Source organism: Trematomus bernacchii, unplaced genomic scaffold (genome assembly GCF_902827165.1).
Source record: "Trematomus bernacchii unplaced genomic scaffold, fTreBer1.1, whole genome shotgun sequence".
In the NCBI taxonomy this organism is placed as follows: Eukaryota; Metazoa; Chordata; class Actinopteri; order Perciformes; family Nototheniidae; genus Trematomus; species Trematomus bernacchii.
The window spans coordinates 7118354-7179301 of NW_022988098.1; the positions used below are offsets into that span (position 1 = coordinate 7118354).

The 60948-nt window shown below is 40.7% G+C and overlaps 3 protein-coding genes across 6 annotated transcripts; 2 read left to right on the forward strand and 1 right to left on the reverse strand.

The window, feature by feature from the left end:
- Positions 1-2828: 2828 nt before the first annotated feature.
- si:ch211-117k10.3 (Krueppel-like factor 15) lies at positions 2829-10593 on the forward strand. Its single transcript, XM_034121681.1, has 4 exons — positions 2829-2987; positions 4680-4969; positions 5465-6314; positions 8288-10593. The coding sequence occupies exons 2-4, from the start codon at positions 4747-4749 to the stop codon at positions 8454-8456; spliced, it is 1242 nt and encodes a 413-aa protein (XP_033977572.1). The 5' UTR covers positions 2829-2987; positions 4680-4746; the 3' UTR covers positions 8457-10593.
- Positions 10594-21465: 10872 nt separating this feature from the next.
- Positions 21466-46086, forward strand: elk4 (ETS transcription factor ELK4). Of its 4 annotated transcripts, none has more exons than XM_034121724.1 (6): positions 21466-21645; positions 29129-29343; positions 35039-35776; positions 36611-36853; positions 41452-41571; positions 42160-46086. In XM_034121724.1, the coding sequence occupies exons 2-6, from the start codon at positions 29137-29139 to the stop codon at positions 42247-42249; spliced, it is 1398 nt and encodes a 465-aa protein (XP_033977615.1). In that variant the 5' UTR covers positions 21466-21645; positions 29129-29136; the 3' UTR covers positions 42250-46086. The 4 variants fall into 4 exon arrangements, with proteins under 4 accessions (XP_033977615.1, XP_033977616.1, XP_033977617.1 ...); XM_034121725.1 differs by having other exon boundaries at positions 36614-36853; XM_034121726.1 differs by having other exon boundaries at positions 35039-35737.
- A 1180-nt stretch (positions 46087-47266) lies between these two features.
- Positions 47267-60633, reverse strand: mfsd4aa (major facilitator superfamily domain containing 4Aa). The gene is made up of 10 exons (XM_034121539.1): positions 60266-60633; positions 57471-57669; positions 56525-56779; positions 55107-55233; positions 54913-55028; positions 54071-54244; positions 51915-52062; positions 50105-50175; positions 49717-49837; positions 47267-48111 (listed from the first exon to the last, which is right to left on the reverse strand). The coding sequence occupies exons 1-10, from the start codon at positions 60496-60498 to the stop codon at positions 48059-48061; spliced, it is 1497 nt and encodes a 498-aa protein (XP_033977430.1). The 5' UTR covers positions 60499-60633; the 3' UTR covers positions 47267-48058.
- Between the last annotated feature and the right edge of the window lie 315 nt (positions 60634-60948).

Below are 60948 nucleotides of genomic sequence, written 5' to 3' on the forward strand. Positions count from 1 at the left end.
CTTTGTGTGTCTCAGCTGAACCACCAGAGGGCCTCTTTGCACAGAGCATCAGCCCGGAGAACTGATATTATCTTAAAGCCCCTTTAAGCTACAGAACATTCATGTTTCGGGGACCATGCCTTCAGTGTCGATGCCCCCACCCTCTGGAACTCCCTCCCTGCTGAAATCCGTAACGCCCCTTCTCTGAACATCTTCAAATCAACCCTGAAAACTCATCTGTTCAACAAAGCCTTCCAACATTAACTCACTCTTCCCCCTCCTGCAATCTAACACTTCCATTTCTGCCCCCTGTTTTATGTCTGGTATATGTCTTGTTATATGTTTCTTTGTTAAGCGACCTTGGGTTGATGAAAGGCGCTATATCAATTAAAGTTATTATTATTATTATTATTATTAGTGGTTTTATAAATCATACTGAATATTAAAAACTCCCTTAGTAAGAGGAAATTGTTTACTCAGGGCAGTTATACTTAAGTCCACAATTGAGTGGAATTATTTGGAAATGTATTCATATAAATATATAAAAATAGCAAAGAACATAATTTATATATCATGACGTCAATAGTAATACAAAATAAAACAAAAAAGTAAAATAATAATAATAATAGACAGTCATAAAATGTGCACTTGACCTGATCAAAAATGCATTAAAACACAATAATGTCCTCGCTAATACAGAAAATAAATTGTGACAGAAGATTACAAATATAAGAACTATAAAAAGAAGATATGATTGCTACTTTGTACTTAATAATTATAATAATAATAATAATAACTCAAATGTATATTGTGCATTTCATTAACCCACTGATGCTTATATTAGTTGTGTACTTCTACTCCACTACATGTATTTAATACCTTTAGATACTTTACAGATCTGGATGAATGATGTGAAATATAACCAAGTGTTAAATCAGACTTCAGTTCCACCTGGAGTAAATCCACAAGCTACCCTGCAGTATACAAAGTCATTCAAACTAGCTGCACCTTTACCAGCTTTGAGAACACTTTAATGATCAATCATTATAAAACATATCATATATATTATTCTGAAATGGACCAATCTGCACAATGACTACTTTTACTGTCGCTACTTTAACTATATTTAGATGATAATACTTTTCTACTTTTACTTGAGTCACATTTTGAATGCAGTACTTTTACTGTAACAGAGTATTCCTCCACTCTGGTACTTCTACTTTTAATCAAGTACAAGATCTGAGTACTTCTACTTTTACTCAAGTAAAAGATCTGAGTACTTCTACTTTTACTCAAGTAAAAGATCTGAGTACTTCTACTTTTTCTCAAGTACAAGATCTGAGTACTTCTACTTTTACTCAAGTAAAAGATCTGAGTACTTCTACTTTTACTCAAGAACAAGATCTGAGTACTTCTCAGAGGTGGAAGAAGTCCTCAGATTGTGTCCTTAAAAGTTATACATAGAAGTCCTGCATTAAAAATGTTACTCAAGTAAAAGAACAACAGTACTAGCATCAAAATATACTTAAAGTAACGACAGTAAAAGTAGTGATTGTGCAGATTGGTCCATTTCAGAATAATATATATGATATGTTTTATAATGATTGATCATGAAAGTGTTCTCAAAGCTGGTAAAGGTGCAGCTAGTTTGAATGACTTTGTATACTGCAGGGTAGCTTGTGAATTTACTCCAGGTGGAACTAAAGTCTGATTTAACACTTGATTATATTTCACATCATTCATCCACATCTGTAAAGTAACTATTACTCAATAAATGCATTGGAGTAAAAGTACACAATTTACCTCTGAATTGTAGTGGAGTAGAAGTACAAAGTAGCATAACATGGAAATACTCGAGTAAAGTACAAGTACGTCAAAATTGTATTCAAGTACAGTACTTTAGTATATCTACTAAGTTACTTTAAACCACTATATGTATATTGTTATTTTTTTTAAACTGCGAGCCATGTTGATCTCTCTGGATATTGTTGCACATTTCAATATATATCTTTACCTCTCTTTAAATCTGCACAGCCTTCCACTCTAAATTACAATATGCTGCAGTTTATCATATACTCAATGTATTACGTTTTTTGTATATTTATATTTGTGATAAATATTGTTTTTTTATTCTCTTGTCTAATAGTTTTTCTATATTTTATTTTAATATCTTTTTTTAAATAGTTGTTGTAATTCTAATCTTCTCTTACAGCTTATTTCCTTGTGTTGTGTTTATGTTTGAGAGGCGTGTGGTGCAGTGGGTTGTGCGTTGGTGTTCGGATGGTGTTCGGATCAGGGGGTCACAGGTTCAAACCCCACTGCAGTCAGCATGTCGTTGTGTCCCTGGGCAAGACACTTCACCCCAAATTGCTCCTGTGGGGATTGCCCACAGTATTGAGTATGTAAGTCGCTTTGGATAAAAGCGTCTAACAAGTGACATGTAATGTAATGTTTGCAACACCAGCAAGCAAATTCCTTGTTTGTGTAAACGGACCTGGCAATACACTCATAAAGGTTCACCTACAGAATAAAACAAAGGTTACAGAAACAAATGAATCAAAGAATATGAATATAGTCCCTCAAAGTGTAATTCAGTCGATCTTCTTAGTTACATCAATGGGTGTCTCCATTATTGTGTCCACCACATCAATAGGCCACACTGTGTGGCAGTTAGTCGCTGTGGTCGCTGTGTACAGTGATCTCTACATCAACACATGGCAGTCTTGAATTTATCGAGTGGCGGCCAATCAGAGCCGTCGTTTTAGGGCGAGCCTCCGCCGCGCTCGGCCAATCAGCGCCGCGGAACAGGACCCGTGCCTCCAGAGTTGTGCAGCAATGCTTGTCACGTGACGCTGGGAAAAAGGAATGCCAACATGGACCCGTGGCAAGGACGGGATGTGAGCGTGCTACGACAATAACACGACGGAGGAAAACAGAAACGCGGAAAATAGAAGAACCCCTTCGACGGTGCGGCTCGTTCTCCACCGAGTTACTGCAGTACATTCACGGTAAGTCGAGCCACATATCCGGGATGCTGCTCGGTTAACAGGAGGAGTATAAATAGATCTTTTGAACCGGAGACTCATGGATTCCTATTCGGGCGCAGTTTGCATTCAGGCGGTTTGCCATGTTGTCGATCGCTCTTTCTGGTAAAAATAGTCATCGAGCGGTGTTTTCTGATTTCAATCCTCATGAGTTTAACATTCCCCTCGAAACACTCACACACACACACTCACACACTAATGGGCAAGTCAGTGCGGGCCGTGTTTACCCAGCTCTGTGTAAAGTGTGTGAGGCCCTGCTGCAACATGTGCCTGCAATCTGACAGCAGCAACACACATCCTGTGGAAGCTAATGGGCATTTCTCACCACTGTTAGCGTGTGTGTTTGGACTGTAGTTCCACATTTGATATCTGCAGACCTGAAGGTGAACTACCACTGGTGGCTAACTAACTCAACTTTTAATTTGCATACCTTTTTTGCATTTTTCCATTCAACTTTCCATAATTGTCAATATGTTTTACCTCTGTGATACATTTTACAGTTCTATGTATACTAGACCAGTGCTATAAGATGTTTTTAATTATATGGAAGATAGCAGTTTATATTTGTATTCCTTTAAAAAAAGTTAATTATAGTACTTTTCTGGGGAATATTTAATGGATTTTCTAATTTAAAGTTGGGCCTGACCAAAACATGCCTCAACTTAAAGACACATAATATGCTTATTTTCAGGTTCATATTAGTATTAGTATTATGTATTTTGTTCCTTTACTGTGACATATTTACATTCTTCAAGCTTCAGAAAGCATTCAGTACACAATGTTTTGCTCATTACAAAAATATACCCCATATATTACACTTGTATGTGGTACAATTAGATTATAACACCTAATAATGTAATGATTTCCTGAAAATGTAATAATAATTGCACATAACGTGATCGAAAAAGTCCTGTATTGATTGTTAAGGAATAATTCTTCTAGATATCTAACCTTTTGCTCTGTGACGTTTTATGAACTACTCTGACGTCTGTTATCTCCTTTAATTGGTGCCATATGTGTTGTTGTTACCAGTTTGTGACCGGTCAACTCTCGGGCACAAATGGTAATTGTTGTGAGAACACTGAGGCAGTTCTTTATCAGTGTTTGTGGACTCTTTGAGGCCATAAGTGTCAGACGCAAGTGATTCAGTGTTCCCAGCTGTTTAGTCTACTCCCTCAGAGATGTTGATTACTCTCTGTGAACCAGTTAAAAGGTCTAACATAGAGAGAGGCTCTTCAGAATTGACGTGGCAACTCTCCCGTGAAGTCAGACCCTCTGACTCGTGATTTGTGATGTAAATCCTCCGGCCGATACTCTGAATAAACCCATCAGTGTTTGACATCAAAGCTCCAGTTTCTCTCCCACACACTCCCTCCCCCCTCTCTAAGCGATTGACCAATCAGAGAAGACTGGGCTCTGGTTTCAGACAGAGGGTGAAAAGAGGTGCTGCAGCACAGGCAGTATGAGAAAAATAAAGAGCTTTTTGAACATTAGAGCATGGAGACATGTCACAGTAGAGACACTACATACATATATGAACCTAAACATCAGCATAATATGTCTTCTTTAAATCTGGGCATTGATGTAAATAGCTCTTCGTGCACTTTTACTTTCTGCTTTGTTATTAAAAAAGTAATCTTTATGTTGCCTTTGCAGGTTTCCGTGATCCCTCTTCTGGATAGTGTTTCCTCAACAGCCTCTCCTCTGCGTTTGGCCTGGATCAATGGTGTCTCTCAGCAGCAGAACGCTGAGTTTGGAGAATGACCTGTTCAGGGACAGCAGCAGCCTGTTCTCCCTCGGCCTGGGAGACAGCGAGGGGGGCAGCTCGGCCTCCTGCGACAGCCCCGACGCCGGGGAGCTGGGGGCGATGCAGGAGGAGGATGAGGAGGAGGAAGAAGAAGATGATGATGAGGACGAGAAGATGAGTCTGCACATCTTTCTAGGAGGTATTGGTCAACCGATTAGAGATGTCACGTGTATTGGGGTTAAAGTCCGGGGTCCAAAACTAGCAAGCCACATGAATGTCTGGGAGCAAATACATTTTATAAGCTACACAAATACGGCCTGGATCCGTTTAATTCTCGGAACACTGGGTTGCAGATTAGAATTCCAAAAGTTCGTTTAGCGTGAAACACTTGAAATAACTAAAGGATAAGTTAAAAAAGAAAGTAGAAAGAAATTGAGGTCAAAGAAAACTATTTCTGCTAAAAAGTGAGCAATGATTGAGAGTCAGAGCCAAACATTTCAGATGCGTGTATCTCACACTGCACTGTAACTTTAATTCATGTACCTTTGTCATTCATGTTTTATTATCTTTGCTTTTAAATGAGTGTTTTTAAATGCCATTTTATAATATGTTTCTTAATGTCTTTCATGTTTGTAAAGCACTTTGAATTGCCTTGTGTTGAAAGCTGCTGTATAAATAAACTTGCCTTGTCTAGGAGCGGAGGATGGCGATGAGGAGGAACCTGCGAGTCACGAGCCTAAACTGCCAGATTTCCCTTTCCATCCCTCTTCCCCGTTTTCTCCCACGCTGGAAGACATCGAGGAGTTCTTGAGGGAAAAGATGGAACTTGTCAAAGAGGGTCTTCTTGTCCCAAAAGACGAGGGTCTTCTTCTTATTCCAAAAGAAGAAGCTTCCCCTCTGCCATGCAGTGACTCTCCATCCTCCACTTTGACCCCCGAAGCCTCCTCAGACACTTGCCGTGATCAAGGGAAGGTTGCTTCTCATTGCACTTCAAGTTTCCCTAAAAAGGAGGAAATCAGCGCAGAAGACCACTCCCCTTCTGCTCAACGTAACCCCTCACCTTCCTCCCAAATGCTCCTTGGTGCCCCGTTGGTTCTGCAGCTACAGCCCCTATCTCCAACCCCCGCTGGCTCTCCTCCAGGGGCCCAAAGTGGCATCTGGCTCACTCATCTGGTCATGGGCCTCCAGGGTGCAAGAGGACAACATGTCACCCTGCTGAACCCCACCACCACCACCACCTTGTTGTCTCTAAACAGCGGAGACAACAAGTCAGCTGACCAGAAGTACGTGAGGATCGCCCCCCTGCCCTTCACTATGAGGACTCTAGAGATCAAGGGCCTGACGGGGGTTGGGGGTCAGGGCACTGAACTGTTGAAGGCCATGACCCCCCGGGTGAGCAGACTGCCCCCCACAGAGAGGGTCCACAAGTGCTCCCACCCAGGCTGCGGGAAGATGTACACCAAGAGCAGCCATCTGAAGGCTCACTTCCGACGGCATACGGGAGAGAAACCGTACACGTGTAGCTGGCCCGACTGCGGCTGGAGGTATGTAGCATGATGAAATAATAATAATAATAATAACAATAAACTTTATTTGTGTAAGATAAGACTGTATTTATCCCGAAGGAAATTGTTGTGCCAGAGTTACAAAAATACAATATACACAGCATAATAAAACTGTACACTAACAGTGCAGTAAAAAGAGTAATTCAATATCTACAGGAAACATAGACGGTCACATAATTAAGTACATATTAACAGTATTTAGTAGTGCAAAAAACATAGTGGCAGATACGTAATTTCACGTTATTATAGAACATTATTAATAATAATGATATTGCACATGTTGTATAGCAGCGAGTGTTTTGTAATGATGGTAATGATATTTATATTGCACATAGTGTTGGTGTGGAAGTTGGAGTATAGAGCAGCTTTCATGCACAAAGCAGCCCAAAGTGCTTCACAGAACAAGAAGGAAACATGACAACAATATTAAAATAAATAGAGAACAAGATAAAAACATCAACAGTGATCCTAATGAAATGCCCTTGAAGTAAGCTGACAAGAAATTAAAATAGGTTCAAATAAAACATTTAAAAAAATAATAAAAGCAAAACTGAAAAAATACAGTAAAACATGGACAATGATACTAGTGAGAATTGAAAGCTAACCCAAATTAAAAGCCATATTAAAAAAGATTTTAAACATTTCAAGGGAGTTTGCTGTTCTAAGATCCACGGGGAGGCGGTTCCATGATGTTTGCTAACGGCTAAGAGTTAAAGGTGGGGTAGGTAAGTTTGAGAAACCGGCTCGAGATCGCTAGAATTTGTAAATACACAACCGGAGAAAATCTGCCACTTCCTTACAGAGCCCCTCCTCCAACACACACGAACGCGCACATGACCAATGAGGGCACGAGATAAGTTTGTGCACAGATGGAAGGCTGACAGGCAGGTAGGCCATCCAGTTATTTTAGCCGGGCCGGCTAAAATGATTGGTCGTGCTTTTTACAGTACTACGGCTTCCACAGATGACATTTTTTTATGGATTTTTTGTCAAAGCACTTCAGATATTCATTGCTATCGGGATGTTAAGAGCATTCCATGGAATATAACAAAAACTGTATCTCGAGCCGGTTTCTCAAACTTGCCTACCCCACCTTTAAGATCAAGATTACAAAAATACAAAATGTCATTTTTTCCCCCATTGGTTTTAGCAACGGGCTGCAATATAATGATGCAGGGATGAGTCTTAAAACCCAGAAATGAGTTCGCATTTTACCACTTCGGGTTCCCTCGTCTCAAAGTTTTTTGAACGTGTTATTGGTTAGATGCCTGAAATAAGATATATGGTGAACAAAAGCTTAATAGACTTTCACGTTTTGTCCTACGACATCAAATACGTCAGTTAATACCCCACTCGAGAATAATACCGAAGCTTCTATGTGTCACAATAATGGCAGTTGCTAACACTACGACGAACATTAGCCGTCATTAGCTTAGCGGTGGTGACATGAAGTCATGTGATCGTTGTGTAGTTCGTTCATAGCTTAACGCTAGCTTTTTACTTCTTCCGATCGCATTTACGCTTCAAAAATCACAAGGGGGTGGAAAGACCTGGGTAAGGGTTATCTTATTTTAGCGTATTTTATGAAATATACCGAAATCCACTGGAAAAATCCGATTGCTTTTTGACGAGGGAACCATTGCGATGCTTACTTCCAGGTCGGCCTACTAAGAAACGTCATCAATGCACCACTCTATCCTGATGCTCTTATTATCATAGATAACTAAGCCAGGCATATGTATAAATGTGTCTTTGATTGTGTATATATATATAGGTATATAAATATTTATATTCAGGATTGTGGGAAACGGTCTCTCTGTCAGTACACACCAGCTGGAAGATTGACAATAAAGTTGACTTTGACTTTGACAGTTGGCTAATTTGGACAAAAATGTGGTGTATCTTTTCATCACGGTGTTCCTTACTCCACCTTCCTGCTCTTTTGTCGCCAGGTTTTCCCGATCTGACGAACTTTCCCGCCACCGCCGCTCTCACTCCGGCATCAAGCCGTACGAGTGCTCCCTCTGCGAGAAGAAGTTTGCCCGCAGCGACCACCTGTCCAAACACACCAAGGTCCACCGCAGCTCCAGACCCGGCAGGATCCTCAAGGCCACCATGTGACGCTCTTTAGCCTAAACAGCCTCGAGGGGGGGGTCCGGGTCTCCCTCAGGATATTTTTGGTGCTTCACAAGCAGAACTTTTAAAAGAATTGTGAGAGCTGGACGCTGTTTCTTCCCCTCCTCCTATTTGTCTTTCTCTCCCCCCCTGCTGTTTAAATGTCACTGTTCCTTCTGAGCAGCTCATCTGATTCTCCTCAGGAAACCCCCATCTGAAAGTGGATTTCCTGGCACACAATGCAAAACACCTAACAGGAGACAGTTTTTACAGGGGCCCCTCTTGCAAACCACTCAAGCTAACCTACTATCTGCTGTTCAAGAAGTAACAAGCAATAGGAGTGTCTGTAACTCTATAATCCTCTTTTTACTTCCGTGATTCTTTTTCGAAGCCAAACTTCAGGGTCCATGGATTAAGCATTCATTTTTATACGCTGTTGAAAGGAAATTTTAATCTTCATGTGTCTCATCATACGACATGTTAAAGTGGCAGAGCGTGACAGCCATCACATGAGGGTGACATTCTGATGAAATCTCCCCTAAACGCTTTCCCACTTCCCGCTGAATGAACTCTTGATATTAGGAGAAAATGCGGAGACATCGTCAGACTTACATTTTGGCCAAACTGAGAAAACTTCCGATGTTGAACGCATCCCATCCTGGCCTTCGTTGCACTCGTCCAATCATAATCCACCTCGTTTGACCCCGTATGCCTTTTCTCTCAGCCCCGGTTCACTCTAATCTCTATTGATGCCTTTGTACATATCACAAAACCACCTCACTTGATCCTACTCTTATCATATGACTGCTCTTATTTGACTGTGATTGGGAACTGGGGAGTTGACAAACCTGAAAACCCTGTTCTGGCCCAGCTAGAGCATGAAACGACACCCACGACAGTTTTTAAGCTCTTTTGTTCTGGGAAATTCTCTCGCAACCATTGTGCAGCCGACTTCTGTCTGGCTTGAACAATTACTACTACTACTGTTATGTTTTGGCTCAACGGTGCAAAAGTGAGGCAAAACAGTGCTCTTCCTGAGTAACAGTAGCAGTTACTATAATACATGTATGTTGGTTATAGCAGCAAGAAAAGCTAATATTTTAAACAGCTGGATAGGCAGCTAACATCTACTTAATCATCTCTATTAGCATACTCATACATATGTGTACCGTAACATAAAAGACAAAGATAACATGTACAGCTTGTAGCCTTTACATATAGATGTGTTTTCTTTTTTTAAATCGATGAGGATTTTTCAATCAGTGCATTAAGCTATTCAAATGTGTTTCCGGAGAGAGGGTTTTTGGTATTTTCATGTGAGTTTGATTGTAGCGTGATCAATCTGTGGAATGTCAGACTGATTATGGTCTGGGATTTGGAGTCCCATTCAGCTGAGTCTCAAGTGCACTTGTGTTCGTGGAAAGTGAGAAAAACAGTCATTGTGTTCTTATGGCAGTTCCATAACATGTATACCTTTGGAACGAACGGTAAAATGCCAAAAAAAGATTATAAATATTTTCTAAGGAACTGCAATGCAGTCACTATTATCATGTGTTCTTTAAAACACGTCGATGCTTGTAAAGCTACCACTGCTTCACATGAAGAGACTGTATTCATTACGCCTCACATAACTGACTCGTCTCTGTTGAAGCAGCACTCACTGCTACAAAATGTAGGCTAACCTAACTTTCATTTTTAGGGGCTTTTGGATAAACTCAAAAGCAGAGCACTCCCTGCATGTAGCGGTGTACATTTACACTTCCTCCATATCTCTGTCTCTTAGCATAATGGATACATTATGGTTCACTCCTGTTTGATAAACAAACCATGCTTATTAGTAAGGTAGGAACCCATTGAAGGCAGACAGGCGGGCAGACGTGTTTATCTGTCTGAACCAATGCTGTCTTTGTGTCTGAGCCTCCCCAGGCAGCCTCTACTGACCTACATCCAGACCTGTGTTCCCTAATCATCATCCAATTCTCTCTATCTATCGCTACGTCTCTCTGTCAGTCTCTCTGTCTCCCTACTCTCTGTCATGCCTGTTTATCTGGTTTAACACAGGCTTTATTTTTATTTTATTTTGGAATACCAGATATGCTATTTTCCTATTTGCAAAAATAAAAAAGCAAAAAATGAAATCCTTTCCCTTTGTTATTTTTTCAAGATGCAAGGCTTTTATTGTCATTCGTACATGGCTACAGTGTAGTTATGTCTATGAAAATCTTAGGTCACAGGCTCCTCCTCCAACAATGCAACACAATAAACGGATAAAATAGTGCAAGTAAAATAAATGAAATAAAACAAATAAAATAGATGCTTAATGAAAATATGAAAGTGTGAGAAAGTAAAAGCAGTTTTACTTTTTAACAAATAAGCTTCAACCTTCAGATCTGAAAAGAGAGGCAAATGCGGACATCAAAGTCTCAAAGATCCAGCACGGCAATTTCACCCTGTGCAAAAATAATTCAGATTGCATAGAAGACTGAGAAAAGTACCCTTCTTCTCACTCTGGGATAACACAGGCTGCATTTTCTTTGTTTTGGAATACCAGATATACTATTTTTCTTTTTGCAAAAATAAAAAAGCAAAAAATGAAATCCTTTCCCTTTGTTATTATTTGAGAGATGTCGACTGAACATAACTGATAGCTGGGTTCATATAAAAGTGTGAGAATGTAAAAACTGTTTTCATTTTACATTTTACAAGCGGCAACTTAAAGGTTTGAAAAGTGAGGCTACTGCAGATAAAATGCAATATTTGTATTATCAAGTTGGGCATCTTCACTGTCTGCAAAAAGAAGTCAGATTGTACAGAGGTCGATGAAAAAATAACCCAACTTCCCACTGTAGTTTATTGCAGGCTTTTTCTTTATTTCATTTTTTTTGGATTACCAGATATGCTATTTTCTTAATTGCAAAATAAAAAAATGAAATAATTTCCTTTGTTATTTACGAGAGGCTTGCTGAATATAACACAGCTACTTCACATATGAGGACAGAATGGGAGTTACAGTAATAGCTCGGTTCATAAAAAAGTGTGAGAAAGTTTTAATTTTAACAAACCCCACCACCATTTTACATTTTCCAATTTAAAAGTGGCAACCTCTTCAGGCTTGATTTTTGCCCAAAGACTTCATAGTCTCAATAGATTACAAATACAAATTCATTTTGTAAATTATGTTCCCAGTCAACTGTTGTGTGTTCAGTTCATGAAAGTTAATATTTTACATTTTGGTTAATGTGTAGTTTGTAGTGATCACTGATTTACATAATTCACTCATGGAACTACAGGTTGGGGGTATTGTTCCGCACGGACAGATATGTTGACGGTACCTACTGTGTACCTACTGTGTGCCCTCCTTTCTCTTCTTCCCTTCTCTTCCCGGACTTCAAGCCGGCAACTGTGCTTTTCTGCTGCTCAATAAAGTCTAGTTTATACCTTCCTTGCACCGCCTCCGACTCCCATCTCTCGGCACTAAGACATACATCCCTGACATAAGTCTCGCAGAAGTTTCCGAGACTGGACCGAACATGGCTAGAAACGCCGTTTTTCTCAAACTGCCGGAGATTTTTGGAGGCGTCCGTGGCTGCCTCGTGCACACAGACTGAGGTTCGGTGCGCCCTCCGCGGAATGGCCGAGGACGCTCGCCATTCCCACATCGTTTCGGCACTGCGAGACGGCGAGCCTTCCGACCACATGGAGACGATACACGACCTGCTAGGTACGGAAGAACCCGACTTCTTGCACATGGAACTGTTTCTTCGGGTCATGCGGCCGCATGTCCAGCCAGCACTCGCTAACACGGCTAGTGTTGAGCCCCGCGCTTTAGCCGAAGAAGCTGACCGGTTCTTCCTGGCCGCCCGGCGATTTACCCCTGAGGTGCTGGCCCCGACACGCAGCGGCACCTTCCCTGGTAGGGGCACGCCGCCTAGCAGAGGCTCCGAGGCCGACGACATCGAATAACGGCTACCGGCTTGCAGCTAACGGCCATCGACAACGGCTAACAGCTAACGGCTAACAACGGCTAACAGCTAACGGCTAACACCGACGACTAACGGGTAACAACGACAGCTAACGGCTAACAACGACGACTAACGGCTAACAACGGCTAGCAGCTAACGATGACTGACAGCTAACGGCTAGCGGCTAACGGCTGACTTCGTCCATCTGTTAACATCTGACTGTTAACCCTTTTTGGTGGTAGCGGAGAGGAGGTTCGACCAAGTCTGGTTGACCTCGTGTGGATCCTCTCACAATTTCGCCCACTTGTTTTTTGATCGTGGACAGGACGACACTTTTCAGCTTTTTCCGGGGCCTGAGAGGAGGTTCGGCCATGTATAGGCCGGCCTCGTGTGGACCCTCTTACTGTTTCACCACCTCAACGACAGTTTCGGACGTCGCCCACGCTTTCATCGGCGCCTGGGTGGCGCGCTTCGGGACCCTGTCCGGCCTCTTCCCTCGCCTCGGCAACAGCTTCGGACGTCGCCCACGCTTTCATCGGCGCCTGGGTGGCGCACTTCTGGACCCTGCCTGGCCTGTCCTCTAACCGCGGCTCACGGTTCGCCTCGACGGCGGCTTCGGACGTCGCCCACGCTTTCATCGGCTCCTGGGTGGCGCACTTCTGGACCCCGTCTGGCCTCTCCCCTGTCCACGGCTTCTTCCTCCCGAGGACTTCGTGCCCGCCGCCACTGTGCCCTCGCCTGCGGCCGGGCGGCGCTCCTCCCTGCTGGAGACCACCGGGATATTCACGCCCATCCCCACGTCGCAGCACAGCGACCCAGCTTTCTACGGCTGGCGGATGTTGTCTTCATTTGCCACGACGCCTACCACGGCCCCCTGCGGCCCCCTTACGACGGCCCGTTCCATGGCCCGCCCTCCACCCCCCGGAGGGGATGCCCTCGCCCTCGTTGGGGCCCCTGCCCGGTCCTGCGGCCCCCTTCCGACGGTCCATTCCATGGCCCGGCCCTCGCCTGTGTCCCCACCCTCCTCGGCCCCTGTGTTGCTTCCTCCCGCATGTGAGGATTGTGTCCATGGTTGAATTCTGGGGGGGCTTGTGTAGTGATCACTGATTTACATAATTCACTCATGGAACTACAGGTTGGGGGTATTGTTCCGCACGGACAGATATGTTGACGGTACCTACTGTGTACCTACTGTGTGCCCTCCTTTCTCTTCTTCCCTTCTCTTCCCGGACTTCAAGCCGGCAACATGTGCTTTTGTGCTGCTCAATAAAGTCTAGCTTATACCTTCATTGCACCGCCTCCGACTCCCATCTCTCGGCACTACACTAGTTCAACATTAAAGGTAGGGTAGGTAAGAATGGAGAAACCAGCTCGAGTGCGCTAGAATTTGAAACTACGCAGCCAAAAAAAATCTGCCCCTTCCTTCAGACTTCCTTACAGAGCCCCTCCTCCAACCCACGCGAACACGCACATGACCAATGAGGGCACAAGATACGTTTGTGCACGAGATGGAAGGCTGACAGGCAGGTAGGCCATCCAGTTATTTGACCGGGCCAGGGCAGATGATTGGTCTAGCTTTTTACAGCGCCACGGCTTCCACAGATGAAATATTTGTATATATTTATTGTCAAAGCATTTAATTTATTCATTGCTATCGGGATGTTAACCCTTAGAAGCATAAGTGGATCTTTTTTGACCCGGTGAGGTGGTTTTCTTGAAGTATCTTTGTAATTACATTTTTTTATCATTTCATATTCCAGCTATTCCTCAAAAATCATGTTTTGGATATCATGCCATTCACATTTTAAATTTACATTTTAAGAAATTGTAGTCTTTGTATTATTACCCCAAGCTTCCATAAGTGGGTCAAAAATGACCCGCATGCCTTTTCTATGGAATCCTATGGGAACCTTTGATTCTTATCAAAATCGCTTTACAATATAAGGGAAGGTTAGGGTGGGGGGTAAGAGCATTCCATGGAATATAACTGTTGGGGAAATATTTTCCAGGGCCCCTAACTTTGACCCAGTTTATCAGTTCAGACTGTCCTGACTGAGCACACGCACCTGTAACCTTGGCTGCTGTGCTCTCAGTGTTTTGTCTCCCTGTTCCTGCCTGTTGGCGTCAGCTGATAGAGGTGTTATGATTCTATCTTGTTATGCACAATGTTGATTATTCTCTCTGAACTAGCTAAATACATGGGTCTGGGGTAGAGTTTTTGAGAATTGACGTGGCAACTCTACCGTGAAGTCAGAACCTCTGGCTCTTGGACTTGTTTTGTGAATTCTCCGGCCGAAACTCGTAATAAACCATCAGTGTTTGACATCAAAGTTCCAGCTCTACCCCGTGTCTCCTTCCTGAGTCGATGACTCCCACTGCATTGCTACACAGAAGTTTCTCCCACAATAACAAAAAGTGTTTCTGAAGTGAATTACCTACTCTATCTTTAAGCTGTACTCCACTCCACACAAAAACAAGATGGCGACGGCCAAAATGCCATCTATAGGGTTCAAAACAGTAGTCCAACCAAACAAATGTATCAGAATCGATATACTGCTGCCTGTGGCTTGAAACCACATTGAAGAGGACAAATAGACTGATCCAAACTCTTACATTTGTGTGTTGAACAAAACAAGATGATGTGAAATAGTATAAAGAGTTCCATAGAGCTGAGGTTAACTGAAGAATCAAGTGACTCAAGCGTCTTCTTTCACATTACACACAATGAGCCTCATTCAGGAAGCGATGTACAAACACATTTGTTCTTATTTATGTTCGTATCCACAATGTGTTTCTTTGTAACTTTTGATTCCAGGGATTAACCAATGTTTGTTTGAAGAGAACGAGGATCAAAAAACATCCGGTTTTCCCAATCTGCAAATAGTTTATCAATCTGCTTTTTGATCTGACGCTGTAGAAAAGTAGGTTTAAAGGCACAATATCATTCTGTATTCAATTTCTGGGATGTGCCCGAGTATTTGCACGTGACACAACCCCTGTCTTCACATGTTGTTTTATATTATGAATTATATCATGATCATCGTTTCTTTGGGAGTTTAAGATAAGATAAGATCAAATCAGAAGTACTTTATTGATCCCAAGTTGGGAAATGTTTGTGTTGCAGCAGCATAAAAATACATGGCATTGTCAAATAAAATTAAAAGACTAGAAATAAACATTTTAAAATGTCAACATCTCAATAGCAATAAAATATTGGCAGTTCTGCTAAAGGTTATAATGTTGAATTACAAATTTACAGTGACAAAATATAAAGCAAGATATTATATATACATAAGTATGTGAGTAATGGAATATCAAATATAAGATTGGACATAAATATGAAATGTACAGTGTGATTTAGAGTCCAGTTGTCAAAGAGCACCTTGTGTGATGCTATGGGGTCAAAGGACAGAGGGTGTCAAATGTGTACCTTGCGTTATTGGGCTATATAAATAAAATGTGATTGATTGATCGCTGCCTTACCAACGTACGATACCGGCCTGCTGAGCCAATTGGTAAAACACTGTCAAACCACCTCAACTCTTTACTTCTGTTGACAGCCATTTATTCGACCAGCTTGAAGTGTATGGAAAAGATTGTCTGAACTCCTGTCTACTAATTGATCCAGTGACTGTCATTGAAATAATAATAATAATAATAATAATACATTACATTTATAAAGCGCTTTTCCTGGTGCTCAAAGCGCTTACAAGCAAGTAAAACAAAATATCAACAAAAGTAGAAAGTGCTAAGCTAGGTGGAATAAGGGCAAGGGGTTAGTTGATTAGGAGTTGAAGGCAAGAGTGAAAAGGTGAGTTTTGAGGGATTGTTTGAATGATGTGAGAGTGTTGGCGGATCTGACGTGGCTGGGGAGGGAGTTCCAGAGTGAGGGGGGGGGGGGGGGGGCTGCTGCGAAGGCCCTGTCACCCCAGGTCCGGAGCTTTGTCCTGATGGGCTGCAGTAGGTTAGCTTCAGCAGACCTGAGGCGACGGGTGGGGGTGTGTCGTTGGATGAGGTCACAGAGGTAGGGGGGGTGGGGGGGGGGGGGGGGGGGGCAAGGTTGTTGAGGGCTTTGAAAGTGAAAAGTAATATTTTAAAGTCAATGCGGTGTTTGATGGGGAGCCAGTGGAGGTCATGGAGGATAGGGGTGATGTGGTCGGAGCGTCGGGTGGAGGTGAGCAAGCGGACAGCTGAGTTTTGGACATATTGAAATATATAGAAATGACACTAATCTGAATGTCCTGCAGCGCTGAATGATAGCAGGGATTACAGCACACAGCAGGTGGCAGGATAACCACTCCAGTGAGTCTCTGAATCAAAAAATGCTGCAGGCAGGTTTCCATCCTGTAATCACTTTCTAATACTGATCTGACTACTGCAATATGGTGCTATATCTTTGAGAGAAAAGGTAACTGTTTTCCCTTACAGGGCCATAAATACAGTGTAATCAGATGACTGTATATCTTCTCTGTAAACTGAACTCTTCTAATACTTTAAGTGTGAATCTGCTTGAATCTGCTTTATGGTTTCCACTTTCTTTGCTTCATTTGTTCTGTTTTTAATTCAGCAGGTGAACCTATATGTTCATAAAATAGTGTGTGTGAGCTCAACTGTGTGTGTTAAACTAAAACGGAGCATTTTCTGTCACCTCAGATTGTATTCCTGCTTTTTTAAACTGTAGTACGTGCTCATGTGTTTCAGTGTTGGTGAATTCTGCCTGAATATGATTCATGAAAGACAGGTTTTCCTATCAATCAAATCCTTTTTTATCCTAAATATCTTTCTTTCTACTTTTCTAAGGTCACATTGTTCTGTTGTCTTACATTGGATATTGATGTAATCCAAAAGTAACAGAAAGAAATCAAGTTACTTTTATATTTAGACACTCAGATTAGGTTACTGATTGCATTGGTAACTAGTAATTGCGATACATTTTTAAAGTAACCCTCCTAACCCTTTGTATAACTCAAGCTTGAATGTCTCGTGCTCTCCAGTCGTGTTTGGCTGCTCTTCCTAATCTGGGACGATGCAGTCTCTCGTCTGATTTGTCCCGTGTTGGTTTGAATTACAAACTGTAGCCGAGGCAGGACAGAGGGGACAAGGGAGTTTCCTTTTAGAAATGGAACGAGGCCCCAGGCTGAAACATGATAACAGTAGCTGACGACTGTTGTGCCAAGAGGTTACTATAGGTCAGAGACTACTGTAATGAGTTTAGAGAGTGACTGTTCTGCCTGTAAACAGATACAGATCAGTAAGTGAGACATCTCCTTCCTAAAGCTGATAACATGCTTCCGTTTTATTGGATAGTTTGAAACTTATGTAGAGAATTTATAAGAAGTGTTTCCCTCCCTACTTTCTTCCTTTTGTTTCCTCTTCCTTCCTTCCTTCCTGTCCTTGTAGGAATCTAAACTGCTTTCAGCTGCACTAAAACATGTTTTTTGTTTGTTAATAATTGATTGAATGAATGTGTGTAATATAATATGTTTTTTGATCTGACCAAATATTCTAAGAGAACAAATAAACCGACAAAACAATCCCACTTTTCGTCAGATCTCACATTTGGCCCTAATCGTCTTCTATAGAATCGTATGGATCTTATATTAACCCTCCTATTGTCTTTGTTTCCCCCCCCTTACTTTGGTGTTCGCGGTCAAATTTGACCGGTCCTGTTTTAACTGCTATTACATTAACACAAAAACCATTAATCATCACCAAATTTCATTTAACACCCTTTCAAATTGTAAATATTGTATCAGACTACTGGTATACATGAAAAACTGCAGTACATATACAAATAATAGATACTGAACATGTATTGCTTGTGCCAGGTGTGATCCATGTGGGGGGATGGGCACATAAGGGGGGGAACACATCTAGAGCAGGGCTTCTCAAACTCCGGACCAAGGTCCGGATCCGGACCGAACTGCAAATCAATCCGGACCGAACCCTGTGTCCCATTATAAAAAAATAAAAAAAATTCTGATTCTGATAAATTAATGTACATCATCATGTACGCGCGTCTTGTGTCTGACGCGTTGTGAGAATGAACGTGCATATATATTTACTTGTGTGCGTGAGCGTGACACGCATAGCAGACCGCAAGTTAACCGCAAGTTTACCTTGACATACTGTATGTATGTATTGAATGTGTGTGTGTATACAGGGGCGCCGTTTACCGACAGGCAAGGCAGGCAAGTGCTTGGACCAGAAGGGGGCCCCCAAAGAAGGTAGATTAAGAAGGTCCACAGCAACGACAACATGAAACACCCTTTAATTTACTGCAACGACATGTCGGGCATTGATCCGGACCAGTGACCTTGTATAAAGTTCACAACTGGACCTTTAATAAAAAAGTTTGAGTACCCCTGATCTAGAGTATGTGTGTGTGTGTGTGTGTGTGTGTGTGTGTGTGTGTGTGTGTGTGTGTGTGTGTGTGTGTGTGTGTGTGTGTGTGTGTGTGTGTGTGTTTGATCTGATCCGGATGGTTACTAATTCCTTTTCTTTATGGCGGTCATTTTTGACCGGGAACACCATGGGTGTTACAAAGTTGACTAAATCATCCAAAATTCAATGAAAGTGGTGATCAGCAATTATATATGTTCAAATGTCTACTGTGAAGGATATCATAAAGCCTTAATGCAATCAAATGTAAAACAAAAAAGTTATAATTGATGAAAGTAGTAAATCGGTCAGATTAGACCCGAAGACAACAGGAGGATTAATCTCATCAAAACCTTTTGGAAATAAGATTAGTGACATGTACATGTTATGTTGAGCTAGATAAATGTGTATAATAAAGACTTATACCTGCTGAGGGCTGGTTGATGATATTGTGATGCTGCTTTAATATGCTGCCTTCGTCTCTCCAGTGAGGTTTATCATTTAAAATAATTGCGAAGCTCTGCTGTACATGTTTCTTGTGTATATTTTTGTATGGGTATTTCATATTCTTATTGTACTTTCTTGTATTCTGTATATATGACTCTTGATTTTTGCAAAACGTATCAAATAACAAGCAAATTCCTTGTATGGTTAGACTTTGCCATAAATAGATGTCTAAATGAGCTTCTCAAAATAACTGCTATGAATAAAATCCAAATTGAAAAAATTAGCATAATCATTTGTATCATATTCAGCCATTTTGTTTATGTTCACGTTTCTTTGCAGTCAAATCAATGTATCTTGCACTGAAATACATGTGCTGTCTCAGTTTGCATTTACGAAATGTTGAATTACTTTAGTTCTAGTATCATAAGTCGGATCATAAGTCTAAAGTGCTGCAGCTGTTCCTCTTTTTCCTCCAGATGTTATCCAGACAATAACCGAACAGCTCCTCCCTGTGGACAAATCTGCAACTCGATAAATAAGCACGAGGGAGTTTGTGAGTTAATGAGTTGCAAGGCAATCACATTTTAAATGCTTTTCATCAAATATAGAAAAAGAGATTCGCCCTATGTGTGTGATTGACCCGGCTTCTGGTCAAATAGACACTGAGGTAAGCTGAGATCATGAAGATAGTGAGGAATAAACCGCTCAGGCATTAAACTGCATGCCCATAACACGTTTTTGCTTTCATTCATTTCATAATTGACTTATTAACAGGTGCCTCCACTATTTTCCACATGGCTCTGCTCCTAAAGCGCGCTGAAATGAACACGTTTCCATTTTTAATGCTCCAAATCACAATATTTAACATTCATCTTGTGTTACCTCAAGTAGCTGCAATGTGCCACGTTAATATTTAGGAATACGATTTTTTTTTAAATGTTGTAATAATGATTTTTTTCAGTCCTAAAGATTCATAAAAGTCATATTCATAAAAAACAATGGTAGTGACACAACCCACTTACATTTGTGTGTAGTAAATGTGTAACTGTTTGGTAAAGTAACTACAAAATGATTAACACCGCAGAGAGAGGAAGTGATCTCAGGGTGCGTTCAACGACACATTTTGTGTAGTGGGAAGCATCGGAATTTTGCCACACGATCAAACAGGTGGTATTTACTTTTCACACACTGCTGAACAAACATGCAAGACATATTAGCAAAGATGGGAGAAGTACTCAGTTATTGTACTTGAGTAAAAGTAGAAGTACCAGAGTGTAGGAATACTCTGTTACAAGTAAAAGTCCTGCATTCAAAACGTTACTCAAGTAAAAGTAGAAAAGTATTAGCATCAAAATATACTTAAAGTAGCGACAGTAAAAGTACTCATTGTGCAGATTGGTCCATTTCAGAATAATATATATGATATGTTTTATAATGATTGATCATGAAAGTGTTCTCAAAGCTGGTAAAGGTGCAGCTAGTTTGAATGACTGTATACTGCAGGGTAGCTTGTGAATTTACTCCAGGTGGAACTGAAGTCTGATTTAAGAGCTGATTATATTTCACATCATTCATACACATCTGTAAAGTAACTAAAGGTATTAAATACATGCAGTGGAGTAAAAGTACACGATTGACCTCTGAATTGTAGTGGAGTAGAAGTACACAGTATCTCAAAGTTATACTTAAGTACAGTACTTGAGTACATCTACTTAGTTACTTTACACCTCTGCCAATATCACAAAACAAGTTTTTCTCAGTGGGCTTTACAGAATAACAAACATAGATGACATATGATTAAATATAGTTAAAATTACAAGAAAATTACCAAAACATAACACAAATTAAATGAACTTAATAGGGTTAAGGTTCAATTAATTAAAGCCACCTGTGTTATGCAAGATTATTGAACAGGAGCAAACGCACTCAAAGGCGACATATATCGAGTGTGAAATGAACGAGGGTCAATTAATAAATGAAAAATGAAGGTTATATCTTATATGAAATCAAATTAGATATTCTTTTAGCATGTGTATATTATTTGTATTCGTTAATAAGCTCACATTTTTGACACATTGCATCTCAAAGAAAGTATTTGTTGCATTATTCAATATTAAAAAACAACAGCTAGACTTGGTACCAATAACATCGTCATGCGTCTCTAATAAGCAAATATCTCGATTGTGAAATATACGAGGGTCATTGAATGCAGCATTATTTCCTGTTCAAAGGATATATCGTCAGTTGAAGCCGAAAGGGGGAGTTCAATGTATTTCATGTCAAGGTATTTCTTTGACATTCAGTTTAATGTTCATTTCTTGAGCCGTGGCACAACAGAGAGCTTCTTCAGCATGTTTTGGGAATATTTCGACGCGGCTCGACGACTCGGGAATTCAGCGAGCGAGGTAAATGTTAGCACACAAGCTAATGCGGAGCTAGCCAGCAGCTAACTTACTGCAAACTAACAACCAAACGTTAATTTGTGTGTGTCTTAAACTGATTATACACACATGCTTAACACAAGGGGAGGATTTTAGACACACACTGGGACTTTACACTGTAGGTGAATGGCTGGAAGTGTGTGTTGAGGGTAACGAAAGTAACGCATTTCATCAACAAGTGGTCTTTTATTTTGCATTGTGTGTGTGTGTGTGTGGTGGGGGGGGTTTGACATCCGAGTAATGGATTACATGTAACGGGATTAAGTAAGCAGGATACATAAATAATGTTACTGTATTCCTGTACAGTTGCATTAAAGACAAAAAGCGTATTCTACGGGGGCTGACAGGTGCAAACGCGCTACAACGACCCAAAACACTTACATAAGGAGCTTCAGAAACGATGCATTTATAGAAATGTGCCAAAACACATGCAAATAGAGACACATCTTCAGCAACTAGACGAGTAACATGTGCAGTGTTTTTACTAAAAGTGCTGCTTAAAGGAACATAATAATAAAGTAATAACACATGCATAACAACGCCATGTTTTGTTATCTCTTATTCGCTGGTTTATCTCCGCTTTGCTGTCAATGTCAGGTGTTACATAACGTGCATCATCGTTAATCTTTTAGTTATTTATTTATTTTTGCATTGCATGTCTTGCAACCAATATCTTGTTTTCATTTATTGAAATGGCCAGTTCTGCACAACCTTCCCAATATGTTTGCACATTTGCACACAAGGTACCTCTCTTAGTATCTTCACAGCTTTCCACTTTAACAACACTGCATACGTTTGATTTGATTTCCTTATTCTGAGTACTTTTCGAATAGTGTACGTAGTTTTTTTGGAACATCCGTATTTCATGTTAATCATTTTCTATATATTTACGTATAATCGTTTTTATAGAAGAATCAGAATGGGTTTTGTTTGTAGGTAAGTAGTAGTAGTGTAAGTACTCTTACATTGTGGGATACAAAAACACAGAAAGAAGAATACTAGCAAAAAATAGTATACAAAAAAAAAGAAGCTTTAGAAAAAACTATTGCTACAAATTTAAATTGAAGGCAATATTTACACAAAATATAATTATGTGAGATGCATTCCTCCCACCATTTTGCACTTTTCTGCACGAACTACCAATGATCTTTTATTATTTTGCATTGCATATCCTCTTTATGCTCCGTACTGCTATGTTCCTTCAACTATTTTGCACATTTTTGCACAAACTACCGCTCATAAATTAGATTTATTTTGCAAATGTTTCCTTTTTCCCTCTCTGTTGTTCTGCTGCAAATGTATATTATTTCTGCAATACTTTATCGTTGTACTGGTAGCAACAGGTTAATGCACAGGCAGGACAGTCATTCACTGTTATCCCTAGCAGCAGTTTTAACGTTGTCCTATCTCCTCAACAATATCGCCGGTTTCAACTAGACAGTTTGGGTCAGATTGTGTTTGTGTGTGTTTCTCCTACCCATCAGGTCGGGATGAGTCTAGGGGAGATTTACTGGTCTACGTAAGAAGCTTAAATAGTCACACACAGACACAGACACAGACACACACACACAGACACGAGCAGATATTGACAGGGAGAGCACACTTCATATTCAGGCTGTAACATGGAGTGGACAAAATAGCAAACATGAAACTGCAAAAACACATACAAATCTTTATAGGGATTATTTTACTTTCTTATTATATTCACATAAATGATTATTATTCATCAAGAAAATGTTGTTTTATGTGTAAATATTTTATCAAAGCATTCATAGTCAACACTACAATCAAATTGCATTATCGATATCAAGGTATTTGTTTACAAACATTTTTGATACTTTTTTTTTTATTTTTTTTACAAGTCTTTTTATTTCATTATAGTGTACAATAATCGATGCCATTTCATTTATATTGTAATATCACAGTACACTCACTACACTCCCCCCCTCCCTCCCTCCACCCACACATACCCGCACAGGCAAAACCAAAAAAAGCTTATCAATATAACTTAAACAACAAAGCCATGAAAATAAACATAAAAAGGAAAAGGAAAAAATAGAACCAAAAAATAAATAAATAAAAAATAAAATAAAAACCAGACAAGTAAAACAAACAAATAATTATACAATACAAATAATTATACAATACAGTGACAATGTAGACAATGACAACACCATAACACGTATTTCCGGCCGTCAGGACAAATAGCCACAGAATGCACCATTCCATCACTGGTCATATCTCAGATATGTTTTCCAAATACGAAAACAATGGCAACCACAGAGCTTGAAAAATATGTCCACGATTATATTTTTCCAATGTCATTTTCTCCAGAGGTAAAAAATGTGTTATCTGATCAATGAAAAGTTTAAATGTTGGATAAACATAAACAAACAAACATTTTTGATACTTGATTTGAAGTTCATCATAATAACTTCTAGATGGCTCTTTCTAGGCAATATGAGACACTTTCAGCAGGAATGTATTGCAGGAATATTGTACAAAAAACATGCCAGGGGAGATAAAAAAAAATGGGCTTGCATTGCATGTAAACATATCAGAAAGAATGGCTCTAAGCCAGATCTAACAGATAAAATGCATATGCTCATGGATGAGAGGAAGCTGATTTTGTCACATCAACACATGAAGTAGAGTTGCTTGTCTTGTCAATCACAAATGTGTTCAATAATTGTCATTTGGTCGTCTCATGAGAACATTTGTCATGTGGGCGGCGGCCAATCATAGATGACCATTGCTGGCATTGGTGTCCAAGCTTCAGTGTGACAGTAAACATCCCAGTGCAATTCTTTATGTACCATTGAGCGTCTATGGTTCGGTGAATTTCAAGCTGATGACAACAGAGGTGACATCTTCTTAAACGGCTCAAGATTTAGGTAACCTTCGTCTCGTTCTTTTACATTTTAAAGGACCACACAATGCACTTTACCAATGCATGTCTTCAATATGTCTCCGTCTTTTGTTTTTCTTTCAGTAACTGTCTGTCCTTAGCTCATCAGGTATGCATACTGATCCTTCAGTCTTATTAAAGTCCTAGTTGCCTTCAGGAACAGCTATGAAGTTCACTCTCATTAAGGATTTTGTAAGACGTCTTGATGTTCTGCACTCTGTGAGTTACTGATATCTAGATGTCAGTAACATTGAGTATTGCAAACTATAACGTAAAGTTAGTAGTGAATTACTCATCTGATTCCTAGGTATGTTTACACATTCTTTTACAGGATACGTTTTTGTGAAAGCAGCTTTATGTTTAGAAAAAGTGACGCCATGATGTATGCCATTATTCAACTATGATTGTTATTTTTCGTTTGAATGACATACATAAGCCCTGCCATAGTCATAAGGAAAGCACAGATTTATTTTTGAATTATGTATACTAACCATGGATCAACTTGTAGCATATTCTAGCCGCTGCAACCCACCTTAAGTGTTGTTTATTTTCTTTAATATGCATTTACTAGGTGTGAGGCAACAGAAGTTACTGCAAATACAGCAGATGGTTCGTCTTGCAGAAAGGAGCTAGCAGTAAGATATACAATAACATAGTTTGAGAGGTTTCATGAAAAGCAGATGTTCGTCAGACTCTTTGTTCATAGCCTCTCTGACCTAAAGATCTGAACAGAACTGAACTTTGATGAGAAGTAGGTTTCCTCCTCTTTCATCTCCTACAACTGTTAGGACAGACAGCGGGACACTTTGCAGAGAACCTGTTATGTACTGCTTGATGTTCCTAAAAATATACCCCCGACTCTATATAAAGGTTTACCCTTCCTTCCCCACTTTCGGTTTCCCTGTCACTGTCGGTCCCACAGCATGAACCCTCCATCTATCGTGTGGTTGTATCTGCAGGAAGCCTTCCTCGAGTGAAAAGAGGAACATGTCTCTTTTTGTGTGGACAACATGTCATTATGTGTCCCTGCAGAGGTGCACCCAGCTGAGGGGACAGGTGGGAATCAATGCAGAGGTTAAGGTGCACTTCTTTGAGACTCTCCAGTAGGATGCACCTGGTGCTGGCCTATAGAGAGGTGCAGTGTTGACCTATTTTTCTTTTATACATATTTTTCTTAATTTTCTTGTTCAACACTGAATTCCCACAGATGGGCCGAAACAGTATCGCAATGCAGTGAGTTGTGCAAACATGTAGCTTTACATTCGAAAAGTAAAGACATTTTATAGAAAATAAAAATGCCACCAGCAGGTGTTGACGTATTTTTGAAGGCTAACCCATACAGCAAGCATCACAAAGGCTCCCTCGACAAAATGTAATGGGAATTTAATATTGGATTTCAGGATATTGCGGAAATTAGCTTTGCGGGCAGGGCAGCACACGTTTATGATACAAACATTTTGTTCAGCAAGATGATATTCACATATTGACACCAATTTGTGATTTTTAAAGGTGAAATGCAATTGGCATAAAAAGCTAACGTAATGCTATACTGCAAACTCCATCTCGGTCACATGGCTGCGCATCACCGCCTCTAAGCTAAAGGCGGCTAACGGCAGCTAATGTCGGGGTCATGGTGCTTGCTAGTTCATTTATTAATTTTTTAAGCAACCACCATTTTAAGACATATAGAAGCTTCGTAGATTCACAAATGGAGCGTTTCCTAAAGTATTTTAAGTCGTAAAAGGAAACGTTAAAATCGAGTGATCTTGTGTTGATCACAGACATTATAGCTTATCAGGCGTCCAACCACAAACACTTTCAAAACATCATTGACATCAAGACAGGGTTTCCGGGTTCTAGGACTCACTCATGTAGAAACTGCTATTCTTCTGTTTCGGTCTCAAAATGATTTAAATCTGAAAGAATAAGTTGGTGTAACACAGAAGTGAGACACATGTCAATCAGGGCGGTTCTGTTCACGCCCACAAAGCATTAGACAAAGTGAAAACACCTGAGGGGTGTTTATAGCCTTCAAACTAAGTATAGGACGTCTCTCTGAAAACATGTAAAGACTGCAGCAAACTTTTGAACATATCCAAGAAAATTCCACATGTGGGTTGCACCTTAGCTGAGGGTAACAATTAGAGTAATGCAGTAAAACACACATGTGTATTTTAGTCGTATGTAACCTTCAATTTATGAGTTATTATAGCAGCCCGCAAAAGGCTGATTAAAGTATTCACCATCATGTTTGTGGTGGTATTTAATTTGTTACCCATTTCAAGTTTGGCTGCATAATAAACAAGGAAATATGAAGATTATAATCACATTATACTTTACATTATACAAAGCTTTGAAAATATATTCACTAAAAATCTATCGTAAGAGTTGTAGACCATTAACAGTTCTGCAAGATATACTGTATTTATAATTTTCATGTAAAACACCATCTGTAGTTGAACACAGTCTCAAGTGCAAGAGTTTTTTCTAAGGCAATGGGTTGGAGCTGTATTAATTATACTCTAACCAAATAGTAATTGTTATTTTCACGCGATATAAAGAATATCAAATTATATTGTTGGGTTGACCATTGGTGCTTTTAAGAAATATTTACACAGTGAGAATTTAGATAAATAATCATCAGTAAAGTAGATATACTGGAATGACCAAGTGGATAAAGGCAGTCATATTTCTAACAGGTGTGTGTTGTAAAACAAAAAAAACCCACTTGATACGATATCCAAAATCTACGCTATCTGTACATATTTGAATGCCCTCTTTTTACTATATTTTGGACACCATTGCCCTTATGAATGGTTTACTATCCTCTTAGGTTTTCTTTTAAATGACATGGCTTTCCTTGGCCTCTGTTGTTCTAATGAACTTCTTCACGAGTCATGAATGTGTTGTGTACTTCATTTTCATGGCCGTGGTGTTTCGGCCGCGGCTCTTTTAAAAAGCCAGATGTGAACAAGATGTTCGGCCTTGACTGGGCTTAGTCAGTAGCAACATTTAATAGGCATCCTTAAAAGAATAAACGATTTGCAATTAGGTGCAATTCTATTCAATCTCTCTGGATAATGTGACATCGTGGCTAGGTGTGTGTGACCTCTGAAAGCTGAAAGCCTTGAACACAAAGAGGCCGCCGCGTCTGTAATATCCACTCCGGTGCAATAAGGGATGAAGCTTCTTGAAGTGCACACTCCCGGCTGCAGAACATACTGTAAAGAGCACGGCATAAAAGGTGTTCAACTTCACCCAGCTGTTCATAAAAGCACTCTTGGGTTTGCTCAGCAGGATGTATGTGGGCATTATCAACCTTCGAAGCAGGGGGTCGAATGAGGAAAAACGTTTGTACCAGACGGTGCACCTGGGCTCATAAAATAGCCTCTTTTTTCTTAGGCTATGAAATAACCATTTGTAGCTATTAATCCAAATAATTTCCCATTCTTTTGAGTATCCAACGCATTTGATTGAGGTTTTTTTTCATGCCTTTAAAGACACAGGTGAGGATGACTACGTTATAAAGCAATAGAGTGGAGCAGTGATGACGTATTTTTGCAGAACGACACGGATGTTAGCAACGTAAGGGCACCTGCGACAACAAGTTGCAAACACACATTTAAGATACTGTAAGGCAGGGGTGTCAAACTCAATTTCATCGCGGGCTACATTTGCATAAAGGTTGCACTCAAAGGGCCGATTGTAACTATATAAATATATAATATATATATATATATAAAATAATGTATTATATTACATTATTGCCTCTGAATTGGATTATTATTGGATAGGATAATAACTTCGTAATTAACTACGTCTGAAAGCAGAAGTCCAGGGAAAATAATTGCAAGTCTCTTCAGTGCGCATGTCACAAAACGAGATGCATTGTGGGACATGTAGTTTATGGGCAACCTGCTTCTGTAAAGTGGCATGTAACCGTATAATAAACGTATTATATTCTTTGCAAGCTCTTGCGGGGCCACATAAAATGAAGTCGCGGGCCGGATTTGGCCCCCGGGCCTTAAGTTTGAGACCCCTGCTGTAAGGGTTGTGTTCAGCAGGATCATCTCCACATATGAACACTACTTTGTGTTTTTTTTTATATCCAGAAGTAAATAGCTAACATTAAGCTAAAAAAACTAACATCACTGCCGCATGGCCGCTAAGCTAAAGGTGGCTAATGTTCGGTATGGTCTTTTTGTTGTAGTCTCATTTAGTTTTTGTTTGCAACTGCTATTTTTATGACACATAGAAGCTTTGGAAGTGGGGTAGATGCTGACTTTCGTTTTTACGTCATAGATTCGAAGATCTCTTAAGCTTGAGCTAACCACAGAACTTATTTCAGGCATCTAACCAAGTAAACAAAACAAACCTTGATGTCAAGACAAGGGGACCGGTAGTGGTAAAGTGTTGACTCGTATCTAATTTCTGCAGCACTCTGTAAGATTAGATTAGAAACAAATGAGCTACCACTTTTTGAACAAGTGTATTGCTAGCAGCAGGTCGAATGATTTTTCTCCTCTCAATGATTTCCAGTGAGAGCCATGGACAACTCTGTCACCTTGTGGCAGTTCCTTCTCCACCTCCTGTTGGATTCCAGTAATGAGCACCTGATCTGCTGGACCAATGAGGAAGGGGAGTTCAAACTGCTGCAGGCGGAGGAGGTGGCCCGGCTGTGGGGAGCCCGAAAGAACAAACCCAACATGAACTACGACAAACTGAGCAGGGCTCTCAGATACTACTACGACAAGGTAAACACAGCAAGTCCTCACTACTGTTGGATGCACAGCAGATTGAAAGAAACTGCCCTGTATTTAAAGGTCACCTATTATGCAAAATCCACTTTTTCATGTCTCTTCTACATCAACATGTGTCCCCTCTTCTTCATGTCTCTTCTACATCAACATGTGTCCCCTCTTCTTCATGTCTCTTCTACATCAACATGTGTCCCCTCTTCTTCATGTCTCTTCTACATCAACATGTGTCCCCTCTTCTTCATGTCTCTTCTACATCAACATGTGTCCCCTCTTCTTCATGTCTCTTCTACATCAACATGTGTCCCCTCTTCTTCATGTCTCTTCTACATCAACATGTGTCCCCTCTGTGTAAAGAGATTCTGAAAGTTTCAGGAAAAAAGATTCTCTCTCTTTTTGTCCTGATCCATTTATATAAAAACTAGGGCTGTACCCGAATATCCGAATATTCGTTCGTTGGAGTACTATTCGGGTTTCAATTTCGTTATTCGGATATTCGTTTTTTTTTTCCGTTTTTTTTTGTTGAATTTATTGAAATCTCCAATATCAACGTAAGAGCTTGTGCCTCTTCGGGGGGTGCTAACACTTAACCATAAACGTTATCGTTTACGTTCTCCGTCTTTATATGTAGATATTACTTTTTCTCCATTAATCTCCGTCACGTTGTTTCCATAGCAACAACAACTTCCTGTCAACTGCGCTAACTCTCCTTCAAAAATAAAAGCATGTCCTTACAAAATAGAAAGCCAAGCCAAAATACACTTAAGACATTATACAACTGCAACGAAAGTAACACACACAATGCAATATCCTTTTCAATTTCAAAGAACACAAATTGGGTTATATACATTAACAAATAACTATAAAACAACAATACTGTAGAATATCAAAATGAATGCCGTGAATAAACCGAAATACACGTGTCGAAGCGCGGAACGAATATTCGCTGCTGATTACTACCGAATATCCGGAGCCCGAAAAATGGTATTCGGGACAGCCCTAATAAAAACCTGTCTGAAAATGAGCTGATCAGATTTTGGACACTTTATGATGTCATAAGGATTGTTTGGCTTGAGTAACCATTAGCCAATCAGCAACCAAGGTAACCCCCCCCCCCCTTATCACCTGAATCTCCTCCTAGAGCACCATTGTGTTCTTTTTAACCAAATCTCTCTCAGAGGGGCGTGGGGAGGGGCTCCTTATTTTCATCTAAAGTAACAGACAGAGAATCAGCACTTTTGAAACAGGGCTGAAACAGAGGGGATTATGGGATGCTACAATGATCTGTTTGGTGTTTGGAGCCAAACACTTCAGAGACATGTTCTGTTTATATCTGAGACCTATAATATATTGATGAAAAACAGTATAATAGGGGACCTTTAATGCATAAGATTAGTCTTATTGTGGTTAAGGTTTGCACACCACACTAGGGATGCCAGCGATTATTCGATTTTTCGAATATTCGTTACAGTCTCCATAATCGAAAATTATTTTTAAAATTCGATTTTATTTATATATTCTTTTATTATTATTAATGTTTTTCTTTTTTTTCCTGGCTTAGTTTCAAACAAAAGTATAGACTAATGCTAATAATAGTAATAGTATGAATAATTGTTGTTTTACTGTAAACTTGGAGGAAGCCAGCAGCGCAGGCTGCGCAGAGTGCAGACTGCTGCTGCCTGCTGCAGCCTGCTACACACCGACCCCGCCCCCCCTCCCCTTCTCCGTCACACGTGCGATTGATTTATTGGCGATATACAGAACAGTGAGAACAACACAACTAAAGATGAACAAAGAAGAGTTCCTCGTGGAACTACTTCGAACTGACAAGTGCAAATGAAGTCAAATGCAAGCTCTGCGAAAATACTTTATTTTTTTCTCTCCCGCGGGGGGGGGGCGGCGAATAATCGATTAATATTCGCCAGGGCTGTCCGATTTTCGAATTTGATCATGGTCAGTTTCTGGCATCCCTACACCACACTAAATATCCCATCACTGCAACACCAATATGGGGTCGACCATCAGCTAGCTGCCCCATATATTGCTTTGTTGTCCATAGTAAACCTGATTGGTTGCACTCCCTAACTGACTCCTAGATACGTCATCTGACCAATCAAAGCCTGTTTTTGAACGTCTGACGTTGGCCTCTTTGGGGATAACAATGTCAGAATATGGTCGGACAAATTGTGCCCCTGAGTGTAGTATTGTCCCAAAAGGTTGATGGTACACTGGAGCCTTAATTTAAATCTTATATCTGCCTCTTAATATTCATATATGTATTACATCCATAGCTATAGCACGCCCTTTTAGGCTTTCAAAACATTTATCAGGTTTCAAGGAAGAAAAATAGCAATCTGTAAACAGATGTATTAGGTTTGTTGTAATGTAGGTTTGTTTGGAGTAGTGCTGGTGCAGGATTGTTGTCCGGCCTGGTTCCAGAGTCAAATTAGAGGGTGTTTTCCAAGAGTAGTGGGGGTGCACATGCAGGGGTTACAGTGCAGACTATATGGGCTTGTAACGGATATCCATCTTTTATAAGCTGTACTTTTTTAACAATAATAGGCGCTTTCACACCGCAGTACTTTTCCCACTTTAGTTCCGATATAGTTCCGAAATGTTGCGTTCACACCAAAATAATCCGGAACTAAAATTAATTCATGAGAACCTTTTTACCCCCTTTTCCGTCCCTGCTAGAGAGCAGGGACTTTCGTGGGAGAAAAAGGTTCCTATTTCTGATTGGCTGGGCGGATTGCAAACCACGGCCCGTAAAACTCCCAAAAGGTTTTGTGAAGCCGCCATTTTATTTGCTCGCATTAGCATTATTAGCATTAGCATTAGCCCAGCACACAAACGCAGAGAGACTAACTTATGGCAACACAAAAGAAAACATGGGAGCGGTGGAGATGAGGAGGTGTCGGCGTTCTGGCGAATTTACTCGGAAGGCGCTGGTCTTCAGCAGCTCCTTACTGTTTGTTCTGTGTATGGTGTGGAACATGACATCAAATACAACGCCAGTAAGAGTGCTGTCATGATCTTTAGAACCAAAGAGGATACATGTCTAAAATGTCCTGATTTGAAATGGTCTGATATTAATCTTAGTGTCTGTAATAAGTTAAAATATCTTAGACATTTGATTACAGAACAAATGACAAATGATAAGGATATTTATAGGCAATGCCGCATGATGTATGCACAAGCAAACATTCTCTTACGTAAGTTCAGTGCATGTACAGATGGAGTGAAGATGTCTCATATTGCACACCACTCAAACTACAGAAAAGCAAGTTTACGGAAACTTCAAGTAGCTTATAATGATGCCATGAGAATATTGCTGAAGAGACCTCCATGGTCTAGTGCAAGTGAAATGTTTGTGGCTGCAGGAGTCAATACTCTACAAGCTGTCTTAAGAAATCTCCTGTATAAATGTATTTGCCGGCTTAATGACTCTGATAATGAAATCCTCGTGGCCTTATCAAACATAAGGTTTAGTACTACACACTACCAATCGCAGCTGTGGAGACATTGGTATAGTTGTCTCTTTGTAGGACACTGATTTCAATTATTCTTAAACTATTAATTTATTTTTATGCTGTCTATGTAATTTATTATATGTAATGTCTTGTCTTTTATCTGGACCCTGAGTCTGTAATAAAGTTTTGATTGATTGATTGATATCACATGACACCTTTAAAAGTAATGATTAGAGCACTGAAAAGGATCAATGCAAAGCAGTTACTATCACTAATAGTGAGCCACAGTTAAAGGTCTTCTAGAAAAAGATGCATTTTCAAGTCCAGGTAAATACTGATTTATATATTTCTCAGTGTCACAGTTAAACCTCAAAAAAGGGGGTGCAGTTGCAGCCTATATTTGTTTCATATGTTTTTTTATAATTTCCCAGGAACCCCTTTTTGTTTTTCTACAAGAACCAAAGACTAAAATAATGTGTACGTATTAACTTGCATCACTTAAAGTATGGTTTTTATAGCAGTCTGTAGCCACCATGTAAGTATGCATGGCCCCATCTAACCCCCCCCAACCCTCCTTTATTTATAGATAACTAATAAACGTAATATGCTAGAAGAAGTGAAATGACACTTTTGATCTAGTACTATTTTGACTGATATAAGAACGGACGTGGCACAGCTGTAACGTTGCTTGTGGCAATATTATCGCCCTTCTTCAGTGTTCCAGAAACTCCAAATGAGGTGAGATCATGCGAATGAGGTCAGATTCTTAACTGTCAGTCTTAATTAAAACAATGACATGATGCCTGAGTTGAATAAGCACTCCTGTTTAGAAGCATTAGCAGCTGGATACTCTGAGGGGGAATCAAACCAAAGAGAGCTCCAGCAAACAGAGAAACACAAGTTTATTGCATCTCAGAATTGTTCAAGTCTGCTGCTCGGTGGCAGACGGAAAAGAGGCGAGTGCTGTCTGTCTCTGCGTGTGGTTTGGCAGCAGAAGCACAGCCTGACCCTGTGGGTGTTCTGGGCAGGGCTGGTATGTTTGGCTGTAAGTAGCTGCTGCTAGTTTGGTGCAGACAGGAAGCTGAGCTGTCCCACGTTCAAGCCTTTTTTTGTGGTCTAATTCTGCTATTTCTTAACCCGACTGCCTCTTTGCTAGTGTCATGCATTGTGGAGGAAAGTCTTGTTTATAGTAATTGGTAAATGAGTCAATATAACTGCATTTAGAGAGTGTTTTTCCAGATCCCTCAAAGCACTTTTGCATAACAAAGGTTAGCATTCACCCATTCAAACACATTTGCCATACAAGGTGCCAAATGCTCTGGTTCTAGGGTTTGCATAAAACAGGGAAAGCAGGCAGAGTTTGAGAAAAATAGGGATTTTATTTACCCAAATGATTCACAGTATCTACAAGGCACTGAAGGAGTTGGGTTAGCATTTTTGATTTGACACCTGTCGTAGCTTTATTCTTTGTTTTGTTCAAGCCACTAAGACACCTTTTAAATAGACAATTTCGCTTTATATAAATGTATTAGTTGTATTTACATTTGCTCTGACTGGCTGATGATGTGTTGTTTTTATGCGACTTGTGGTAAATAATCCAAATATTAAATACAATTAAACGATGGGAATATGCATTTCAAATAGTCAAACAATTCAAAAACTCAAAAAAATGATTTGAAAACGTTCGATCTTCTTTCTTTATTATATGTTGTACGTAATATAATTTAACGGTTCAAAACTGTGGCGTCTTCCACACAGGTTGGCAATATCTGTGTCTCTTAAAGGCTGGCACTGTGGGATTTGTAGTCCTTTATAATCCATTGACTACAAAAGTTGCCACTATTTGACAATATATGGCTTTTTTCGCAAAAACAAAGAAAACTTGCTCTAACAACACCTTAAAATAAAAATAAAGTGTACTCTGAGTGTATTTGTGAAGTGAAACACTAACAGAAAACCTAACCTGTTAAGATATCTCGTTTGTTCTGCTGCTTATAGTTATATTAGTTATAGACATACACTTGGAGCAATTTTGGATCAAGTATCTTACTGAAGGACACATCGACATATTGACTGCAGGAACTGAAAATCAAACCACAGGCCTTCTGATTGGTCGATGGCTACCTCCACAGCCGTTCACTCTCTGCCTATATGATGTTCCTTTTGTTCTATTAACCAACATTTAAAACTTACATCTACATTTGTTCTCCTGTGTCTTCCAGAACATCATAAAGAAGGTGAACGGGCAGAAGTTTGTGTATCGCTTCGTGTCCTATCCTGACATCTTGAAAGGAGACGTTGCCTCCCGGACAGAGGGCGGGGAGGTGGGTGCTGGGGGGGGCGTCCCTCCCCTTTTAAAGAGGGGAGACAGCACCCCACAAGATGGAGAGCCTGGTGGCATGGCAGCTCTGAGCTCCAGCACCAAGCAGTCGAACCGAAACGACTACATCCACTCCGGCCTGTACACCTCCTTCACCCTCAACTCGCTGCAGAACGGACGCCAGCTCTTCAAGTCCATCAAAATAGAGAATCCAGCGGAGAAGTTAGCGGACAAACGAGGAGTCGCTGCGTCCGCCCAGAACCAAGAGCTGTCTCCTCCGCCTCAAACCGCTCTGCCGTCCGTTATAAAGTTCGGAAACACCCCTCCAAAGCCAGCGCCGTCCCCTCAGGTTTCCGTAGAGATGACCCTGATGTCCAGCCACTTGGAGGCCGAAGACATTAACACCATCTCCTCCCTGCCGTCTCACTCCGTCTACTCCTTCGAACACATCCGCCCGTCAGCAACGACCTTCAGCATCCATGAGTTGACCTCTGCCAGCACGTCCCCCAGCCTCGTGCCCGACTCCTCCCAGGAGCTGGTGATCGACAGCGACATCGAGTCCGGATCGTCTCAGACTGCAGACAATCAGGCACGGGAGAAGGCACGTATACATCAGAATCAGAAACAGTTTTATTACCAGGTAGGTTGACACGTACGAGGAATTTGACTTGATGTCATGGTGCATACACTCAGGCACAGGAGAAGGCTAGTATGCAGGGAAGACACATCTCAAGATTCAAGGCTTTTATTGTCACGTGTACATAGCTACAGTGTAGATATGACAATGAGAATCTGAGGTCACAGGCTCCTCCAACAGTGCAACACAATAAAACAGATACAATAATGCAAGTAAATACAATATAAATAGTGCAAAATAGTGCATCTCACACAATGCTGGTTCCTTTTAAAGAGGAAATAATAGGAACGTTACACTTAGAAAGAACATTTTCAGGGCTTTTCATCAGCTTCTTTGGGGCAAACATGTTCGGCCAAAGATTATTTATTTACACGATAGAGAAGTGCAGGAAATATTTCGGGATTGTTAAAGGCACAATGGCAAATGATTCTTTACGTTTCTGAAATACAAGTTTTCCTTTGAGCTCTGGTTTCCACTAACTCATCAGCGAAATATCTAACTACCAAATATTTTCAATATGTTCCCCAGCTAGTCTCTAACTGAGTTTCCTGCTGTTCAGTGCTGAGTGCTTAGTGTATAGTGAAAAACAATACATGCTATGAGAGCGATGGCATTAAACCAATACCTTCAAGTTGTGGCGAATAATTGACCTGAACAGTTGCTCAACTGGGACAATGCTAGTGTGCTTATTACGTATGCAAATCATTCTCGATTTTATAAATATTATGATGGATTATAATTCTAAAGTGCATACACATACCTCTTATTTTGACCCAGAACACGTTTGAAGTGAATGAATGAAACGCGTGTAGTGACTGTAATCCCTCTCCTCTCCAGCAGATGGACAGCGGGATGGGTTTGTCCGGAGATGAGACCAGTTTCATGGACGCTGAAACCAGCTCCTCGTCTCTGAGCAGCAGCAACACGATGTGCATTCTGAGCGCCGCAAAGGCACGCAAACCTCCCAAGATCCTGCAGATCAGCCCCCCCACTCTGCTGGTCACCACCTCGGACTTCTCCCCCATGAACCTCTGCAGCCCCTCCCTCCCCACGGCCTCCCTCACACCAGCAATGCTACAGGTGAGAGCGTGCACTCATTGCTATTTGGTAGTTTGATTTGATTTGATTTATTTTGAATGTGTAAAACAATTATAACAAGAATTATTATACAATACAACATTAAGCAGTGTCAAATTGATATACAAAAATATGACTGGTTCTAAATCACATGTGCCAAATCAGGCCCTTGGTGGATTTAATTTCGGCCCGCAGGACATTTTTTAATTAATATTAGATCTGGCCTGCCGGTATATTGCACGCACACCTTCACTCCATCCTGAGGATTTCCTCAGCTCAGAGCCTAACCCCAAACAACATCCCTTCTCCCAAAAACTAAATTATTAACATATATATATAGTTAAATACCTATTAAGCAACACATTTATACGATACGATAATACTTGAATGGTCAGATCAAGTCTGAAATGCTCCTTGCATCACAGCAGCTCCATGTGTAACATCAACAGACACATCAAGACACAATACATGAAAAACTAACGACAAACATTGAACATATCATCCCAATCACTGAGAGAAAACGTGCTCAAAGAGCCTTCAGCGTGCATTTGGATTCAGCTCTGTATTTACTGAGAGGACTGACTGGAGCACAAAGGATGCTTCACTCTGAATTTAATGAATCGTGGGACCCTGTATCTCCCATTAGATGGTTTATGAAAACATTTGTTAAAATAACTTATCATGCAAAATGCACTTTTTGATGTCTTTTATACAATCCCCTGTGTGTCGGGGAACTCACGCAGCGTCAGAAGATAAAACCCTCTCTCTTTTCCTCCGTACTCAAATCTTTTAAAAACGGGTGTACAACGAGCGGATACAGATTTGCTGCCGATATGACGTCAAATCGGCGGCGGACCCACAGCACTATCAGAAACAATGCCTGACGTGTTTTGGACGTAATCTCGTCTTTGTTTGCATTAGCAAGCTAACCTGTACTGGAGAGCACATGTGTTTAAAAAGCAGGAAATATAAAAAGGAACTCACCTTGTGGTAAACCTGCAAGAGAAAAAGCATTTGAGCTCCATACTGTTTCAGAAATAATCTTTGATGTGGTTTAGAACAGGATGGCATTTTATCACAGCAGAATTTAACTTTATCTCCGGTAGAATTCTGATCAGGCATTAGCTCCGCCTCCTCTTACAGGGCTGCAATAGGGGGGTATGAGCAGTATGAGGCATGGCTGCAATGGGTGATCTGTTCGGTATTTTAAAGGGGACCTATCATGAAAAATGCACTCTTGTACGTCTTTTATACATGAATATGTATCCCCGGTGTGTCAGGGAACTCACCAAGTGTCAGAAAACACAACCCTCTCTATTTTCCTCTATACCCAAATCTCTAAAAACGGGGCTGCAACGGATCTGATACAGACTGATCCAGATTTGAATTATTTTCTACGTCACAAAAGTGGTGCTCGGCTATTGGGCCAACTCTCCACCTATCAGGGGAATGTGGGGTTGGGCCACGGCCGGCCATTGCCGCTCGAAAGCGCTGGAGACGCTGTAGTACATATGCCAGGTCTGTAAGTGGCGCTGTAGTCTGCCACAAAAGCAGCGAAGAAGACTTGGTTGCCATGGTTGCACTTCTGTTTATTCTCCACTGTGGCTCTTTTTCTCCCTCCCCGAGGCAAGCGTTTGCTCCTGCTGCTGTAATTCAATGCAATCCCTCCCCGTTGAGGCAAGCACTGTAATTCTCTCCGGTTAGTCCACCAGCAGACGACAAACACCCACCTCTCCGCCTCTTCCAAGGAACGAGGGGACCGTGCGGCTGAGTTTCAGTTCGATTTTTTTTCGCCGGTCAAGATGTCCGTTAAAGTTTAAATCTTCTGGACAAAATTAGAAAAGTGCCGGTCAAAGGTCTTCTTTGTTATTTATTGAACTTTAAAACAAATGAATAACGACTCTATATAATAATATAATAAAACACGGAGGACGCAGATCTCTTTTTCTCCCCCTCTTCTGACTTGATCAGAGCGCGCTCACCTCTCCTGCAGGGGGGCGTGGTCAGCTGCAGCTCACAGAGATCAGCCCTTGCAAAAACAGGGCTGGAAAGAGCAAATGGAGCGAAATGAGGCATGGCTAAAATGCAGGATCTGTTTGGTATTTTGAAAAAAAAACTATATTTATATACTTTATATAGGTATGGCTTTACAATATATGTTTCCAATATAGCATAATAGCTCCACTTTAAGTAAAACAAATCCCATATCTATCTAAATATTCTGCTGCAATCCATATTTGTGGTCTTTCAAAATTAACATCTTGCACTCCTTGCCACACACAAAGCATCAATCAAAACTGGTTATATTCACACAAGAAAGATGATTTGATCAAATTACACTAAATCTTAAACTGGTTATACTCAAATGTCCAATTGTGCTTGAGGATTTTCTTTTGGCATGAAGACAGCATAACACATGACGACACATATCTATGATCCAAACCTTCAATAGAAGCTTTGAACGTAATAAAAACAATCATTTGGTACAGCCAACTAATAAAGTAATTTAGCCATTATACCATAAGAGCATGACCTAATTCCCAAACAGACATGGATGTTTCATCTTATCACATATTGAATTATATTTCTTCTGAAGGCTTTCAATTACAAAACCTGCCTCTTTCAAATGAAGGTGCTCAGATTAGATTATAAATATTGTATTGATCCCAATTTGGGAGATTTCTTCGTCACACAGCAGCATGCAGACTTTGCACTTGAGGTTAAAAATGAAGTAAAAATAGAAAGTAAACAGTTAACGATATACACATATTGACAGTGAAAGATAAAGAGTATCATACACTATAAATACACATCATTAAACAATAATACACTGACGTCAATTCTGTATATTTGTAGCTATGTCACTGCATTTACTTGTACTTCTCTGTATTTCCTTTTCCACTCTCCCTTAAGATTAAACCAAAGCAAACCCTTTAAAGTGATCTCCTCGACAGTGTGCCAAAGATCAATCCATGCCTCATTAACTGCTGCAGAACAAGATAGAGATCTAATCTGTACTGATTCTGACCAGCAGGGGGAAGCAGTAATCTGCACCGCCTGGCTCTCTGCTCTTGTTTTGGTGTTGTTCCAATGAAGCGGTCCGCAGACCACATGACGCTGTGTGCTGCTCTCTAGAATTTGGAAGTCTATTAGATTTGCTGGTTCAAACAATGTTGTTATTATTCTGTCCCTCCCGAGTATCATGAGATCCAGACAGTTCACATATGGATGAGTTCCTCTTTCAGGTTTGTGGTCTCAGTGATTGACTTTAAAGGGGCCCTATTATGTTGTTTCCTGTAGTGTGTTATAAAGGTTTTTGTGCAGTGGTCTGCGAAGGCTAAATTCCCCAAATCTCCCACACACTCCCCCCCCTCCTTCCCTGAAATGCCTCCATTGGACTCCTTTGTTTACCAGTGACATCACTATGAAACACTTGCGATTCTATAGGCTAGAGCTCCAACTAGGCCTGTCGCGATAATCAATACATTGACTTATCGTACGATAAATAAAAATGGACTCGATAACTTTTCTGAGCTCGATAAATTGCCGTTTACATGCGTGTTTGTTTACATAAAGATGTGACCAGCATTTTAGCCAGGCGGACTGTGTCTGCCAGCCCGGCGCGCTGTGAGGGGCGGGGCTCACACACAGCCCATGACACAGCCAGGTCAGGACACTCCGCGTGCAGCAGTGTAGCAGCCAAATTAATAATATAGAGACAAGCAGGAGACAACGTGTGACTTACTCGAGGGGAATTTGAAGTTAAATGGAAGTGGTTGCAAAACCTAATAACACATCTCCGGTGTGGGAATATTTTGGATTTAAGCCAAATCAACGAGGCGAACCTACGGACTTGAATGAGCCGGGCCGTGTGTCGCATTTGTTTAAAAAAAGGTAGCAACAAAAGCTAGCAATATGACCAACCTTAACCTGCACCTGAAACACAACCACCCCATTCCGTTTTCCCAGCTGGGAGCAAACACGGGAGCTGGAGATGGAGAGTCCCCCACCTTCCCTACAGTTTACAATCAAAGATGCATTTGCCCGACAATGCAAACATGTTGGTGTTCCTTGCTCGAAAACTTTGAAAAACAGATTTGGATATGGCCTGTTGAGGCATCTGGGTCTTTGTATGGACAGTGGACTGTACACTTGACTGTTGTTTTAAGGAGGTTTTTTTGTGAGACAATGTGTGCTCATATTTATTTATATATTTATATATATATATGTGAGAGAGAGCTCTGTTTTCCAGCCTGAGTCTATTTAATGGATTGTTTTGGTTGTGTGTGATTTTAATTAATTTGTTATAATTAAATGTATTTGTTTTATTTATTATATATAATTTATATATTTTAATAGTATTTCACATTTCATTTGCAATGTTGAATGTTCAATAAAAAGTTATGTTTGAAAGGATGTACTTGAATTATTATTATATATTATCATTATGTCAGTGGTCTAAAATGGTCTTACAACGGTGCCGACAATATTATCGTTTATCGCAATAATTTCCGGGAAAATGTATCGTCCAACAAAGCTATTATCTGCCATGCTTTCGACCTTTACTTCAACAACCCTGACCCTTTCTCCCCCGCCCTCAGACTCCCACTCTGTTGCTGACTCCCAGTCCTCTGCTGTCCAACATCCACTTCTGGAGCACCCTCAGTCCGGTGGCTCCTCTCAGCCCGGCCACCCGGCGCCAGGGAGCCCATCTGTTCCAGGTCAGTTTATACCGCCTGTGTCAGCCTGTCACAGCTGAGTAGTGTTCTCTTGTACTTTCTTTATTATTGTACTTACTTTTGTATATATCTCTTCTTTAACTCATTGTTTTACTGAATCAGAATCAGAATACCTTTTATTTGTCCCACAGAGGGGACATTTACATTTGTTACAGTAGAAAAGAGACAAAGACAGCTTAATGTTAACACTTTAGACGCCAAACCAGTTCTTTCGTACTTTTTCTGTTTTCATTTCACCTCATCTATCAGTTCCTGTCTCTATACACACTTTATTATTCTACTTACTTTTGTATATATCTCTGTCTTAACTTCTTGTTTGACTTTAGACTATTACTGGCTGCTATCACACCATGTTGTACATGTTACACTTGTTTATTTTACTGGGACTGGATGTGTATTTTGTTAATTGTCTTTTGTGACATTTCTTTTTTTAGCTTTAATATTTGATGCAAGCTTTCTCTATTAATATCAAGCACTTTACTTTTTGCTGTAACAACGTTAATGTTCCCTTTGTTCTCCTCCATCAGTTCCTGTCTCTATAACTGTCTGACACATTGTCTTCTGTTCCAGTTCCCATCGGTCCTCACTCCTCAGTTCCATATCCCTATACACAGTCTGGATGGGACCAACACACCCGGACCCATTTCCCCGAAGACATAGAATTAACCCCCAATTTACAGTATCACAACATTTAGACTGAGACTCCTCCTCCTCCTCCTCCTCCTCCTCCTCACGCTCCACCCCCTGCTCCCACACACAGGACAATGATGTGGGAGCCATTCCTCATCGCTCTGGTGCTTTAAAGCTCTATTCACACTACAATCAGACATGTGGAGAGATGATGACGGTAACATGTTCAATGTGTCCCCGAACATTTACACCCTGAGGATGCTATCCTGTACTCGAACATGCTGATTCCATCGTTCCTTTTTTTTGCACTTTTGGATTGATTTTGTCTGGATTATTTTTGGGGGGGGGGGGATCCTCAGTCACAACAATTTGAAGGAGGGAGGAATATCCATGGCAACAGTTTGTGGATTGGACCCTCGGCAGCAGTGACAATCTGCGTCCCATGTGGACACACAGATGAGTAGAAGTGCAGATATCTGAGTCTTTCCTTTTATAGAATCCCTTCTTCTCTTTCTGCCAAAAAACCCCATGTTCTGTTGTAACCTGTTTTCTCCTCGTCTGACTCTGCTTCTGTTCCTTATTGTTCCCTGTCCTGACCTTGTTGAAGGGTAGCGCTTTAACCTGAAGGTGTGCATGTTTTACCTGCCACTCTTTTATCTCTTGCCCAGCTCTTAAGTGTTTGCTTCTCTGAAGTGTTAGCCATATCCGACACGTTGACTTTCTCAGCGTGGCCATACTCTGAGCTGAACCTCCCGTCATGCCTCTGTGTCACTTTTCTAAAGTAAACAGGAAGTCACACTGAACCCCGGTGTGCCTCCAGCCAGTCAGCTTTCAGGTGGGATTGAAAAGAAGTGAAGCCATAACTCTTTACGTGCATCGACTCTGCAAAAAACAAAACACAACCTGTTCTTATACAGCTCTGGTGTCTTCTATAGGTTTGGGTGCATGTTAATGGTCTGCAAAGGCTAAAATCCCTGTGTTTCTCTCCCCCCCCCCCTGCCAGAAACACCTCCATTTGACTCATAGTGACATCAATATGTAACACTCGCGCTTTGATTGGCTAGTGCTACCACACATTGTACGTGATAGGCTAATACATCTTATATTATGAAATGTTTAGCCACCCCAATATTGACAATTGTTAATAAATAATGATCAATGATGTGGATATAATAAGCAAGTTGATAACATGCTAATAATAGAACAGCTAGAAGAGTCTGGTCCATTTAGGGAAATACATCAAACAATAACTTAACCAGGAAAGATCTGCCGTTTTATGATAAAACAATATCCAAAATCTTGCCTTTTATAACAATTTGATATCATATAGATATTTAGCCCAGCATTAATGTCAGTTTGTCTTGTTTTGTAGACTTCACTATTTAATGGCTGAAAGACACAGTTTCTGCTTCAGTTCACAAAAATAATTCTAGCCAAAATAACACTTTTACGAGAAAAAGTGAGAGAGCATGTGTTCCCTTTGGACACAGCAAGGCAAGCTGTTACCTGTGAGATAACACGCTGCTGTCCTCAGCTTCATGTTTACAGAAAGAGATCTAATTTGGCAAGGTTATTTCCCCAAATCTGCAATCTTGAACCAAAGCCCAACAACATTCTTCACATAAAGCAGAATCACACCAGACTTTAAATGAACAGGCTGTGTGTCATGTTGCTTGCAGCGTCAGAGCATTATTTTATTTTAAACTGAACGTCCAAAATGAGCGGCTAGACTCGCCACAGTCCCGCCTTAACCTCTGCCGAGCCTTATCCCCCTGAAGCACATCAGCTGTTCACCCTGCAGCACCTTCCTCGCCCTTAAACTCCTCCTCCTCACTATCAGCCATGACAATGTAAATGACTTTGAAGCCATAAGTCTGCGACACAGACTTCAGATGTAGATCCCACATTTCTACGCTAATAAATGTGCAAATTGTACACAACACTTGTTTACATGATGCTTGGATTGAACACGCTTAAGTGTGTCTTTACCTAAGTGTCCCTTTCTAACCCAGGGATGGATGTCCAGCTAATCTTCTAATTTCTACTAGACATTTGCCCCCTCCGCCTGCAGAGCGTCACACTGACATACGGTGCCTTACCACAGCCAAGTGAAGCTCTACCGGGGATGGAGCTTGATCATCTAATCCAGAAATAACGACATGTTTGTTTTTCTGCCATATCTTTGAGTAGACCAAACCAGAGCCCCAGAAGTTTGGCGAAAAACTTCACGGGGATGTTTAGTGAGAGTTCACTGCGGCTTATGTACAGCACAATCTTCATGCTCTGCAGTGCGCTCTGGTACGGTGGCCAGCCCGTGCAAACGTGCTTAAAAACAACGGGGACCCTTAAAAGAGACGCACACAGCTGGGACCGGAGCACTTGTTGACGCTCTGGGATTGGCACTCAAGCGTTCTGTCAGTATATAAGAAATGCCGAGGTTAGCTACGTTAGCTAGCTAGCTAACCTCGGAAGGAATCGTGCGATCACAATGTTTAAATCCTTCAATAAAACTTACATTTTTAGTAAAAGTTCCTAACAACAGTGACAGTTGGCCAACTTTAAAATCCCCGAACGCCAACAAGCGCTCCGGGCCCCGTCTGTGTGCGTCACTTTTTAGTGTCCCCTGGAAACAGGTTTCATTGTGTGTTTTGAGCTCTTTGCAGCGTCACGTTTGTGCAGTGCTTTTTAGTAAACGCTGCGCTTGTTTTGTCAAGTTTGTGAGTGTTTTCTAAACTCTGCGCATGAGTTGCCAGGTTGCTGAAGATGTTTCTTCAGTTGCATGTGTTTTGGCACATCGTTTTTGCATCGTTTTTTTATCTGCAGCGCGTTTCCTAATGGAAGTGTTTTGGGTCGTTTGCACCTGTGGGCCACCGTACTCTGGGATGCTTACATGTACATACAGACAGCGATATAGGTTAATATGCAGAGCATGTAATCAGTCTCTTTCCAACCTGCTTTAAATGTTTGTGATAACACATTTTGAAACTATATAAATATATATAAAAAAGCTGTTGTGTAATTTTCCTGTAGAATTGAAAGATTAATTTCTATTTTTGTAATGGCCAGATAGATAGACGTCTGCTATTCTCTGATTTAATGTGCATGTGCTTATTTTTGTAATGTTGTGTTTGGGAGGCGGCGGCCCCATGCTGGCTGTTTTTGGGAATCAAAGCCTTATGGGGGAGAAATCTAAATCTATGTTTTATATGTAAATGTTTTGATAGTGTTGATATTGTTCATGCAAATGTTGTGATGGGACGTTTGCACTTAACGGGGTTCCTGTAGTATTGGATTCTGTCGCTTTTCTATGACTTTCCTTTTTGATGACATGTTGTCGACGTTTTGCTTACTCAGAAATGTATATTTTCCCAAAGGGAGGATAACAATTATGCACTTCGTATTTTATACAGTAAATCTAGTCTTTTACAATATAAATCTAAGGATTTACAAGGATTTTGTGATTAGGCACTACCACAGAATATTTATTTATGTGAATTTATAGTAAAGCCCAATAGAATTGGTAGCTTATCTTGCATTTTTGCAGTAACTTTGATGAAAAACTATAAAATAGCTTGATTAAAAACACCGAGCCCATTTGAAAGTTTCCTCCATGAAGTCTTTAAGGACTTGTCATTTGCATATTTTGCATATTTGTATCTTCTAATGTTTTCCCTTATGTTAAAATGTAGAATCTTCTTTTGAAAAGATCATGCTTTGTTCTGTCCAGTTTTCTATTTGTTTGTTGCTTTTTCAAATGTTTACAGGCTGCTTGTCTTAAGTGGCATTTCGATGTTCGAGAGTTGTCGAGGAAGTGTTTCTAATGGAAGAGATGTGTGAGACCGATAATAAAAGATCTCTAACTAATCACCCTGGATTCTGTCATAACTTCTTCTTAATGAAGCTCAGCGCAAGTTCTTTCAGGAAGACTGGGTGTATCTACATTCACTCCGCAGCTGCATATAATCAGCTCATCACGGGCGTTCTCTATAACCCATTACTTTCACCTCATTCTCCAGCAGCCAATCCCTGTGCTGCAGCCACACTTTAAAATGGTTCTCCTCTCTCCTGCAGTCAGCTGTGATTTCAGGTTTTCATTCTGCCGCCCGCCTCCTCCCCATCCACCTCCTCCCCTCCTCCCCATCCACCTCCTTTCATCATATCCAGTGCCAGGAGAGCTAATCCAAAGACCTCATCGCACCTCCTCTTCATCCCATCTCCTCATCAAATCCAGATCTTCAGCATCATCACCAGTGTCTAGACCCCGGGGGGTTCCCTATATGCTCACGGCTGTATTTCCCCCTTTAGATATACCATTTCAGGATCGGGGTCTAATCGCCAAAGACTTAACATTTATCATATGACATGTGTCAATAAATGTTCTTTAAACAAAATGAAGTGAAGACTGAATTAACTGTCTGGTGGCTTCATTCGGCCGCCAGGAAATTACAATGGCAGTTCTGACACGTGCCCTTAGATGCATAAGTGGGTATTTTTTGACCCGGTGAGGTGGTTTCTTAGAGTATCTTTGTAATTACATTTTTTTATCATTTCTTATTCCAGCTATTCCTCGAAAAACATGTTTTGGATATCATGCCATTCACATTTTAAATTTAAATTTTAAGAAATTGTAGTTTTTGTATTACTACCCCAAGCTTCCATAAGTGGGTCAAAAATGACCCGCATGCATTTTCTATGGAATTTCATTTTTTTTCAAAATGTAAATGTATTTTCTAAAATTATAAATAGTGAAAAATTAAATATAAAATATTTCTAGTGTGAACCAAAATATAATACAAGTGATTTTTCTTAACCAAAATGACAAAAATGGCATAAAAACACCTCTTATTCTAATACGGGTCCTTTTTGACCCACTTATGGAAGAGTGTAGGGTCCAGTCACTCGTGCATCTAAGGGTTAAATGACGTCATGTGTTGCCGATGCTTTGACAGAAACATGTGACATCATACAAAACCATTGAGGAGGCAATACTGGGGGTGATTTCACACATGCACAGTGCACATATTGTCCATAATGATAGGTCACAAGATGTTTAAAATGTTGTGCTTTAATCCAACTCTTCTGTACACCGTCTGTTCATTAAATTATACATTCAAAAATCTTTACTGTCAATGGAGAGGAGCAGCGATGACGTTATTTGTAGGTCGAGCCTGAGGGTAGCATCGCAAAGTGCTCCCTCGACAAAAACCAATGGGATATTTCCATTTGATTTCGGTATATTGCTCATTTTTAGGACTCGTTCCCGCACCACTCTCTACTTGTAGGACATTATTCATACCATGCGGCTAATTCGCAGTCTAATCAAACTAATAATGCTTGTAATATGTATAAATGTTTCTCCCTGAGCTTGTTGTGACACCAAGGAGCTTGTTGTGACACCAAGGAACATGAATACACATCACAGGATAAATATCACAGAAACTGTTCCAGCAACAAGTTAATAACTCCATGTTTACTTCTCATTTTATCAAAATGAAACTATCTTTCCTCGTTGTTTCGAACAAATAAACCGACCTACAGGTGAGAAATCGCCCTTTATCATTAAGGTGTCATGGCTAGGACAAAGTTACAAAGTGCTGTAAGAGATAATTGTGCCAAACATGAAATAAAGTCAAGTAATTCTCATCCATCGAGCTGCTCGTTGATCATCAGGCTTCTGTACGTCAAACATGTTCATTTGGAGGAGACCAGGGTAAAGCTCCTGTTCTGAGTCCATGTGTCAGAGAGGCTTCTTCTTCTCCTGCTGTCTTCTCATCGGAGCACATTCATTGGTCACGTGTGTCCCGTGTGTGTCCCCCTCAGTCTCTCAGGGACGTTCAGATCAGGAACCTCCGGGCTGTGGCTTCTCTTTAAGGTCCATGCCTGGAGACGGATCTGAGGGATAAACCGTGTCTATTAGTCTGAGGGATTATTAACAGAGAACTGATGACATACAACGAGCCAAACAAGTGAATGCGCTACAACGGCCCTAACACTGTTATTAGGAGAAAGGCGCTACAGCTTCAAAAAGCAGGCAAATATTAACACAAAAATGTACCGAAACACATGTGCGGGGGGGGTAACACTGACTTTGGACCCCCCTGAAAATGAAAAGTTTAGGATTAAACAATTTCTTGGCTGACGGAATAGGCGGAACTAACGTTATTTGTCATTCTAGTCGGACCCATTAGAGCAGGGGTGTCAAACTCAATTTCATCGCGGGCCACATTAGCATTATGGTTGCACTCAAAGGGCCGGTTGTAACTATATAAATATACATATATAAATATATATATAAAATAATGTATTATATTACATTATTGCCTCTGAATTGGATTATTATCGGATAGGATAATAACTTAGTAATTAACTACGTCTGAAAGCAGAAGTCCATTGCAAATAATTGCAAGTCTCTTCAGTGCGCATGTCACAAAACGAGATGCATTGTGGGACATGTAGTTTATGGGCAACCTGCTACTGTAAAGCGGCATCTAAACGTATTATATTCTTTGTAAGCTCTTGCGGGCCACATAAAATGAAGTCGCGGGCCAGATTTGGCCCCCGGGCCTTGAGTTTGACACCCCTGCATTAGAGCGTAAAAACTGTAACTATAAGTATCTGAAATAAATATGTGTACCAATAACTGTATTGCATTGTTTTCTTACTGTCTTTGTCTTTTTCGCCCTGCATTTATTGTGCCCCTCTCAGAAAATAACTGGTCCCAGCCTGGCCCCCCCAGTCACTAAAAGCGCTGCTAATACAAAACGCTGCAAGAAGCCCAAAACGCAACGTAAACCAGGGAACACCGAAGTTCAGGATTAAAAAGCTGGTAACTGTCAGTCTCTGAAAATGTGTGTGCTTCATAACTGCTAGTGTGTTGTCAATATTTGTGAAATGACTAAGTCAGCTAGCTAGGTTTCAACAGAACTGCAATAATATCAGAAGAAATCATGCGATCACATTGTTCAAATAAGCTGATAAAACATTTAAGGTAAGTTTCCAACAACAGTAACGGTTTGAACAACTTTAGAAACCCAGAACGTCAACAAGCGCTCCGGTCCCAGCTGTTTCTGTTGTGTTGTCAAGTAGGTGAAGATGTTTCCTCATTTGTAAATCATTTTTTAAACGACAGTGTGTTTCTCCTCATAGAAATGTTTAGGGCCGTTGTAACGCGTTGGCACCTGTCGGACACCGTACTTCCTGGTTCGTTATACCACCAAAAATCACAAAGACACTGCTTGTAAACAATCTATCAGGAGAAATAAGGGTCAGTAAGTCCTCAATGCATTATACATGAATTCTGGCAGGATAATATTGGTGCAAACTGACAGATATCCTCTTCCCGTCATATCTCAACACTTCGGTATAGCAGTCTCTTTAAATTATAAAGTCTTTGTACACAGCCTAAATAGTACATCGAGCATCAGATCACTATCCAGGGTGATATTGTAGGGATTCAATTCACTGTACTGTTTATACCTGAAAAACCTGAGTGTTTACCTGTTTGGCCGTTTCTATGGTGACGCTGGACAAAAAGGAGCAGCAGGAAGAGACAGAAGCTGATGAATGACGTCACTGTGCAACACAACAGGAAGGAGTAACTGCCCTGACTGTCTATCACCTGGACACACACACACACACACACACACACACACACACACACACACACACACACACAAAAAACACAATTGAAGTAGCAACAGACCAGGTTTATAATTGAAGACACTGTCGGCCACACACTCATCCTCATGAACAATGATGCTGACAACCAGTTAAACTACATGTGCAACATTGTGACAATGAGGTATCAAGAAAAATAAACGTGCCGAGATTAAATGAACTGATTATTGTGAATTAAGGGACATTTAAAGAGTGTGAAGGGTGTTACCGATCCGATGATTAGCTGCAGCAGCATCTCTCCGGTGCTGGCACTGGTCACCAGGACCATGGTGGCACAACCTGAAACACACAGGAAATACATGATGTAATGAAGGATTTGATATGATGGGAATTGAGAATCATTAACATGTATCAGAGGTTTAATCATCAACCGGTCCAGATGTCCAACGTTACTCTCTTTTATTTGCATGTATGCTTGGGCGTGCAAACACACACACACACACACACCTAAATGTGTGCAATAACCTGTTTGTCCCATTCTTGGGTTTGTCACTCGTTCCTTAATTTACTTTCAGGTTATTCTTCCAGTTGTTCTACTTTGTTTGTTCCGTTTTTTGTGGTGTATTGTAAACGCAGAAGCAGGGAAGCTGCATGTATGAAAATGGTCTTAATACAAATCATTAACACACGACATGAGGAAGGATCTTTTTCAGTGGAAGAAAAAGTATTCAGATTCTTTACTTGAGTAAAAGTACTAAAACCACACTGTACAAATTCTTATTCTAATGTTGGATGGTTTACACCGTATAATCTTATTTAAAAAGTTTTCCTTAGTTATTGTGTTTCAAAATCTGAATGTATGAAGTAACTAGTAAATACAGTAAGTCTGTAAAATAAATAGTACAGTAGAGTAAAGTAGTATACAAATGAAATGAAAAGTCCAAGTAGTGTCTCTACTTTAAAGAGTCCTCTCCTGCTGATGATCAGGTGTATATCAGTATGTAGTGTCTCTACTTTAAAGAGTCCTCTCCTGCTGATGTTCAGGTGTATATCAGTATGTAGTGTCTCTACTTTAAATAGTCCTCTCCTGCTGATGTTCAGGTGTATATCAGTATGTAGTGTCTCTACTTTAAAGAGTCCTCTCCTGCTGATGTTCAGGTGTATATCAGTATGTAGTGTCTCTACTTTAAATAGTCCTCTCCTGCTGATGTTCAGGTGTATATCAGTATGTAGTGTCTCTACTTTAAAGAGTCCTCTCCTGCTGATGTTCAGGTGTATATCAGTATGTAGTGTCTCTACTTTAAAGAGTCCTCTCCTGCTGATGTTCAGGTGTATATCAGTATGTAGTGTCTCTACTTTAAAGAGTCCTCTCCTGCTGATGTGCAGGTGTATATCAGTATGTAGTGTCTCTACTTTAAAGAGTCCTCTCCTGCTGATGTTCAGGTGTATATCAGTAAGTAGTGTCTCTACTTTAAAGAGTCCTCTCCTGCTGATGTTCAGGTGTATATCAGTATGTAGTGTCTCTACTTTAAAGAGTCCTCTCCTGCTGATGTTCAGGTGTATATCAGTATGTAGTGTCTCTACTTTAAAGAGTCCTCTCCTGCTGATGTTCAGGTGTATATCAGTATGTAGTGTCTCTACTTTAAAGAGTCCTCTCCTGCTGATGTTCAGGTGTATATCAGTATGTAGTGTCTCTACTTTAAAGAGTTCTCTCCTGCTGATGTTCAGGTGTATATCAGTATGTAGTGTCTCTACTTTAAAGAGTCCTCTCCTGCTGATGTTCAGGTGTATATCAGTATGTAGTGTCTCTACTTTAAAGAGTCCTCTCCTGCTGATGTTCAGGTGTATATCAGTATGTAGTGTCTCTACTTTAAAGAGTCCTCTCCTGCTGATGTTCAGGTGTATATCAGTATGTAGTGTCTCTACTGGGACATGTCTCCATGCTTTAATGTTCAAAAAGCTCTTTATTTCTCTCATACTGCCTGTGCTGCAGCACCTCTTTTCACCCTCTGTCTGAAACCAGAGCCCAGTCTGCTCTGATTGGTTAGCTGGCCGGCTCTGTTGTGATTGGGTCTTACCTTTGTAGTCGAGTATGTCCTCTGTGAAGGCCAGCATGGAGGGGAACACACTGCTGATGCACAGTCCCAACACACAGGTGCCGATGAAGAGGAACACACAGCTGGTGTAGAAGATCATCAACAGGCACTGAACCAGGATCACCCCGAGCTGAAAGAAAAATGGGCAATGATAACTTAACAGAAGTCTGCAGTTAACAACAATAAAGCACAGTTGTACTTGCCGTGCAAAATGTAACCCATATTACAGTAAATATCAACAAAATAAAACACATATCGGACTAGTTTCTACAAATTTCAACAAGAAAATGACAACGATTGTATCCAACTGCACAGCAAGCATACCCGTAATTCCATAAAAAGATCAATGGATGTTGTTGTTGTCTTTTTCGTATGAAGGCCACCATAGTCTGTCTTTTTGAGCCGAAATAGCTCAGTTGGGAGAGTGTCTTTGTCTGGTGGACATGTAGGTGCATTCATACCTGCAATTTAAACTGCAGAAAAGCTGGTCGGATGATCAGTAACAATGTAGTTTTGTTTTCCATCCTACAACCTTTCATTCAATAATACTAAGTGGCAGTGTCAGTCGAAATGAGAATGATCCAGGCACCTCTTTTGTTGTAAAAATGACTTTTCAGAAAGTGCGTACTTGAAGTAATACTAGATGGGCTGACACATAGCACTTGACTAGCATATCCGCAGTTTTACATTGAAGGTATGTATTAGTGAAACTGAATGACGAACAGACATCAAGACAGATTGCTATGTTTCATCAGCTCTAACCATCAAGGTTGTGCCCAAAACTGTCCTCTTTGCTGCCGAAACCATGCAGGGATCGAACCAGGGACCAGTAGATCTTCAGTCTAACGCTTCCAACTGAGCTATTTCGGCACAAAAGGTTGTTTTCTGGTGGCTTTCAAATGGAAAACAAAACAACAATGTCTCTGAGCATGTGACTAGCATTTCTGCAGTTCAAATTGAAGGTATGAGTGCACCTACATGTCCACCAGACAAAGGCAGCACACCTCTTGGCTTGCATACTGATGACAACTTCAGAACAACTCTCTATATATAATTAAAACCAACCAAAGAAAAACACAAAATCTGCAAAGCAAACAGTGCCAGCATAACTTTCCGGTTTCCTCACATCATCCATGACTACAATTCACATTTCAGACCAGTAGAAGGAATAGCTCTGCAAAGGTATGTGCTGATATTCACAGTGAACACAATGAACCATTACAATTCACTGTGAGTATATTCAAAGACAAACAGAGACATTTAGTAAGTACTATTCTGTTGTAAATAAAGGGCCTGTATTAGGTTTTAGCCCCTTTAGTTTGGTTTGGCTTAAAGATTGTGTTGTTTGTTTAACTCCTGAATCATCCTCTGGTGATGCCACATCATCCTGTTAGGTGCATGCACGCCCAGTTCAAATATTTGGTCATATTCTTCCACACAACAGCTGGTCATGAGCTTTATTGTTGCATTAACTGAATCGTGATACTAGAAAAGACATCGTGTCATACAGGTCAACGTGGGAAAACCTGTATCCTCTCTGCACTGAGATATTAATTATGCAAAATCCACTTTTCCATGTCTCCTCTACATCAACACGTGTCCCCTCTTCTTCATGTCTCTTATACATCAACATGTGTCCCCTCTTCTTCATGTCTCTTATACATCAACATGTGTCCCCTCTGTGTAAAGAGATTCTGAAAGTTTCAGGAACAAAGATTCTCTCTCTTTTTGTCCTGATCCATTTATATAAAAACCTGTCTGAAAATGAGCTGATCAGATTTTGGCCACTTTATGATGTCATAACGATGTTTTGGCTTGATTAGCCAATCAGCAACCAAGGTAACCCCCCCCCCCCCACCTTATCACCTGAATCTCCTCCTAGAGCACCATTGTGTTCTTTCTAACCAAATATCTCTCAGAGGGGCGTGGGGAGGGGCTCCTTATTTTCATCTAAAGTAACAGACAGAGAATCAGCACTTTGGAAACAGGGCTGAAACAGAGGGGATTATGGGATGCTGCAATGATCTGTTTGGTGTTTGCAGCCAAACACTTCAGAGACATGTTTTGTGTATATCTGAGACCTGTAATATATTGATGAAAAACAGAATAATAGGGGACCTTTAAATCTTTGTTCATACCAGACTGACGGTGAGCAGCCTGGGAGCTGAGTATCTGTAGGACAGGTAGATGAAAGCCAGTCTTCCCACTGTGATGGAGGCCCAGAATGTGCTGTCCAGATAGCCTGCAGTCCTATGACCCATCAGCAGAGGAGGGGACACTGCGTAGGTGTAGACGAAGCCAGCGTAAGAGCCCTGCAGCACAACAAATACATCAGGAGGTTAGCAAAGAGTACAGTATGCTTAGTGCTTTGAAGGATGTAAACAGGAAGTACTGATGCCATGTTTGCAATTTACCCATGGATGTGATACTGAATGACATTTTAAAACGGATCGATTGCTTTGAAAGTTTTGAGGTAAAAATAAATGATTATGATTCCAACAGGACTTATGGACAATATGGACAAAAGAGAGAGTATAGAGTGGTGCAGTAATGAGTCCTAAAACCAGGGAATGGGTTAGCAGTTTACCACTTCCTGTTCCCTCGTCTCAAAGTCAACTGTTTTTTAATGTGTTTTCGGTTAGAAGCTTGATATAAGGTCTGTGTCCGTTGTTCAGCTTTGATTCTGTTATGAGTCACATAAGGAGGCACATTTCTTTGCAAATTGTAACCATCAGGAACCAAGGGTTTTTAACTAATAAACTGCCTAGTGACACATCCAATGCTACAGCTTGTACTTCTTTCTGTAAGATATATAGGCCAAATCAGTAACCAGAAAAGCTGTCCGTTGGTTGGCCTGTCCATTTGATCACATGCAGTATCTATGTCTCTTCTAATGTACCCCTAAGAGAACGTGGAAACGAGTGTACGGTCTACATACATGTATGTATGTTTATATGTGTATAGTTGCAGGAAGTCTCACTATTATTCCATCAGTGATGAAGACGACGGCCCCACCGAGAGCGTGGAGGAGGAAAAAAGTAGCCGGGCGACCTCGGAGTTTGGCAAGGTTACAGCAGTAGAAAAAACTCTGATAACCTATAGGACGAAAAGGATACTGAGGTAAGTAATTTCAATTGGGTACAGCGGACACAAACATGAATCTATATGCTTCACCTTCATCACTGTCCTCAAAGGGGGTGGCCTGAGAGTCGGCTCTCTCAATGAGGCGTGTACCGGTGCTTGAGCAAGGCAGCAGTCTCTCATGGCACATCAGAGCTAACACTGCTGCTGGCACTGGGAGCTGACACACACACACACACACACACACACACACACACACACACACACACACACACACACACACACACACACACACACACACACACACACACACACACACACAACCACACACACACACACACACACACACACACACACACACACACACACACACACACACACACACACACACACACACACACACACACACACACACACACACACACACACACACACACACACACACACACACACACACACACACACACACACACACACACACAAAGAGGGTATTGTCACCGAGTTCACGTCAACACTTCCTGTCAGCTGATTCAAATTGTAACTCTCCCTTTATAGAAGTAGTGTCCATGCCACTCCATTTGCCTCGGCTTAAAACAGACACAGTTCCAACTGAATAATGTAGTGATATTTTGCTCAGGTGGGGGCTAAAAGAGGCCTAGTGTGCTTTTTGGAGTTCCCCCTTTCCTGCATGTAAATGGTCTGCAAATGTTTAAATCCCTGTGTCCTGAGTGTCCTACATTTCATGATTAAGCTCAAGAAGAATCAGTATTGATGTTTGTTTTTTTTGCTCTGTAAGTCCAAGAAGCCATTTCTATCCCAAATCATTTGTAGTCAATGAGTGACTGAAGTCTGGCACCCATAGACTTGGAAAAAATAGCAGAGTAGAAGAGACTCCTGACTCTATGTCATGAGTTATCTTTAATTTCATTTAGGGACTTTCATTGAGCCATAAACAGATCATTTATACTAGCATGCACTGTATACTATATTATTACATATAGAGCCCTGCGTGGAAATGCACCGGAATATATATGTGACCTTCTCCATCCTTACATTGCGAGTAGGTCACTTAGGTCTTCAGACCAGGGCCTACTGGCTGTCCCACGGTCTCGTTTAAAAACGAAAGGTGACCGTGCCTTTCAGGTGGTGCTCCAACACTGTGGAACTCTCTTCCTAAAGGCATCCGCTCTGCAGTCTCGGTAGAAGCTTTTAAAAAAACTACTGAAGACCTATCTTTTATTTGAAATGTGTGTGGTGTGTTCTGTTCTTATATTTGTTCCTTTCAGGACTCCACGTGCTCTGTGTTTTGTTTTTATGTTGACCTTAAAAATGTCTGCCTCATGTGGTTATTGTATTCATGTTTCTGTGGTCTTAATTTTAACTTTTGTTCTTACTTGTGAAATTATATTTCTGTGAAAGGTGCTATAATAAATAAACGTATTATTATTATTATTATTATACGTTTCTGTATCATCAATCATATGAAACGTGTAACACTGACATGAACTCACGTTGATCAGAGCGATGATCCAGAAGGCGTAGGACACCCTGGTGATGACCACCCCCTCGGTGTGCAGAGGATACTGGGAGATGTTTGCGATCGCGCCCCCCTGCCCCACCAGGCTGTTGCGGAGGTGACCCAGGTCCGAGGCAGATGATGAGTTCAGGGTCCAGTTTGAACCCAGGACACACGAGTCGTCTGACAGGAAAGGATCAGCCACCAGCGGACTGACCAGCGCTCCAACGCCTATGAAGAAATGCAAGGCCTGGGGCGGGACATGGACATGGGTTATGATGTCAGATTAATTAGTATTTAGAATAGATTTTTCTCTGGGAGCAACTTTTTATTAAATGTTTTAGTCATCTTCACAAAAATAAAATAAGTTAGCGTAACAACAATTAATAATCAACACATTCTCAACACAAGGTTTCCTCCTTGTAAACTAAGTTGGCCATGAGTCCTCTCCTCATCATCTCCCCAAAGGTCAAGGTGGTCATATATGTACAATCTTATTTTGAATGAAGGATATAACCAGGTCAGAAGCTCGCTGTATAGCCTCTAATGTTCCTGCTTTAGCGCTGTTTACAGATGTGATTGACATAAGGTAATCAGATTACATTACTTTTATATTATGATACTCAGATTAGGTTACTGATTACATTTTTAAACAGGTACAGTTTTTTGTGTTAGTACATTTTTGATTGAAGATCTTAGAAACAAAACAAACAATAATAATTACAATAATTATAACAAAGAGAAGCAAAATAAAAATAAATGTTCAGGGTATAACAAAATAAATTCTCAAATAGTTTCCGTCATGTTCAAAAGGGACAAGAAGAAGAAGCTTAAAAACGTTCCTGGACCCCCCAGTTAATCTAACGGAATACATTTTGAAATCAAACACTCACAGCTGTTCCCTCCCCCCTCTCTTCCCCCCCTCTCTCCCCCCCCCTGACCTGCAGGAAGATGGCCGAGTCCCTCTGGTAGAGCTTCACCAGCTGGAGGTTGGAGATGGTGTCGATCACCCCCATGGCTAGACCAGCGATCGCCATGGCGACAGACAGCAGCGACACATGGTTACAGAGCGGGATGATGGAGAACACGAGAGAGATGATGAGCGAGCAGGAGAAGAGTGTCCACAGGGAGGACAGGAGTCTGAGGGGGACATTTTAAATAGACATATTTCAAATTCAGAAGAAGGAATGTAGCCCAAAAGAAAACCAAAAATAAAATGCAGTCTTCCTATAATGTATTTGTCTTTCTTTTCAAATGTATTCTAACATTTTAATCCTGCTAGTAAACCCCATTTTAAAAATGTAATCTGATAACATAATCCAATTACATGTAATCTGTTACTCCCCAAGGCTCCATTGGACTTGTTTACATCTGTAACATAGTGACATCACAATGTAACACTCACGCTTCTATTGGCTAACGCTCCAACACATTGTACGTGACAGGCTAAGGGGTGGGACATCTCTGAAGCGGTTGACCAATCACAACAGAGCCGGCCAGCTAACCAATCAGAGCAGACTGGGCTCTGGTTTCAGACAGAGGGTGAAAAGAGGTGCTGCAGCACAGGCAGTATGAGAAAAATAAAGAGCTTTTTGAACATTAAAGTATGAGACATGTCACAGTAGAGACACTAAATACTGATATACACCTGAACATCAGCAGGAGAGGACTCTTTAAAGTAAAGTAGAGACACTACATACTGATATACACCTGAACATCAGCAGGAGAGGACTCTTTAAAGTAGAGACACTACATACTGATATACACCTGAACATCAGCAGCAGAGGACTCTTTAAAGTAGAGGCACTACATACTGATATACACCTGAACATCAGCAGGAGAGGACTCTTTAAAGTAGAGACACTAAATACAAACATGAACCTGAAAATGAGCAGAATAGGGCCCCTTTAAATGTTTTTCACTCCTAAGTTATCAATGATATTAAAACATGAATTTCCAGCGTATTGTTGCTGCAGTAAAATCACCTTCATGGCTGTTTCTCCCTTATCTTTTACTTATCACACCTCCACATTATCTTCACCTTGTATTCTTTTCATTTCCTGCCAACTTTCCACTCTGCTTTTAACCTTGTCCTAATGTTTGGTTTGTAGGGAGATGTTACCCAGAGCCTGGGATATAAGGGCACAACAATATTATGTTGGACATAACTAGCAGAGCACAATGACTCTACATCTAACAGAGACAGTACACGGCACACTGAACGTGAAATAGATCAATATTATACAATGTTTAAATAAATAACCTGTCCTCAAACAGGATCCACTTTCACACTTCTGAGGAAATACAGACACCTTGAACAGCCGTCTGTCATTTGAATGTTACATATTTGCAAGTCAAATTCAGACCAATATCTTTCTAATCTAAACAAATAGTTTACGATTCCAACCCATTGCAGCTTTTTGGTCGACACAATGAGTCTTAATATGAACACTATAAGAATAAAACGTTTCTTCAAACTTGATCAATACACCAACTTTAAAGTAGGCCTAAAAGCATCACGTCGCCAGACCACTGTAAGCTACATTTATTTATTCAACCTTCTTATAACTTTTTTTTGTGTTTAATAATACAATTGTAGGTACACTGTTAGATATAAAACCTTAAATACTATGGCGACTACACAAGTAGTTTGACTGGGTTATAACATTCCTTTACATCGGATAATACACCAACTTTAAAGAAGGCCTAAAAGCATCACAACGCCAGACCACAGGACATCCCACTCCTTAAACAAAATGTATATTTATTCAACCTTCTTATATGTTTTTGTGTGTGTAATAATACAAATGTAGGGACATTGTTAGACAGAAACCATATGGCGACTACACAGTATCTACTACAGACTCATTAGTCTTACTATGACTCTGAATATTATGGGAATATAACATTATTTTGCATTTCATCAACGCACTAACATTAAAGTCCCCCTTCTGCTCCAGTAGGACTCAGATGTTGCTCTTTTCTTTTCATGTGATGTTTGGTGATGTTGTTTATTTGTTTTGTTTATTTCCGTTAACTGTCAAGTGGGAACTAAGTATTGTTTTGTACGTTTTTGTGTTTCCCCTTATTTCCCCATGATACTGTTATACCATGAACGGGATAAATACAAAAAATGAAAAGTAGGCTTAAAGCAGCTCACCAGAGGTGGGAAGTAGTGGAGTACAAATACTTCGTTACTGTACTTTTTCTGGTATCAGTACTTTACTCCACTACTTATTTTTCTGATGACTTTTTACTTTGACTTCTTACATTTTGAACACAAACACCTGTACTTTCTACTTCTTACATTTTCCAAACAGGCTACTTTAGTTTGAATGTGTGTTTGGTGGCGTGATCATTATTATTTAGAGTCATTGCGTGCCTATTGATTTGAACACGATCCGTGTATCCATCATTTCCTGGTCTTCTCTAAAGAAGAGGGACCAATGAAAACTTTGTAATTTTGCCGTTGTTCAGCATGGAAACATTCATTAGCTAACAATAACATTATTGTTCTATTAATATAAAGGGAGGTCAGTTACTCATTAAAACAGCTGCTAGTTATGGGAACTTTTTACTTAAGTACATTTCGAAGCCCATACTTCTTTACTTTTACTTGAGTAAAGAAGTTTAGTCAGCACTTCTACTTTTACCAGAGTATTTTTAAACACGAGTATCCGTACTTCTACTTGAGTAAAGGATGTGTGTACTTTTGCCATCTCTTCAGCTCACTCACGTTTTCTTGAAGAGCCCCCCCAGGCTGCTGCCCACCAGCAGGAAGAACTGCTGGGAGAAGAAGACCCAGGTGATCTGCTGCAGGCTGGAGTGGGTCTGACAGCGGAGGTCCAGCACCGTGGGGCCCAGGAAGGCGATGCACAGCCCGAAGCTGAAGAAAACACTCCAGTAGGTGAGCGTGTATTTCCAGTGGCGCTTAAAGAGCGCCCATATCCGCTCGTCCAGCAGCTTCATGTCGGAGCTTCACCTTCGGATCTCTGCGGAGCTTCTCATGAATCTGCCTCAGTGTGAGCAGCTCTGTCAGACAGACCTCCACTCACTACCGGAGGAGAAAGTAAACACAGTCTGACCAGTCCGGGCACTTTCCCAGTTTAGTGCCACTTACTGACTGACTGCTGACTGACGGACGAGGCGCTGATTGGCTGATAAACCAATGTACCGCCCACTGGGTGAATGCTTACAGATCCAGTGATGAAGTTGGAGCTACTGTAATTGTTGTTTTTATTTATTATTGAGTGGTGCAGTGATGAGTCCTAAAACCCGGAAGTGAGTTAGCATTTTACTACCGGTTCCCTCGTCTAGGGAGTCAATGGGATTTCTCCATAGGATTTTGGAAAATAGCTTGAAATAAGGTCTGTGGAAAACGAACCTGTTTGATAAATGCACGTTTTGTTCAGCCGGATA

Bases quoted from the DNA above. Each gene is read 5' to 3' on its own strand.
- si:ch211-117k10.3 (XM_034121681.1), top strand. From the start codon at position 4,747: ATGGTGTCTCTCAGCAGCAGAACGCTGAGTTTGGAGAATGACCTGTTC. The intron at 4,970-5,464 runs GTATTGGTCAAC...TGCCTTGTCTAG, and splicing joins TCTGCACATCTTTCTAGGAG to GAGCGGAGGATGGCGATGAG. The intron at 6,315-8,287 runs GTATGTAGCATG...TTTTGTCGCCAG, and splicing joins TGGCCCGACTGCGGCTGGAG to GTTTTCCCGATCTGACGAAC.
- elk4 (XM_034121724.1), top strand. From the start codon at position 29,137: ATGGACAACTCTGTCACCTTGTGGCAGTTCCTTCTCCACCTCCTGTTG. The intron at 35,777-36,610 runs GTAGGTTGACAC...TCTCCTCTCCAG, and splicing joins AGAAACAGTTTTATTACCAG to CAGATGGACAGCGGGATGGG. The intron at 36,854-41,451 runs GTGAGAGCGTGC...CCCCGCCCTCAG, and splicing joins TCACACCAGCAATGCTACAG to ACTCCCACTCTGTTGCTGAC.
- mfsd4aa (XM_034121539.1), bottom strand. From the start codon at position 60,498: ATGAAGCTGCTGGACGAGCGGATATGGGCGCTCTTTAAGCGCCACTGG. The intron at 57,670-60,265 runs GTGAGTGAGCTG...TGTCCCCCTCAG, and splicing joins GGGGGGCTCTTCAAGAAAAC to ACTCCTGTCCTCCCTGTGGA. The intron at 55,234-56,524 runs GTGAGTTCATGT...TGTGTGTGTCAG, and splicing joins GGATCATCGCTCTGATCAAC to CTCCCAGTGCCAGCAGCAGT.